This window comes from Psammomys obesus, unplaced genomic scaffold, assembly GCF_907164565.1.
Source record: "Psammomys obesus unplaced genomic scaffold, mPsaObe1.curated_primary_1811, whole genome shotgun sequence".
NCBI lineage: Eukaryota > Metazoa > Chordata > Mammalia > Rodentia > Muridae > Psammomys > Psammomys obesus.
The window spans coordinates 33,072,318-33,135,023 of NW_026596046.1; the positions used below are offsets into that span (position 1 = coordinate 33,072,318).

General features: G+C 50.1%; 1 protein-coding gene and 2 long non-coding RNA genes across 13 annotated transcripts; 1 reads left to right on the top strand and 2 right to left on the bottom strand.

Moving 5' to 3' along the window:
• Positions 1-10,632: 10,632 nt before the first annotated feature.
• Tsku (tsukushi, small leucine rich proteoglycan) lies at positions 10,633-22,204 on the bottom strand. 4 transcript variants are annotated; one of them, XM_055623313.1, is made up of 2 exons: positions 22,098-22,204; positions 10,633-13,075 (listed from the first exon to the last, which is right to left on the bottom strand). In XM_055623313.1, the coding sequence occupies exon 2, from the start codon at positions 13,065-13,067 to the stop codon at positions 12,003-12,005; it is 1,065 nt and encodes a 354-aa protein (XP_055479288.1). In that variant the 5' UTR covers positions 13,068-13,075; positions 22,098-22,204; the 3' UTR covers positions 10,633-12,002. The 4 variants fall into 4 exon arrangements, with proteins under 4 accessions (XP_055479288.1, XP_055479291.1, XP_055479289.1 ...); XM_055623316.1 differs by having other exon boundaries at positions 22,134-22,202; XM_055623314.1 differs by lacking the exon at positions 22,098-22,204 and adding an exon at positions 21,153-22,044.
• An 8,141-nt stretch (positions 22,205-30,345) lies between these two features.
• On the bottom strand, positions 30,346-41,551 carry LOC129688335 (uncharacterized). 4 transcript variants are annotated; one of them, XR_008721929.1, is made up of 3 exons: positions 36,048-41,551; positions 34,802-35,871; positions 30,346-30,663 (listed from the first exon to the last, which is right to left on the bottom strand). It is a non-coding gene; the product is annotated as an uncharacterized LOC129688335 (long non-coding RNA). The 4 variants fall into 4 exon arrangements; XR_008721928.1 differs by having other exon boundaries at positions 34,802-34,877; positions 35,700-41,551; XR_008721926.1 differs by having other exon boundaries at positions 34,802-41,551.
• Positions 41,552-41,726: 175 nt separating this feature from the next.
• Positions 41,727-52,180, top strand: LOC129688333 (uncharacterized). Of its 5 annotated transcripts, XR_008721925.1 has the most exons (7): positions 41,727-42,514; positions 42,638-42,763; positions 43,382-43,486; positions 45,080-45,202; positions 45,924-45,964; positions 46,124-46,317; positions 46,488-52,180. It is a non-coding gene; the product is annotated as an uncharacterized LOC129688333 (long non-coding RNA). The 5 variants fall into 5 exon arrangements; XR_008721923.1 differs by having other exon boundaries at positions 45,924-46,317; XR_008721924.1 differs by having other exon boundaries at positions 43,332-43,486; positions 45,080-46,317.
• The last annotated feature ends 10,526 nt before the right edge of the window (positions 52,181-62,706 follow it).

A 62,706-nucleotide genomic window follows, 5' to 3' on the forward strand; every position in this document is an offset into this window, starting at 1 on the left:
GGTGGGCAGTGAGGGAGGGGAGAGCAGGGTGGGCAGTGAGGGAGGGGAAGTGAGAACAAAGTGTAATGACACATATGCTTGAAGATGCTGCGATGAAACACACTGCTTTTTATGCTCATCTAAAATAGTAATCAAAAACAAACAAACAAATAAACAAGGTGGGTCAGACACTGCACTTTACACTTTTAATCCCAAGTTTTGGAAGGCAAACATTGGATATCTGTGAGTTCAAGGCCAGGCTGGTCTACATAGTGAGTTCTGGATCAACCAGGGCTTCGAAGAGACCCTGTTTCAAGAGCAAAAAGGTGGGGCAGGGGAGGAAGGAAGAGAAAGAGCAAAGGAAGCAAACACACTGCTAACCAGTCACTTTTAATTCATTTTCCTTGCTCAGTTTTTGTTTTGGTTTTGGTTTTGTTGTTGTTGCTGTTTTTGGCATTTTGGATACATGTTATTTGCTTCATTAGTGTCCCTACTGACTGTCAATGACCAATCCTAATGAGTCTGGATGGGAAATGGCTCTGTGTTTAGGGGTCCCAGGAGATAGACAGTCAAAAGAACTTAAGTACAAGGGTCTCACCAATGAAAGGAATCGGAACCTCCTATGGAGATGCTCCCAGTGTTGAAGGAGCAGATGACCCCATGCTTGAGGGTTGTACCTGGTTGCCTTGGAAATGCTTAGCTAAGGGACTCTGGGCTTGGTGTCCCAGCTGTAGGTTGTTTGGTGCCTGAGCAGCTTCCTGTCTGGTTTTTATTCTCTTCTTTGAATAGAGTCCTTAAACAACTCTCCTATCCCCCAAGTGCCGGGCAGCCTTGCTCTTTAAGTCCAGGTTCTGTCACTTATCAGTTATGGGGCCCGGGGCAAACTGTTTGCTCTCTCTGCCCCAGTTTCTTATCTATAGATAGCTCTCTGATAAAGCAAGAATGAAGATATCACAGGGTCTGGCATTCATTCACCAGGCTCATTTTGTTGATAAGGATTTTGTTGTTTGTTTCTTCACTTTTTTTTTTTTTTAACTCCAAAACAGTCCAAGAGCTATACATTACTTTCCATCTCCATTTCCGCCACTAAGTTGCCATTGTCAAAGTTGATGGCAGTGACGTCTCTCGGAAGGGGGTCCCGCGGGAGGGGAACCAAACAGAACCTCTGCTCGGTTCTGCGGCCACTGCCAGCGATCTCTGTGTTTCCCAGGCAGCCTCCTCTGAGTGGGGGAGAAGGCACACCCCCACAATGCAGCCTTGGGGCGTGGGACAGCGAAGGCCTTTGTCCTCCTCGCAGAGTGCCTTGTTAGCATCTTTAAGGCACTCACCTGCCCACTGTCCCACGTTCACATGTGAGGTCATTGCGTTTGCGTTACCTTCTCTGGAAAGCGTACCCGCAGGGCTGGCTTGGCCTCCATTCAGGCCATGCAGGTCAGCTAGGAGTGCTGAGACCAGATTAGGTCCTACGGGCATGGACTCATCGCTTCTGTACCCCTCTGGCAACGATTACTGTGGTCTTGCTCACATGTCCAGCCAGTGGGCCATGCTCTGTTCCTTCCCTACCAGATGCCAAACTAGGACATCAGGTACTTTTAGTCACTGCTCTCGCCTCAGCGCCCATCCCGGGGTCTGGACACAGTAAACTCCAAAACAAAACAAAACAAAACAAAACAAAACAAACAAACAAAAACCAAACAAACCTATTTGTTAGGGAAGCTGGATTAGTATTTTTCAATTCTGTGAAACAGAGAGAGTAAAAGTTCTTGCACCGGAGGGGCTGATGTGAAGGCAATGGAGTCCCTGGTAACTGTGGAAAGCCGCTGCTCATCAGATACGTGCTTTTGAGTTTGTCCTCTGCTCTCGACCTGCGGGATCCTCCAACTCGCCTCTTGCCTCCACAATAGGAATCCTGGAAAAAAGAGGCGCCCAGGAGCTGCCACCAGAGTAGGAATCACAGCGCCACCTGGCGGGCATTCGCTCTATGACACGCTTAGCCGGCTGCTCTTAGTCCCACCCTCTCGGACCAGCCCAACTGAAGTCCGCGGCCTGGCTGCGCAGTCACTTTTCTACCTGGTATTGCTGTCCTCTGGCTCCTTCCTGAGATGGGGGACCATGAGCCGGGGCTGCATTTGGCCTATCCCTGGGTGCCCCAAGACTAGCTGAGGGGTCTCTGTCAAATGCAAGGCTTTAAAGGACGGTAGCGGAGGCATCCAGGTCCACGGAGGGCTGAACCGACTCCCACCCCCATTTCTACCCTGACACCCCGACCCCACCCCCCCACTCCCTCCACCCCCCCGTTTCACCCCCCACCCCGCCACCCCCGCCTTCTTCCTTAATCCGTTGAGTCACTTTCAGAAACCTGCCGCCTTTGTCCTGGAGTTTTCTTATTCTTGTCACCTCTCGCTGGTCCCCTGGAGAAAGGGTTTGTCCCTCAAGTTAGCCTCCCAAAAAAGGCTTTTGGCCAGCTTGCCAGCTACGACATCATCTTAGCTCCCTTTTATCTCTTGTCTAATCTTTCATCTTTTTTTTTTCCCCCTATGTCAACTCAAATCACTCCAAGGAGAGTGGGACGAGGGCACTTTGGATGGGGGCTGGGGACACCCCTGCCCCGCTTTCCTCGCTAAGGGTTGTGTGAGAGCTGTGTAAACTCCAGCCTCAGCTATGCAGTAGAATCATCTGGATCCGCTTAAGACATGAACCCCCACCTCACCCCGTTCCATGCGAAAGTTTAAACATTATGTAATCCTGAAGCTAAACTGTGAGGCACTTGGGAAAATAAGGGGGTTTCTGGGTCTTTCTGGTGCCTGGTGACAGCATTTCGCTGCAGACAGCCCCGAGCTGGGGAGTAAGCGGGACTCAAGAGAGCCTGGCCTTGTGCTCCTCCCTTGGTTAGCAGATAAGTGGAATGATGGACCCCAAGACACTGGAATTTCCCCCATGAGTCCCATTCCGGGAAAAGCAAAAGGCAGGGCCTCTGATGACAGGCATAGGAGGGATTTGTCTCCCAGGAAGAGATTTCTTGCAGCGAGGGAAGGACTCTCAGAGCCTGGAGGCCATGGATTGGGGTGCAGAACTCCTACTCATCACCAGGAAGAAAGGAGGGCAGAAGCAGGTGTAGGTCAAGGGGCTACAAAGCAGGCGTGAAGTTCACGGGGGTCAACTGCCCTATCCCAACTTCAGGCTGTGGGCCACACTTGCTGCCTGAGGCTCTCGGTGTCTGCCCCGGAGAAGGAGAGAATGGAGAAAAGCAGGCAGGGAAGGGGGTCCCGCGGGAGGGGAACCAAAACAGACACCGGAAATCTCAGAAACTGGATTCTTTCATTTATTTTATTTTTAAGTGTTAAAATGATCTTTTAAAAAATCAGATTTATTCATTTTATTTTATGTGTGCTTTGCCTACATGTATGTATGTGCACCACATGTGTGCTTAATGACCACGGAGGTCAGAAGAGGAGATAGGATCATCCAAAACTGGAGGCACCCATATAAGTGCCAGAATCCCCGGTCCTCTGCAAAAACAGTGAGTACTCTTAACCAATGAGCCATCTCTCTGGCCCCTCTTTCTTTTATTTTTTAAATTTCTTTTTCTTTATGAGCATTTGTGTATGTACACAAAGCATGCAGATACCCATGGGGGCCAGACGAAGACAGAGGATCCCCCGGAGCTGAAATTTTAGGTGGTGGTGAGGCACCTAACATGGGTGGTGGGAGCCGAACTCAGGTCTTCTGCAAGAGTAGGAAGCACTCTTGACTATTGTGCCATCTCTCCAGCCCTGCAAACATTGCATTCTGCCCCGAGTTTGCAGTACAGCTTGGGGGTCTCTAGACCACGACCTAGCCACCAGACTAATTTATTAACTCACCAGATAACTTATTAACCACCACCTGCCTCTGAATCAGGCCCCAGCCAGGCCCTTTAGGGAAACACAGATATTTACAATACTATTCATAACAATAGCAACGTTAGGAATGAATTAGCAACAGAATAAAGTAATGATCCAGGGGGTCACTACAACATGAGGAACTATTAAAAGGGTCCCACCGTTAGGAAGGTTGAGAACCGCTGCTCTGAACAGCCTGCGCGGCACCTCTTGTTGGAGCCTGAGTTGGGAGAACAGCAGAGGTTTCAAGACCAGTCTGGTCTATGTAGATCAGCGGCTCTCAACCTTCCTAATGCTGTGACCCTTTAACACAGTTCCTCATGGTGTGGTGACCCCAAACATAAAATTATTTTGTTGCTACTATATAATTGTAACTTTGCTTCTGTCAGGAATAGTAATGAGAATATCTGTGTGTTGCGACGGCCTTAAATGACCCCTGTAAAAGGGTCATTTGATCCCCCCAAAGGGTCAAGACCCAAAGGCTGAGAACCATTGCTTCAGGGAGTACCACTTGCTTTTATCAGTATATCTGACAAGTAAGTGACAACAGTGCCCAATGGTGGCTCAGGCCTTTAATCCCAGCACTCAGGGAGGCAGAGGCAGGTGGATCTCTGTGAGTTTGAGACCAGCCTGTTCTAGAGTGAGTTCCAGGACAGCCAGGGCTATACAGAGTCTCAACAAACAAACAAACAAACAAACAAACAGTGTTGTGACTATGACCCCACTGGGAGAAGGTGGCGTGGAAGCTGAAGCAGGAAAGACAGAAACTAGTCAGGCTGGAGGCACGAAGACAGTGAGCCACTCACCCCTGCGCTCCAGGCCCACAGTCTAGCTTCCTTCGCACGTCAGCAAAGGTAGGTCTGTAAAGAGCCATCTCTGAACAAACTCAGAACCCAGATCCCTGGCAGGTCCTCATCTGTCCATACCCCCTTCCTCCAGCCTCGAAGGTCACTCTCATGGGTTTTGGAGTGTGGGACAAGCCGAGGGAATTAGGGTGTCTGTGTGACCAGAGAATATTTACAGACCGAGCTAAGTATGACTTTCCTCACAGTCTATGGAAGAGGAGCCTCCACTCTGCCTGGGAAGGCTGCTGGGTTCCCACAAGCTCTGCCTACTGTTGTTCTTACTTGCTCCTTGTCCAGCTTCCTCTAGTTGCTCAGGAAGTCCATGGGTATGAGAAAGCCACAGGGGAGGGTGAAGACACCCAAACAGAACAGTGGACTTGGGTCAGCCTGAAAGAGAAAGGAGACCAAGGGGAGGGGGGAGGGGTTGGTAAGGGCTGAGCCGGTAGTGGTTGTGATACAAACATGTATGTAGAGGTGAGCCTTCGGCTGGGTCGGCCCCTAAGACACTTGGTCAGCCAACTTTGGTTCTTGAAAATGGCAGTATTCCAGGAGTATGTCTTTTTCATCTAGAATTTTCTTTGTATCTTCAACCACCCCATTTCCCACGGCTACTTTAACAGGAGGGCAGGAATGTGGCAGCAGGCTGGGGACTGTGGTGGATGTGACATGGGTTGAATTAGCTATGAGTTACGCTAATTCAGCTGAGTTGCATCGGCCTAGAGCGACAGCCATGTTATCTGCTTTTCATTCTGCAGTAGGCAGGGCTCAGCTGATTGGTTCCTATGCTTCAGCTGTCATTGGTATTAATTCAGCTGGGGTCTTCAACTTGCTGGGAGAGAGACTGAAGTTTCTTTCTCTTAATGTAGTCTTGGGGCCTTTCTACATGTTCCCAAGTAGACTTTGACCATGGCAGTCCAGAGCTCCCAAGGGGGGAAAAATTAAAAAAAAACAAAACAAAACAAAACAGATTCTCTTAAGATTTAGTTATGCTAAGGGAGGAAAAACATATTATGAAATATAATATCATATATATTTTATTATATATAATAAAATTTTATACATTATATGTTATATATTTATTCTATCTTATATAATATATATCAGTTGTAAAGAGTTTGCCTATCAAGGCTCTGTGTTTAATTCCCATGTACCACAAAAATTAAAAGTTTAAAATAAATAAGTAAACAAAAAAGTCAGGTTTACACAATGCTTCCACATTACCTTGCACTTAAGGTACGTCTTCCTTGATATGGCTATCCTGTCAGCACTTAGGAGGCTGAAGCAGGATGGTGAATTCCAGGCCAGCATGGCCAACTTATAGGGTGAGACCCCTGCTTCGAAAACCGAAACATGGGCTGCAAAATGGCTCAGAGGGTAAAGGTGCTTGCTGCCAAGCTTAACAACCTGAGCTCTGTCCCAGGAACCACGTGGAGAGAACAAACTTGCAAACTGTCCTCTGATGCGTGCACAACCACACAAACACAGAGAAACAATACATGTGATTTTAGAGAAAAAAAAAAAGACACAAAGTAAGAATATTGTACTAATCAAAGTGATAGGTTTGGCCCAGATTGAAGATGAGCGTGAAGGCCAGGCTGTGAAGGCGGCCAGGCTGTGAAGGCCAGGCTGTGAAGGCCAGGATGTGAGGGCCAGGCTCTGAAGGCCAGGCTGTGGGGCTTCCTGGGGCCACTAGTTTGATGATGTCTCATTGACAGCAGAGAGGCAGTACAGGGCTGTGACCTGTCCTCCCACCACCTCCCTCGTGGGCCTTGCATCTTGCCTTTGGCATGTCAGTCTTCACCTTAGAGAGTGTCTCTCGGGATAGCACACTGACGGGTGCTTCCCTGGCTCCACGAAGCATCGTGTGCTCCACTTGTAGACTCACCCAGACACCTTGTCACTATCCCCCACTAGTGACACTTGGTATCCTGGGCCCCTGCCCATCATGGAGGAGCCTCAGACAGCTGCCATCTCTTAAGCCAAAGAGCAATCAATGGTGGTTTTCAGGCAGAAGTCCAGGCTGTCCGCAAAGGAAAGGAGAGGGCTCCCACTTCTCTCAAGTCTAGTGTGTCGGCTCCAACCTGTGCCGAGCCCAGGCAGGGAAGTCCCTCAGTACGGTGCTGCTTCCATGTTCCCTCCCCCTGGGAGCTGGCAGGCCCAAGGGAAAAACAAAAGAGAAGGAGGAGGAGGAGGAAGAAAAAGGGAGGCTTATATATTTGGCCAAGGCAGAGTGTGGTTCAAAAGAAAATTGGATGGATAACATTTCATGGAGGCAGCACTCAACTGTACTGTGAGCACCATGCTGAATTTTGCCAACGTTGACTTCTTCGGGAAGAGCCACCATAGCTTTTTCTTTTTCTTTTCCTTTTTTAACAGACAAAAGAGTCTGGCTAAAAGATCAGGGTGGGTGGCTTCCCCAGGACACAGCAATGCCAGGCATTGAGGCCAGATGACCTTCTTCTGGAGCCCAACGGCTGTTACCAAGGTGTTCCCAGTCACTGTCTTCATTAGGAAACCCTGCTCTCTCTCTCTCTCTCTCTCTCTCTCTCTCTCTCTCTCAAAGCTGGGTTTTCCACTCTTCATCTTAGCTGGAGAGTGGAGCCCTCATTCATCACTCAGCTTAGTGACTGCTTCTAAGAATCATTAAATTAGAAAATTGTTCTTAGCTTGATCCTTCAAGTCTCTGACCAATATCTCTTCTGTGTCTTCCCATATCAATGTGCATAATTATCATGTATGTGATATATATATATACACACACACACACACACACACACACACACACACACACACACACACATACATACACCAAGAAACATAACATATCCTTGTCTTCCCAGTTTGAACATTTTGGCTAATGAGTATGTGACATAAAACGACAAATAGTGTTGGGGATTAGAGAATAAACACAGGAGGAATTCCCCCCTCCAAGCTTGGCAAACACAATAACCCCCCAAATAATATCAGTAGTACTTAAATAAATAAAAGGTAAAATAAAAAGAGAAAAATCAACAAGGGTCAGGTGACTTAGCTGGATGGTCATTTTTCTGTAGCTGGAAGGTGTGTTGTGGGTGACACTAAGTGGGCACAGGGCACACTACTGATTGCTAGCTGGGCCACTGGGGGGCAGCACCGGGCAGACGTGGCCAGCATTGTTGTGGACACTGGCCATGAGTGGAGTCATTATTGATAGGATAAACATTTGCTCCCTGGTGAATGTTAGCCAAGAGGAAATGTTGACCCTCAACGGGCTAGGCCACATTAGCCTCTGTTGACCTCTACTGTCATGGACATCACCCTTGGAAAGGAACTAGGTACACGCGGACTTCACAGGAAGTGACGAAGCCTCTGCGTTACATCCCTGGTGGTCTTGCGAGCTGGTCTGATGGCACTTGGACACGAGTTTCTGTCCCTCTGCTACTTTTTTTCTGAGAGCCCTTTGGCCCTGGCAATATGGAGGAAGGGGGGGATGGCAGCACCCAGAGGAGAACTCCTGTTCCAGAGGAGTTCCTGCTCCAGAGATTCCAATAGGCTCTTGCACCAGGCTGTCCTGTCGTTCTCACCACACTAGGCATGCCTCTGTCTCTCTCTACTAATGAGACGACCAGTCTGGGAAGGTGGCTTTGTGGATAGTGGCAGCTTAGAAGGGACCTTGCTTTCCGGCTCTCCTCTTGCTATTCTGAAAATTAAAAAAAAAAAAAAAAAAAAAAAAAAAAAAAAAAAAAAAAAAAAAAAGTGAACAGCATTGTGTCCCAGATTCGTAGAGCCAATTCTGAAGCGCAGAATGCGGTCACCTGCTGTAGGACCTGGGTCTGCTCCTTTACAGGCTTCAGCCTCACATCTGTGAAAAGGGGCAGGAGAAAAGTGTGTAACTCTGACCTTGGCTTGCTCTGCTGGAGGGTCTAGACGGAATGTCTGATGGGATCTACTTAGAGCTGTATAATCTCCCCTATCTGCAACCTAACGGCCTTTTGATGTTCCTGAGCACCCTTCTGCTCTCGGGTTCTCAGCCGTGCTGTCGCCCCACTCATGAGCAGTGACAGACAAGGGGAGAATGAGGGCAACCGACAGATGAAGCTAGCCCTCGGCTGCTTTCTTCATTTATACGGTGACAGAAATACCCAGTGCAGTTGTGAGGGGGGGAGGGCACTTTGGGAGCACCTCATTCAGTGGCTGCCATAGTTTTCGGTTCTGCACACGTGACAAACTCTCTCTCTCCTTGTGGATAAGGATATTTTCACCTTCATGTTATTCAGGCTCAGCGAAGTCACGCAATTGGTTTTGTGATGAATCCAGGACTTCTTGTGATGAACCCTATGAATTCAAAACAGAATCTTCGCGTGAAGTTGGAGACTGCATATTCTAACGGCCTCGTCCTAGGTGCCAGGATCTCTGGAGGGCAGGACCCCATGAGTGTATCCAGACGGATGCCTGGAAGGCACTCACAGCCTTCCTCCGCCTGTGGGCGCCGACCCGGGGTGTGGCCACCAGCTGGTGCTGTGGGCCAGATGCCGCCCCAGAAGCCCTGCCCGGGAGGCTTTAGGCAAGCAAGAGGCTGTCGGTGTTCTGATGTCTCCTGTCACAGGGTGAACCTGCAGGCTGATGGCTGTGCGCCCCCCTCACTCCAGGAGCTCCAGCCCTGCACCATCTTCTTTCTATCGCTTTTGAGAGAGGGTCTAATGGGACGTAGGCTCACCTCAACCTTGCAGCCCCAGACCCTCACGTAAGCCATGGTCCTCAGGAGTCCTGGCATCACTGGTATGCACCACCAGCCCCTGCTCCTGGTGCAGCCGGAGTGCTGAGATCTCGCTACTATTTTTCTTTCTTCTGGATTTGTTCTCGTCTTTAAGATTCCTGTGTGTGAGCAGGACTTCACAGAGAGATCTTGTCTCAAAACAAAAACAATGCCTTCCGCAAAGCAGGACTTTGGGAGGGTTCAGGCCTATCATGTAACAGTACCATACCTCCCCAGTCCAACATTTGAAGCCTCTCCTGCCTGGTAGAGGGCTGCCCTGTGCCCCACCTGAGCAAATATAGGGCTTGGGACTCTCCCACCCCAGCTGTCTGTGCTTATCAGGTACCAGCCAGGGCTCAGGGTTTGTAGTCGATAAATCTCCCATGGCGACCTTACTGGCAGGAATACCCAGTTCCCTGGATGGATGCCCACTGTTGGGGTGTTCTGGACCCTGTGCCATTAACCCCTCACCCATGAACTTTCCTAAGTGCTGCCTCCTCGTTCTAATCTACTTGTCACAAGTGATGCAGGTCCTCTGTGAGGCTCACCGGCTCAGAGCTTTTCCTTTCTAGGGGTCCTGGTGTGTCCCCAGGGCAGAGACCCCAGGTGTGATCTTTTGCAGGTCAGCGCAGGGCCTGGCTCCGAGTAGGTACCAGGAACAGATTGCTGTTGGTGTGGATGATGGTGCTGATACTTCCCTAGACTGGCCAGTCAGAACCAACCTGTTGACAGCCCAAAGCCCACAAGAAGCTGGAAGGGAGCCGTCACAGAAGTATGCAAACAGGAGCTTAATGCCAATGATGGGCAAAGCGACCAAAAGGGAGACTTTGGGAAAACTCCTAAGGCACATTAGGAACTAGGAGTCCTAGGTGAGAAAGAGTTGACAGGGCAAGGGCAGAGTTCCACAGCTGCAGCCAGAACTGAGGCAGGTGTGTGCAAGGGCCCAGCAAGCTCACAGCTAAAGCTGGACAGATGGTGGGTGGAGGTGGGGCGGCACCGGGTATAGGAAGAGTGTTAACCCACCCAAAGAGCTGACACCTTGTAATACAGAGCTGATATCTTGTAATACACCCCCAATTCGGGAAGGTTCTTGGCCTTTTCTGGGAGAACAAGCTGCGAAAGTGGAGTCTAATGTATATTTGGAGCACCAACCCCAGTCCAGCGATTGTCGACAAATACTGGCTCAACGATGGAAAGAACTCTTACATGTGTTTATTAAACCAAAGACCGGTCAGGGGCTCGGCTAGGGCTGGTGTGGGAACACAGAGATCTCACTGACCCATTAGCATCCTGTGGGACCAGCCCCAATGCCCACACGGTCACTGATAGCCAGCTTCTCCCCACGAACCCCAGCACACACCCGGCACATAGTCTTACAAAAGTGAACAAATACATTTATCTTCTTTTCCATCCCCGGCCAGCAGAGGAGGGGGTTGAAAGTGACAGTTCATTAAAAAAAAAAAAAAAAAAGGCAATGATTCTTATAAAATGAAGACAAAGGAAAGAACCCAAGGCTGGAGAGCTGAGACATGGCCCTGGGGATGAGCATAATGAACATGGAAGGAGACCCTTCCTGCTGCACTCCGGGGAGGGTGAAACGGGCCTTCGGACGGTGGCCCATGGACACCAAGTCCACGGGAGCTCACGGCCAGACGGCCACCATTGCACTGACTTCTGAGGAAAGCATCTTGAGACGGTGTCCCCGGGGAAAATGTGCACGTTTCCAGTCTTGATGCTGCGGGACCGCCACCCCAGAGCAAGAAACTAACAGGCTTGGGACTAATATGTCCCACGCTTCCTGAGGCTCCGAGAGGTGGGCTGACTCCCTCATACCATAAGCCGGCTGCTGGACCTAGGGTCCCACCTCTGCAACCTTGCTGTTGCCAGCTCCTGGGCACAGCGGGAAGGAGCTCAGACAGCAGTGACAGGGCGCCCAGCAGGGGAAGGGCTGGGCGACAGAGAGGAAAGCACACAGACCCTAACCTCAGCAGGAGGCTGGACTCTTCACACCTTGCCAAAGCTCCAGGTCAGCAGGTTGGCTACTCTTGGTACGTTATTCATATCTGCCCCCCAGGGAGGGCGGATTTGATTTTCTCTCTAGGTCCTCCTGGAATGAAGATTCTACCCAGGATTCCATGAGAAAAGGAAGGAGCAGGCCTCATGGGCCCAGAGCAAAGATGTGACTAGATACTGGGCTAAGGGACCTTGGGCCCGGGAGACCTGCTTCGGTATTTGCAGTAGTGGTGCCCACCCTCCTGACATCATGAGTCAGGTCAGCCCAGGCAAAAGGGAAGGCACTTAGGGACAACTGAGGCAGTGCTCAGGAAGGGACCCGCTGCTCACAGTTCTGGGAGGTGAGCCACTGAGACACATGGGTAGATTCTGTTACTGGGTACAGGCCCCAGGTATGAAAACTATCCCTGGCCCCACAACTTTACTGAGATGCCGCCACTTAGGCCTGTAAACTCTCCACAGGCATTGGCACGTTAAAATATAAGTTAGCTGGGACCTGAGCAAGCCCAGGACAGCGGTCTGTCAAGTGGTCCCGGGCCACACCATTCGTCACAAGATGTCTGGGCGCCTGACAGTAGATTCCTGGGTGTCTCCACACCGTAGGAGCACCTTAGGGCTGGAGCCCGGCTGCCGGTGGTAGGCGCCCTCCCGCACCAGGCGCCGGCACCGCACATCTTGGCTTACGCTGACACTCTGTAAAGCAGGGAGGTGATGGAGCAGCATCTCAGGTAGGGGCACCAGGCTGGTGCCCGACAGGTCTAGCTCCTGCAGCAAGCCCAGGCCTGAAAACACCTCAGTTCCTGCCCACTTGAGCTTGGGGTTGCCTGACAAGTCCAGGACCTGCAGGCCTGGGAGCTCACGGAAGCCGTGAGGGGCCAGCTGGAGGATACCCTGTAGGCTGGCCAGTGACAAGTGGGTGAGGCCTGCCAATCCCATGAAGGCACCTGGGTTGATGGCAGCCAGAGGGTTCCCATCCAGGCTCAGGTAACGAAGGGGCAGGTCTCGGAGGTCGGGCACAGCCTGGAGCCGATTCCAGGACAGGTTCAGGCTCTGAATGGTAGGTGCTGGCAGGCTGGCCCGGGCTGGATGGGGCAGCAGGTGGTGGATAAGGTTGTGGGATAGGTCCACATGCAGCGCCCGGCCCTGGCTGTGCGTGGTGAAGGCGGAAACTGAGACCTCTCGTAGTCGGTTATGGCTCAGGTTTATATCACTCAGAGGGGAGCTGGTGAAAACCTCTGCTGGCAGGGCTGCCAGGCCATTGTGGCTGAGGTCAAGGGACTCCAGATAGCGTAGGCGGGAGAAGGCAGTGGGCGTGATGCTGGTGAGCAGGTTGTGACTGAGATCCAGGCCAGCCAACGTGGTATAGCCTGGCCCTGCCAGCACGGACTCATTCACAGTTTCTAGCCGGTTGGAAGACAGGTCCAGGTGGGCTGTGTCCAGAGGGATGGGCACAGGCACGATGTGGGGGCCCAGGCTGCTGCAGTCCACCCGAGTCAGGCTGAAACTGTCAAAGAGGCCAAAAGTCTCTTCTTCACACTGGCATCCCGGGAAGCACGGCCGAGTTGTCTGCACCCTGCCCGTGGCCAGGAGCAGCAGCAGCAGGGAGCACAACATGGTGGCACCTGGGAAGAGAGCCACGGGTGAGGGGTGGACATGCCAGGCACCTTTATCCTGCCCTATAAGACACAGCCTATGTGCACGGACACAGCTGGAACTTGCCACAGCTCCCAGCCTCCTCGAACACTCCTAACCCCTAGTCCTGACTTTAATCCAGCCTCAGTCCCCACATCTGGATGGATAAGGGTTAGGCCAGGTGGGTGGATTTCCAACTGGGAGCACCAGACACAAGTGGCCTGCTCTGGCTGAAGTAAGGGCACCTGGACATCTTACTGTGAAAACTGGTAGCCCAGACAGTCTCTTGGCTGGTTTCACTCTATCTGCTGATCAGGGGCTTGGAGGCTGCTGGAGACCAGGTATGCCAGACAGGAGTTCACAGGGCCGCGTGAAGGTGGGGGCTTTGCTGAAAAGGTGCCATAGTGTGGGAGCTAAGCTGGCTGCCTCAGAGCACAGTCTCCTCTAACCCTCACAACCACCTACAAGACAGAGTCCTGTCTCCATTTGAGCAAGACGAAGTGAGCAGTGAAGAGTCGGAGACAGGCACGGATGAGGCTAAGCATGGTGGTGGTAGGTGAAATAGACATAAGGACCAGGACCTTTTGCTGCCGACTAGCAGGGACTGAACTGACCCTTCCTGCAGTGACCGCCCTTCACCCCTTCTGCCTCCGCTGGCTCTTCTGCAGTAGCATCTTCCTTGGGAACCCAGATAAGCCTGAGGGACACCCGCTACCCTAAGCCCCAGCTTTCTTGCCTGTGCCTTACTTCCAGCTAACACAGCTGGCTCGCCTCTCTGCTCCCCCACTTTCAATTGTAAAAGACAGATGGCTTGTTACCCCACTGTAGAGAAGAAGAAGTGGAGGTCGGCAAGAACAAGTGCCTCGCCACCCAACCAGCACAAAACAGGGCGGATTTCGACCTGGGCCTGCTCAGTTCTCCTGCTTCCAGCAGGCCTGGTGGGAAGTAAGGCGGAGGGGCTTTCCTCACAGACAGATGCAACAACTCCAGCCACCCACCCCTCGATCTCAGGGGTGAAATCACAACAGAAGCCACTACAGATGACCGGCACTGTGCATGCTGCCGCATGCTGCCGCAGCTGAGGGTTGCATGGGTCCACACTAGGCATACTGAAGGCTTGCGCGCAGGTGCTAGGTGGTATTAGCATGAGAACCAAAGGATTATGGGGTGACACCTCCCAAGTGACTCTCTCCCATGCTGGGTGGCCACTCGGGAAACAGAAGGCTCTTCATCTGCATGGCCTGCCCTCCTGCCTGTCTCCCTTCCATGGGCCTCCAGGGAAGGAAATGGGGGTGAGGTGGGAGGGGTGAGGACCTGCCCACCTTCTAGGCTGGGGGTGCAGGAGCAGCTGGGTAGCATTACAGGCCCCGCATAAAACTTTAAAGGGGCTGCCACTTGATCTGCGTGCACTCTGGCTCTGTCCTGGGTCAGAGAGAAGTGGGGCTGGGCTCTTCTCCGCTACCCAACCCTGGGGCCCTTCTTACCCACCCCTTTCTTTTGTAGAGACCAATTCGAGGATTAAAGCCGGTCCAGGTGCATCCTGGGCCTGGTCCCAGCCAAGGCAAGACAGAGCGTTCCAATGTTTGTACCAAGAGGAAAATATTAAGTTGCTCCAGGCCCCCTTTGTTCCCCCACGGAGCTCTTCAAGAGTTCATTACCCCAACCCCTACCCGGCCCTCCCACTGAGCTGATCTGCTCCTACCCACCCTGCCTGGGGTTTAAACAAACACCACAAAGGGCCCCAATATTACCCTTCGGCTCCCAGGGGTGATTATACAATGTGTCCAAGAAATGCCAAGTGGCTTCCCCTGAGCTCCAGCTTATGTAACCAGCAGGGCAAACACAGCCCAGATGTTGCTCTCCTCTAGATCCTCTGTACTCTACACAGGCAATGTCCATTCTGCCATCCTCACACAAACCAACAGACCCCTGCCACTGCAACTGTAAAAAGCTGAGCACAGGCCTGGAGAACCTGGAATGAAGCAGTGGTCCTCATACTGAGATACAGGGGACAAGAGTGCGGGTGGGGTCCCAGCTGGGCAACTTGGCTGATAAATGCGCTGGGCCAGAGCCTCGCTCTTCTGTGCCATGAACATCTCCCAGGGCCCCTCCCCTTAGTTCCTGGGGAACTCTAGTGTGAAAAAGGAAGTGGCACAAGCCCCTCTGTAGTCCTTGAGTTTGCCCAGTGAGGCCGACTGTCCCGTCCCTCGTTAAAGGATCCAAAGAGTCACTCACTAACCTATGTGATGTGCAGACAACTGCAGGGTAGATGAACTGGGTAGGACAGTGCTTTGCAGAGCTGCTCTATGGACATGTCTCCCTGATGGAGGTCATGCCCAATGCAGCCGGGACACCGACAGATATACAGGGTGAGCTGTTCTAGCTCTCTAGGCTCGACGTCAGACAGGGTGCCTCATCATGCCTCACCACACTCCAGAGCGCTGATAAGAAATCCGAGGGCAACTCCATCCTGGGACAAGTCCCCAGGGAGTCAGGAGCCATAGGTCTTGGTCACTGCTCTGCCCTGTACGGTTATGATCACCAATCAAGCCCCACCCTCTCTGTGAGCCTCTGCTTCCCATCTTAACGAGTTTAGTACCAACCGGAGAGTTACAGGATTTCAAAGCTGAGCAAAGCTTTTGCTAAGCACAAGGCATGGGATTAAGCCTTGCTGGGGTGTGAGTCTGTAGAAGGTTTGCACTCCTATGGCAACAGCACTAACATCTCGGACCCAGGAGGCTTCAGTCTTCATGGTTTTTCACATGTTATTTCCAGAAGTTTGAGTTCCTCATCTGTGTAACAGTATCAGTGTTGCCCAGCCTCCACTCCAGGACCTCTACCCTGGGAGGAAAGGCAAGGAGATACACAGACAGCACAGAGAGGCGGGTGAGGCAGACAGGCATCCACAGAGGCTGTCTGCGGAGGACAGAGTTCTCTAGGTCAAGAGATCTTTTCTACAAATGCCGACCTGCAGATGAAAGTCTTCGGAGGATCAACACAAGGCCAGACACTTCACACAGCTCTGGTTTGGAAGACAGCAGGTCCTGGGAGGACAGCCATGAGCTATTTAGGGCCCAGGACGTCAAGTCCACAGAGACTCTAAGAAAATGTATGCTGTCGGCCTGTGAGGCCAAGCATGAGTGGTGTGAACGCTATGGGCCTGGCACTTCCGAGGGGTTCCCTCCATATCACATCCCAAATTTTCCATGAGGCAGATTTGACTATATCACCACCCTCAGGGATTTTTCGTGAAACTACAGAGATCAACTGCTCCCAGACTCATGGCCTCTGGAGGTTGGAGATGCCCTTCTCCCTTCCCTGCTTGAATTCCCTTAGAGATTGGACCCTCTTTGTCTTCCTCTGGCTTCCCTAAACAGTCAGCTGTTGTTCACACTGTCCGCAAACACAACGAATTCCAGACTCCTGAACCTCAGCTCCCTTGGAGATGTCAGGTGACTGAGGCCCCCAGGGGCAGTAAGGGAACCAAAACAGCAGAGCAAGGCTCAGGAGCTGGAGACCCACTACCTCACACTGTTCCTCGAATCACACACATCCACCAGCCTGCCCCTGCCCAGTGGAACAAAGCAGTCTCTGTCCCCACAGGCTCCCGCCACCCCTCCCTCCCAGCCTCTCACACCTCAGGCTACCAAGAGGCCTCCTTCAGAGGGTACTGAGAACATTTAAATTTCAAACATAAGGGGCGTGCAGCTTGGCACAGAGTGCCTCCTTCTTAACCTATCTATGTAACCCTCCCTAACTGGGATCAAAGTTAGACCCAGCTGCAGGGAGGCAGCAACAGAGGTCCAGCAAGAAAGCCAGGTGGGTTGGCTGCTGGACCTGGGACGGGCTGGGAATCCAGCGCTACCTACTGGAATCTCAGAGGTCTCTGCAGGGGCAAGGAATGAAGGTTGAGGAAAATGTAGTGATGGGGCATTCTCCTGAGAAAGTGCTTAGTCCCTTGTGGCCAACGATGACCAGGATTTTCTAAATTTCCTGGAGGTGGTAACTTATAGCCTTCCTTTCACCCTCCCCACCCATGTTCCAGGCACCCAGCAGGTCCATGGTAGTTTGCATTGACCTCTCAGACATGCTGTTGGTGTCTGCTAGTGAGGCTCCAAACAGACTCCTTTTCTGTGGACACCTCTCTGGAGTGAGAGGTTGAAGTCCAGGCTCCCTGTCTGGATGCCAGGCCCTGGTTCCAGCGCCATAGCATCCCTGGCCTGCAGAACTTCCTAGCTTTTGCTAACAACTTCAACAGGGAACCCTGGGGCACAGAAGCCAAGTGGGCCCGGGAGCTAGTTACAGGTTGGCTCAGTGCCCAGCATCCACCTAGGACAGGTCTTCATGTCAACCAGCTGTGCCTCGACCCCAGGTGGCCTCGCACCCCACTCCCCTCTGTCCTGAGCGTACTGATGACAATGAACTCCTCCGGGAGAAATTGCATGAGTGTCCACCCTCTGACCACTGAGCTCTGGAAATCAGAATTAGAATTTGGGGAAGACTCGGAGCCTCCAGGCCTGGCTTTCTCCACAGAATCGGTATTGCAAGCACGTCAGCTCCCCAGGTACGTCACTGCTGCCCCTCCACAGTCCTTAACGGTGGTGACTGTCACCCCTGTTGCACAGGCAAACTACTGAGGTATTCACTGGCATGCTGTTCAGCCAGGTCATAGGGGAACAAGGAACCAGCCCCAGACGTGTTAGCTTCAGACCCACACTTGGCCCCAACTTACCAACAGGCAGTGTGGACAGCTGCTTAGGGCTGGCAGTGCTGGGCTTTAATGTCATGTTTACCTGTGTGTTCTCATGGGCAGGGAGGGAGAGGTAGGACTTTGCTTCTTTCCCCTCCCCCCGGATCAGGTACCATATTTAGATGTGCCAGGTATTGGCCGCCTGTCTCGGTGCATGCCTGCAATCTCAGCATTCAAGAGACAGTGGCAGGGGAATCTCTGTGAGTCGGGTTCACACAGTGAGATCTAGGGCAGCTGGGGCTATGTAGTAAGGCCCTGTTTCAAAACAAAAAACCAACCAAACAAAAATGCCTAAAAGATGTATCGGGTGTCACCAAAGGAAACCTCAGCCTGTCCCACACATCCTCAGCTATTATGTTTGATCACCCAGCAAAACCAGGGAATGTGATGGCATTGTATTTGTCTTTCAGCTGTTCAGTCTAAAAGGCTCAGCGGTTTGTCCAGAGTCCCACAGTCAGTGAGGAGACAAAGGCTGGATCCAAGTAGTCTGACTCTAGCACCTCATGTCCTTCATGACATCTTTGGTACGTATGAGTGGGGCCTGGAACTTCAGCACCCTCCCACCAAGGAATGTCATCTACAGGGAGACAGACAAGGCCCCAAATGCTATTTTCTCCTTCCAGTTGATCTTTGAGGAAACTGTCAAGTTCCCACTAATCTGAAGCAACATGTGAGAACACAGGGAGAAGCTGCATGGGTCAGGAAAAAAAAAAAAGAAAAGAAAAAAAAAAAGAAAAAAAGGATTTGAAGACTGGCTTTCACGTGACTTTGAGGATTTCATGTGACTGTGAGGAGCCAGGCCTGGGCTGGTGCTGCTCCCAGCTGGGCCCTGTACTGATTACTTAAGAGAAAGCGAGGACTCAGCCTGGGCTGGCCCCAACGGGTCTCAGTGCGTGTTCAGGCCTGCCTCGGTGGGTGATTGCAGGGTCCGAGAAGAGATGGCAGGATGCAGAAGAACCTAAAAGTTAGCCCAGATGGCCCTGGATTCTCAGTGTCCCATCCAGGGCCCTGACCAAGTTACCCTGCAATCTGGGAAGGTGACAGAAGCTTCGGGAGGCTGAAGCAGTGGGTGCCACCTACAGTTGAATGGGAACTGGCATTAAATCAGCAGTCACCCCCAGGCAGGCAGGTCACTGTCTCTCCTCTTCCTCAAGTTGGGTAATCACCTCACCCTGCCCGGGTCAAATTCAGGAGACCTCTGTAGCTGCCTGGTCTCTGGCCTCTGGCCTCCACCTCTAAACACTGCCACAGCTCTAAACAATGGCCATGCCAGGCACCAGATTATAGCTTCCAACTGAAGACCAAGCCCCCACCACTGTGCCCCTAAAACCCATTCCACAAAGACATCTTCTCAGGCTGGATGCCTGTCACTCCCCAGGGACCTCTTTGTGAAGGCTACTTCTTTTGACAAAGATAGCAAAGACCCACCCCACCCCCTTTTTTGTCTTCCACAAACTCTCACTTGTTTGATTCAAAAGCTACCATTTCTGTGAGGCCTTCCCAGCCTAACCTGGCTCTCATCCCCTGAAGGGGCACCAGGCTATGGCTGTCTAAGAATGAGTCCAACTCCTAGCATGGATACTAGTATGGTAAGGGAAGAAACTAGAGGAGTTTCTTCAGGAGTTTCATCAGGAGGTTAGAGAGGCCTCCTTCTGCTTGGGTGCTTCCTGGAACTCAGGGTTTGGCTAAGTGGTAAAACCAGGTTTAAGATTGGGGTTCATGCTAGTTCTGCCTCTACTTGTATTCACACAATGTAATGAGACACCCTGAAACCATATTTCAATTCATTAGCACATGTAGTAATTTGTTGTGCTATTTAACATTCACAACACATCAGTGGGCAGGAGTCAGGAGACTGAGAATCTGACAGGTGAAGTAACACATCCCAGGTGACAGAGGTGGGAAACTATGGATCAAGAGCACAACTCCCAGACTTTCTGATTGGGAGGCAATCGGCACCCGGTCTTCTGACAGGCCTCCCAGATTCCAGCGCCATCCAAAAGCCAGGGGAAAGCTTTAGAATGATCAACAACCCCCCTCCCCGCCATCCCCCGCCTCACCAAGATGGTACTGTTTCTTCCAGCAGCTCTCGGCACAAAGGCTCAAACTCCAGAACAAGCTGGTGATCGGTGATTCACCTTTGACTTCCCTCCCAGCTTCTGGGTAACTCCTATTCCTCAACACCCAAACCTTGTACTCACAAAGGCAACTACCTGTGTACTGTTTCCAGAACACACAGAGATCGGCAGGTACTGTGGGCGGCCCTTTCCAGCCTCTGCCATGTATTGGAAAACTTCAAAGCCACAAGGAAAGTCACCTGCTCTGCCAGGTCCCTCCCATGGTCTGCTCCTATGGAACCTGTCTTAGAACTTGCTTTGGCAGGGGACTTCCAGGGTGAGCCCAGCCCTCTTCGGGAAGTAGCCCCAATTCCTAGGCTCAGAGCCCTGAGAAAGGATGGTGAACCTAATCAGATACATTGCCTCTGCTTTGTGCCAGAAGATATTAAGAAGAAAACTGATTTGGATTCTGTCTCTTGCCCAGTCTGTCATTTAAGATAACCAACATCAGCTTTGGCCTTTACATGGCTCATTGGAACAGGGTGGGTGGAAGCCCCGGATTCAAGTTCTCCAGGCTGTTGCATCCCAGCCTTCCTAGGAACAAATTAATGCCTGGGAGCACAATAGTTTCCAGGCTCCAGGATCTCTGGTAATCAGGAGAACCACAAGGGCGTACAGAGACTGTCTACACTCCCTCTTTCATACGGAGGGACTAGAAACGAAAAGGAAAGTGTCCATAGATGCCTCTTTCCCAAGTTTGTGGCCATCCTTCTTCTCCTCCCTACCGCGCGCCCCCTAGGGTAGTACCGGGCAAAGTTCTTGGTTAAAGATTTGTTTGGAGGGCTGGAAAAGAAATGTCTTGCTTATCATTGCCACCCAGGATCAAAAGCTCGGACAGAATGGAAACCCTCCCACTCTGGGGGCTCTGCAAGTCTGGACTTATCCGAAAGGATAGCATGGATCAAGAAAGGATCGAAGTTTGAGTCACCTCTCGGCCCAGCCAAGTGTGGGCGGGTGCTGCTCAGCTAAGGTCGCCACGCTGGTTACCACCACTGCGCGCTCCGCTCAGGCGGCGGCGGCGAGGAGTCTCGTCCCATCCGTAACAGGGACCAAATCTCGATCGGGCTGAGCAACACGCTCATGCCCTACCGTGAGCCACTGACTGTCCTCTTAGAAACTAGTGTGTGCAAGGGCCCCTCTCCCCACAGCCCAACCAGGGGGAGGAGGCAGGAGCAGACCGGATGCAGTGGCCTTTCTCACCTTTTGGATTGGAAGGTTGGTCCCCTAGCTCTGGGGTCCGGTTAAATCCAAAGCGGAGCTCAAAGCCAAGCAAGTCTCTCCGCCAAGCAGACAGGTCTCTTAGTCCACACTCACTCTGTCCCAGAGACGCAGAGCAGCCAACTGCCAGCAGCGCGCGACTCCCGGGTCTCCAGCCTCAGGCCGGAGCTCAGACCAGCCGCGTCCCCTGCCTCCTCCCTCTGGGGTCCTGTGAGGGTGTCCAGCACGCTCCGCCCAGTCCTGGCCGGGGCCAGTCGCCAGGCACTGCCGATCACCCCCAACCCACCAATCCTAGCCCACCCCTTCGCTGCTCGGAGGACCTCCGGAGGTGAGAGAGAGGAGGGCTGCCAACAGGCGTTGCCGGAGGAACCCGGAGAAAAGTTTGAAGCCAAGTAGGGGGAAACAGTGGACCGCAGGGGAGTGGAGAGTCTGGGCAGCTTCAGGCTCTCAGTGCGCACACATACCCCACCGACACCCAGCCCAGACACGTCGACAGGCACAGACCACGTAAGCGGACACACGCGGAGCGCCCACCGGTCCCCACAACCAAGCGCGAGGCTGCAGAACGGGGGACCTCGGCGCGAGACAGCCAGGCAAAGCCGTGCACACACAAAGGCGGCAGCAGATGCTGGCTCCGGAGCCCAAATCCACAGAAGACCCACTACTGTGAAATGCACGTGTTCTTACAAAGACCCCGGAGGCGCCGGCCCACGCCCACGGCCCCCAGGCGGAGCCTTTGTCTCCCGAAAACCCTCCTCCCGGCTCCCCCGACCCTGCCCCGCTGCAGCCCGGCGTCCCGGAAAAGTTGAGGGGCCTCGGCAGGAGCCGGACCCGCCCCTCGGCCGGCCTGCCCGCGGGATGGGGCGGCGAGGCTGGGGTCCCGGGCTCCAGACCTCCGCGCGCGCCGCGCCTCGGGGCAGCACCCACCTGGCAGGCCCACGGCTGTCGCCTCAGCACGCTCACCTAGGCGGCCCGGCGGCGGCCCGCGGGCAGGCGCTTTTCTCGGCGCCGCGCGTCCCGCCCCACGTCCCCGCCCGCCGCCCGGCTCCCCTAGCCGGGCACTCGGTGGCTGCACCCGCGCGCAGCCCGGAGGCTCAGGGAGCGTCGCCAAAGTGCGAGCCTAGCGCGGAGCTCTAGCAGCCCTGGCCCCGCCCGCCGGCAGAGCCCGGGTTCCACCCTAGGGAGCGTCTCAAAAGTGAGCGGTTCCTCCTCACTCCACCAGGCCTCACTCCCAGCTTCCTGCCTCCAGGATCCCTGCCCCCTCTGCTTTCCCTCAGTGGCGCGTCCCAGCAATCTCAGCAGATGGCCTCTGAGTAGGGAACATCTGGAGGTCGCCGGAATGTGTGTGTGTGTGTGTGTGTGTGTGTGTGTGTGTGTGTGTGTGTGTGTGTGTGTAAAAGTTTTTCAAAAAGGTCTAGAGTCACTAAAGGGTGTGTTTGAGAAAGAGAGAGGCAGAGACAGAGAAAAGAGAGAGCATAAGCAGAAAAGCTGGCAGACAGCGAGTGAGGGAGAAAGCAACAGACATAACAGACTTATTATTTCTTTCCTGGAGGGAAAGTCAACTTCTGGCTGGATTTCCAAGAAGGGAAACTGCTCTGGAGTAGTGGCTTAAGTCTTCCCTCCCTCTGCAGCCCAACTTCTCCAGCCGAAATTCATATGCAGCTATGTGGGTTGGGGGGGTGGGGTGCGTGCATGTGAGGGAGGGGGTGTTTGAAAAAAAATAAAGGATGGAAGAGAGAAATTGCCTGCTGCAGGTACTCCTGCCCACATACCCTGACAATGCCCACCCAGAGGCTGGATTACTTCCCATTAAAGGGTTAGATCCAGGTTTGGTTTTGGCTCTGGACCTCCGAGGAACTTTTGGCTTTGGAAAGGGCCCCTGATTGGGGAAGTCCAGCAATGTTCCCCTGCCATGGCCCAGGCTTGTTGTATCCAGTCTTTTCATTTCTTTCTTCCTTATTATTTAAAAACAAAAATCTTTGCTTGGGCTTGTGTGTGTCTGCCTGAGGAAAAGGGAGTTCCCAGTGGCAAAGCCAAACTCACACTCAGAAGAAAGTGTTTGCTCAGACCTTCGCCTTACTCACAGTCATTGTGTGGCCTGGGGACGGGGTGACAGTGATCTGCGTCTATAAACTTGCTGTTACCCTAATACAGGGAGGTGGAGGCAGGGTAACCGTCATTTGAAGACAGCCTAACTGTAGAGTGAGAATGTCTCAAAAGCAGAGGAAAGAACCCCATTGTCCTCGGGAATAGGAGGTCTTTGGGGGAATCTTTTCGCTGTGGCCTCACCTGCAATTGTGATCAACTGGGTACGTTCACCCTTACAGTTGGGCTGCTGGAATTTAGTGCTGCGCCCTTGGAGCCTCCTGGAAGAGTCTGAACTCCACTTTCTGTTGAGTAGGGACACAAGGGGAATGGTGTGGCATTGGTGAAAGAACTCATCAGGTGACCAAAGCAGGAAAAAATAAAAGCAGGTTTATTGAACACACTGAGAGAATTCAGGGAAGTGGGGAGTAGAAAAACCTGTCTGCAGCTACCCTCTTTCTTTTTTAAAAGTTAAAATTATATTTATTTCATTGTTATAAGGATTATTCTAAGGGTGAGGGATGAACCTGTATGTGTGAAAGTCAGAGGGCAGCTTGTGAGGCAACAGTCTTCCTTCTACTATGTGGGGTCCAGGGATAGAACTCAGGTTATCAGGTTTGAAGGAAAATGCTCACTGAGCCCACTATCCTCATTGACCAGGATGACCCATCATGCAGCTCCCATCATGCAATTCCCACATATGGTTCCCACCATGTGAATGATAATAGTTCTTTCTGATTGGTCAGTGTTCAGTTCCAGGAGGAGGCTAATTTTAGAGAGAGCAGCTCTGTGGTCTTCCATTGAGGTTAATTTTGACTGGCCATGTTCACTTGGTGGGAAAGAGTCTGGTCTAGGGCTGTAATTACCTTGATGATCATTAGTGGTCTTGGTTGTTTTCTGAGCTATAACATACTGGGCGAGTTTTGGGGCCTAAGGAAAGATCTCTGAAGGAATGGCCTTGTCCACATGGTACCTTAAATGGGCTTGAGATGTGCCTCTCTTCAGGAGTGATAGGAGAGGAGAGGGAGCCAGGACTGTTGAGTTCCTTGTAGTAAATCACTAAGGAGCCCCTTTAATGTCCCATCCCTAGCTGCCTTTCCTGCTGGTTGTGTGTATGCAGTATACAAATAACACTTTATTTGAAGGGCCTCAATAAAAGCTGAGCTATTGTCATTCCACAGAGAGAAAGGGAGATGGAAGTGAGAGATTACATGTTCAAATGCTGTTGTGCCTTCTGTAGTCTTTTTAGTCTCGGTGGAAAAGGCTCTTTACACAGCCAGTGACAATAACTGCCCATGTTCCTGTAAATAAACTCTCACCTTTGCTCCCTTAAGTAACCTTCATTAAACTCACTGGCTTGTTGCGGTAGTTTGACTAGGAATGGCCCCCACAGACTTGTGTTTGAATGATTGGCCCATGGGAAGTGGCACGATTGGTAGGTGTGCCCTTGTTGGAGGAAGTGTGTCCCTGTGGAGGCGGGCCTTGAGGTCTCCTGTGCTCAAGTTATGCCCAGTGTGCTACACAGTCTCCTTCTGCTGCCTTAGGATCAAGGTGTAGAACCCACAGCTCCTTCTCCAGCATCATGTCTGCATGCTTCCAACCATGATGATAATGGACTAAACCTCTGAAACTGTAAGCCAGCCCCAATGAAATGATTTTTTTTTTTTTTAATAAGAGTTGCCCTAGTCACGGTTTCACTTTACAGCAGTAGAACCCTAAGTAAAACACTCATAAAAACGTTATAAAAGGGGGGTTAGCTAGAAAGGTGATCAACAGGAACTCCCCGTGGGAGTTTATTCTAAGAGGGCATAGGGATCTGGTGGAGCAGCATACAGAGACCACAGCCTTGCTGACAACTCTAAGGTCTTCTACAAACTACTGTCATCAGGCCTTCTGACTACCAGTATGGGCATGCCACGAGGGAAGTCACAAGGACAGAGTAGACTGATGGCTAAATGCTTATAAATAAGGGTATGGACATCCCTGGACTTCCAGCTTGGGGAGGGGTGCCTGGAAAAGGAGTTGGAATTTCCGAGAAAAAGTTTTGTAGAGATTGTGCACCGTGACCATTCAGAGAGAAAAAAATAGCTCCCAGAGGGAATTGGGCGGGGGAGGGGTCTATGGTGTGCCTGGGAAAGAGGGGTCAAGGAGAGCTAATGGGCATGCTAGCCTGTACTAAATTTTGACAAGATGTCTCTCCCTAAGAGTGTAGACGGCATTTCAAGAATACTAAGAAGGAGTGTGTAAAAGTTAAATTCTTCTAAGGAACACTGTAGAAGGGGTGTGGGGTGGCTTAGCCCTGCAAGACTCACCCACCAATCCCAACTCCAAAGAGGAGGATCAAAGACCGAAAGAGGATCCAAGGAAGTTGCTCAGAAGTGGCTTCCATGTTGATTAAGACATTACTTCTAGTTTCTGCTACATCCAGGGTCACCTGAGGCTCTTCCATAGAGATAAAAAATATATATGAGAATCTATATACAGACAGTCCTCCCACGCCAGAGTCCAAGAATAGAATCAGCGATACCTTCCATCTCCTGGCCATAGTGTCTCCAGGACTTTGGGTATTGAGCTAACCCTCCCTTTTCAGAGAGAGGGGCAGTCCTGGATCCAATGTCCCCTCTGTTTGCAAAGTGGGTATGGGCCAGTTTTGACAGTTTTGACTAAAGTGTTCCGGCTAACTCAATGAAAGTAACTACAGAAAAGGATATTGCTTGAATATGGTCTCCCCAAGCAGGACAGAAGAAACGGAGATGAAGCTTTAGGCTGTTTGTATCATGATGGAGGCACCTGGAGCTGCCCCAGCATAGGCTAGAGCCATTGCATTCCCTTTCTTCCCTTTCCTTCTTGATTCCCAAGCCTTCCCCCCCCCCCCAGTCGTTAAATACCCTGATGCAAAGTAGTGAAAGAAATTTTATGCCCGTTGTCCAGCTTTTTTGTCTGATTACTGAGGAGGACTGACTGATGAAATGGGTTGAAATGTGGCATGGCCTTCAGGACCCTCTGGGTCCAGGTTACTACTTACCCATAGCCTCAACCCGTCTGGAGTTAGACAGGGCTGGGTTCTCAATGGGGCCTTGGTTTATCTCTCTCAGTTCGGGATAATTGACAGGAGTTATCACTACTGGTTAATCAATATTAACATGCAATCATGGCTCTCATTACCAGCATCCTTCTCCTCAGGCTCCTGCCAGGGTCTATTTGGGGGAAGGGTCTTCTACAGGAGCGGCTTCCCACAGGATTCAGATGTGGGCCTCATTGGCCCATCATTCAGCCAGTGACCAAGCACAGACCTTTTCCTCATGTGAACAGCAGGTAGCAAAAAGAATGCATATATTCTTCTAGTTAGGTCAAAGGAGATAGAGAGGATATGAAACACTTTAACACAAGTAGAGAGGTCTTGGCTAAAAGAACCTGCTTCAGTTTCTGTCCAGCCAAGGTCAGGTATGAGGAGGAGCCATAGACCTTGACAGTGCAGGCTGTCTCACAGAGGGGATATAGGCTTCCTGAAACAGCAGCAGAACACATTATTTCTTTAAAGTTCTTTCCTGAAAGGGTGTGTGAAGAGGAGAGGGTATCAGAGCCCCTCTGGTTATGGGAGAGCGGCTGAACCCCTTTGGGAAAATGGACCTGGGATGGTTGTTAGGATGAGGTGAGATGAAGGAAGGCTGCCCAGGGTGTTCCGGCCTTCTGAGGGCCCTGGCAACCTTGCTAAACATGTGGCAGTTTTTTTTTTTGTTTTGTTTTGTTTTTTTTTTGTAGATTTAGATCTTGAGAAAGGAACATGAAAGCTTGGATATATATATAGGATACCTCTGACCACTTAAAACATTGCGACAGAACTGGCTGAGCAAAAAGGGTGTTGTGGTGAAGGGTCACATAAGGGTCACATTTGCAGATCGCAGAGTTTGTACTGCAGCCAAGCCATGTTACAAAGAAACACAGGCTGTTTCTCTCTGGGATCAAATTTACCTCCGTTCTTTAGAATACATCCCATTGGTGAATGTGATGGCATAGAAGGGTCCTGTTCCAAGTTGAGGCAAGGGTGGATGACCCTAATTCCTAATGAGCCATGCCTTTGTGAGGAAAAGGTCCAAGAAAATTGCAAGGAAACTCACGGTACAATTTTCAAATAAGGGGGCATGTAGCTCTTTTGAAAGGATCTCCTGGTGAGGCATCTGTCTTAGTTGCTTTTCTCTTACTGTGGCAAAACACCATGATCAAGGGAACTTATAAAGAATTCCTTTAACCTGGGGCTCACAGTTCAGAAGGTTAGAGTCCATCGCCACATCATAGCGGGGAGCATGACATCCGACAGGCAGGTATGGCACTGGAACAGCAGTGAGCGCTTACATCTTCATGTATAAACAGGAAGCAGAGACAGTCAAGCAGACAGACAGAGAGACAGACAAACAGACAGACAAAGAGCTGACTAAGACTGGCACGGGCTTTTGGAACCTAAAAGACTATCCCAAACAACCCCCCAACCGAGGAGCAAACATGCAAATATGTGAGCCTACAGGGCTCAGGCTCATTCAAACCATCATGGTATCTATCAAGAATTGGAGATGCAACTTTAATTTAAAAAGAGGGGGGTGGATCTCCTTTTCAAAAGACCCCCTTGGTGTTGAAGCCAGCAGTCAGGGCAGTCACGTGTCTCTGTTTCCCTCTTGCTGGTGAAGTCCACTACCTGGCAGGGAGGGCCACACTTGCTCAGGCTACAGGTCTGGACTATGATGGGCGGGGACAGAAGCTTAGGTAGGCCCTCTTCGACCTCAGAGACTCAGTTTCTGCTGCTGTCGAAGGGACCGATGCATGGAGTGAGCAAGGAAGCACGTCAAACACGGGTCTGCTCCAGTGTATGGGTGTTCTTATTACAGTCCCCGGGACTGAAAACCCTGTGGGCCTGGAGAGGGTCCGTGGAACGACCACCTGACTCCAGCTTGTCTAGCCTGCCTCCAACAGTCCTCTCTGCTCTTTAGGAAGATTGTTTTAAAGCTCCCCTGACCCCCAAGTCTCCACCCCCACCCTCGGCTCTGGCCTAAGGATATCCATCTCCCTTCCTCCAGCTGAGGTGTTGTGGGGTAAGCAATACCCAGCTTCCACTGCCTGCCTGCCCTGTGCAAGCTTTGGCTTACTGGGCTGGAGGCCTTGGGACTCTGAAGGCCTTGGCTTAACAAAGGAAAACAAAGCTCTTTACACCTTCCTGGGAGCCCAAGTCAGTTTCTGAGCTTTCCCTTTCATTACTTTCCTTGATCTTCCCCACTAAGGGAGGGGACTCTTGGGACCTGACATCTACCCATCTCCAGCTGCTCTATCTGGCTCCCCACCCCATCCCTGTGTCTACTGCTGACAGCCTGTCTGCTCTGGTCCCCTCCTCCTGGATGTTGTTCCTGCTACAGCAAATAGGATCTTTCTAAACTACAAAGCAGGAAAATGACCACGAATCTCACCTGCTTAAAACCTCTCAATGGAAAAAGCTAAACTCTCCCTGACATGACACCCTCAGCCCACATGACAGGCCCATTCTCCCCTTTCTTTGACCATCCCTCTTCTACACCTCAAGCTTAAGTCACTGGCGAACAATGGGAAGGGAGATGAAGGCAAAAAGTGCCGTGGGACTCTGTCCAGCATCTCCTTTTCCCAGAAGGCCCCCTGGCAAGGTGGGAGCCCCTTTTTAGTTGCTGTAGGGTTTTGTAGTTAGACACAGTCACTGTCACTATTTTCTCCACAGTGTTCCTGGTCATCCTGCCTATGTGATACCCCAAGAACCGTGCTAGATTTGTTTGTTTGTTTGTTTGTTTGTTTTGGTGGCGGGGTCTCACTTTCTACCTCACACTGGTCTTCATCTCTTGTACACACACACAGGCACATCCCATGTTTGTGACACGGTGCGCATGTGGCGGTCAGAGGACAAGTGTATATGTACGGGAGTCTGGTTTTCTCCCATGTGGGCCCTGCGTATCACACTCAGGTTGTCAGGCTTCGCAGCGAGCTCCTTTACCTGCCAATCATCCTCTGGCCCCATCTTGGTTTGTTTTCCAGTGTTTGGGTTTTTTGTTTGTTTGTTTGGTTGGTTGGTTGTTATTGTTTTGCTTTGTTTTAAAGACCCTCTAGTAATTCTAATGTCAGTGTGGGTATTAAGGGACTTGAAAAGATGTTACAGTGTTGACAAAATCCTTCCACATAACCCACATCTGTAAACCGTAGAGGGAAGCTTGTTGGGCGATCAGTCAATCCCTCCACTCTACAAATGTGGAAACAGAGACTGTCTTTGCTCACTCGTGGTCACACCTCGGAAGCCTCATACTGGCTCAGGGAGAATTCCAGTCTTCGCACTGGTAGAATCCAGTGTAGATCCTGCTGGTGTCTCAGCAGTCTGTGTAATGAACACTTTCCCTCCCCTGCCAAACCAAATGTGTCCCTAAATATTTCTCTCCCACTCTCCCACCTCCATGCTTTACCCCTATGTGGAAGGCTTTCTCAGCCCGATCTGCCAGCTTCAGTCCTCGCTACCTTCCAAAGCTACCACCTCCTTCGCAAAGACATTTCCATTTCCCACGGTTTCTCTCCTCTTAGGCTGGAAACGCGTGTTTAGTAGAGTCCACTTTTCAGCCCTGCCTGCTGCCTGCTGCCTGCTGCCTGCTGCCTGCTGCCTGCTGCCTGCTCTGTGCTCTAGCTGTTACAGCTTCTGGAAGTCTAGCAGGTCTGAGTACGTGCTCCTTCCTTCTACAAAGACCCCTCTTGCCCAGCTCGTGTCTTCATTCTCAGGCAAACCTATTTCAGGAAACCTCCCTGAACCTCTACTCTTCCACCATGGAGACCCCTTCATCTGCTGTCAGGGGATGCCAAGGATAGCTCTATATGAATACAATGATAAGGTTTGGACTTGGAGTCAAACTTCTCTGGTTTGAATCTTGGCCTCAGAGGGGACAAATTCCCACAAGTCCCTCCTTGCCTTGTGTTTCTTTTTTGTTACATGAAGAAACGATAGCTCTACTTGAGAAGCTGTGGTACAGATTAACCTATCAATTCATGTTGAATGTGTGGATCCGGGCCTAGTCCGTGGCAAGCACTTGGTGAACATTGGTTATTTCTCTGAGATTTATTCACTCATTTGATGGCCCTGGAAAAATGCTGGTAAAAGTGGGCAGGAAAGAGGATTCTTGGAAAGATGGCAGAAGAGGAAGGAAGCATCAGGAATTTATCTCCCAAGTGTCACAACAATCCCATTCGTGGGTTCTGTCCGCTGTGCTTGTTGTGGAAATCTGGGGTCTGTTGAATGCTGGGCGCTTTCAGAGGAAGGCTTCATTCTCAAGCTGCTTGATTTCAGGAGCTGGTCATCCAAGCAGCAGCGACCTCCACCCAGTCTTGTGGTGGGCAGCTGTGCAAGTGTTTCTGGAGTGACCTATACATAGCTCAGAAAGGACATAGTTCTCAGTACAGGCTCAGCCCTGAACACAGATTTTCATTGTCACTCTGAGGTGAGGGCACAAAGACACTGGGATCCTTTGTTGGTGTGCAGGACTCTGCCTCAACTAAAGCAGCTGCCAGGGGACTCAAAGAATCAGCGTCCTTCTCTCTCCTTGTTTGTTTCCTTCTGTCCCCTTGGTAGCCACATGTTAAAGATTGTTTATTCTAAAGGAAACACACACACACACACACACACACACGCACACACACATAGAGAGAGGACACTACAAAGTAACCACAGACAGCCAGGGAAGGTATAAGCTCAAAAAAGACCCAAGAAGACAGGTTTACAGCCCAGGCTGATACTTGCAAAAACTTTTGTTTTAATTTTCTTTTTTTGAGACAAGGTTCAGGCTGCCCTGGAACTATGTAACACAGAATGGCCTGGCACTTGCCTTCCATGGCCTCTGCCTTTTCAGAGCTGGGCGTACAGGCATGTACCACAGTGTCCACCAGGACAGCTGTCAGTGAAGGGAACAACCAACCAGCTACTCGTCACCAACCCTGGAGGAAAGAACTTTTGTTTCGAGACCTACTGAATTACTAGTTTAAAATGTCAACTTTTCAACAAAATACTACAAATTTACCAAACATCAAAGTGTACCCTATTTGAAGAAAAAGGGGGGTTGGGGGCTGGGTAGGTGTCTCTCTAGGTAAAGTATGAGCCTGGAAACCTGCAATCCCTGTGACCCATATAACGGTGGAAGGAGAGGCTGATGACACAGAGTAGCTAGCCTTTTGACTGCCACACACGTGTCATGGAAAGTTCATACGCCCCATATGTCATTCACATGCACAGTAGGACTATACCAATAATAGCAATAATGAGTAAACAGAGGCTAGGCATCGTGGCACATGCATCTAATCCCAGCAACTAGGAGGCAGAGGCAGATGGATCTCTGTGAGCTGAAGGCCAACCTGGTCTACGGAGTGAGTTCCAGGACAGTCAGGGATATGTAGAGAGACCCTGCCTCAATAAATAAATAAAGAATGAATGAATGAGTGAATGATTGAATGAATGAATGAAAATGAAAAGAAAGTGAAAGGAAAATAAATATCAATGGAATATCATTGATTGGAATATTGATATCAATATTCCATTGATATCAATAAATATCAATGGAAACTGAGAAAGAGCTGGCCGCAGAGCTATTCTAGAAGACTTTAAAATAAGCAAGGGGAATGTCAAGAAAATGATGCATGAGGTAAATGTAAATAACCAAGAAAAGATGTAAAAACCTCAAAGGGAGCTTCGAGCTGAGCAGTACAAGAACCGAGATCGAAACTTCACTCCGGGGATGCAGGAGGAGAAAGAAAGATAAACAACACTGAAGTCAGGACAGCGGAAATACTTACATGTAAGGAATGACATCAGACAATCAGAGAAATGTGCATAGAGCCATCAGCTCACTAATGGATGCACCATGAAGTCTGAGAATAGACACGGGTAGAGAGAATAGTTGGAAAAACAATGTTTGGATACATCGCAAATTTGATGAAAAACACGAAGATAAACCTCTATAATTCCAGCAGACTCAGAAGGAGGACCTCAAGGGGGCCTACGGTGACATTGTAGTGAAATTATCAAAAGCCAGACTTAAAATCTTGGAAATCGTGACAACAGTATCCTACAGAAGCATCCCCAGGGGTTCGCAGTAGGAGCTGCCACAGGACCTCTGAAGCTCCGGAGGCCAGAAGCAGTGGACAGAGCCAGTCAGAACTCGAAGAGGAAAATGTGTCAACCAGAAACCCTGTCTCACCCAAAATTTCAAAAATGAGGGCGAATCAAGATATTTCTATGCTGTCCTGCAGGAAACACTGAAGGGGTTTCCCTATGGTAAAAGGAAGGCAGCAGCAACTCCAGTTGTAGATGGAAGATTCAGGGTAAAGGCACAGGCAGTCATGGGGCAAGTGTTGCCATAGGAGCAGCTTGTCACCTCACTTCCTGTTTCTGTGTGGTTTAAAAAGAATTAATTCATTTGTTTAGTTAAGGCACACAGTGAGTAAATGTGCAATTTTGTGATTTCAATAACTGGGATGAGGAAAGACCTTTTAAGGGACTGTGTGTGTGTGTGTGTGTGTGTGTGTGTGTGTGTGTGTGTTTGAAGCTAAGCTGATATAAATTCAAATTAGAGCATTATGCTTCTAAGGTGTTAAACATAATTCCACAGCTCATAAAGAAGATAGCTATAGAACAGAAATGAAAGTAAATGAGGGAGAGATTTAAATATTTTGCCACCAAAAAAAAAAAAAAATCAGACTTAGAAGAATAATGCAGGAAATAGGAGACAAAACTACAAAGCACATATAAAACAAATAACCAAAGGCTGGAGTAAAGCCTTTCACACCAGAAGTCACTGTTCTCTGTTGGAGATATGCTCTAAGAACCCCCAAAACTGCAGGTAGTACTGAGCCCTATGCATGCTATGGTCTTCCTAGTCATACAAACCTGCTAGAAATGCTTAATTTATAATTAGACACAATGAGAGATTAACAGAATAACCAGGCAGTGATGGTGCGCATCTTAATCCCAGCACTTGGGAGGCAGAGGCAGGTGGATCTCCGTGAGTTGGGGCCAGGTTGGTCTACATAGTGAGTTCCAGGACATCCAAGGGCTGCACAGAGAAACCCTATCTTGAAAACCAAAACAAAAGAGATTATCAGATACAATTAATGAAATGGAGCATAATAATAATGTGCTATGATGACAGGTAAGCATTCTCTCTCTCTTTTTTCTCTCTCTAACACAGGCAGGAGTTATAGAAGGATTATGTTATATAATGGGTTCCATAAGGACTATGTTACAGAATGAGGACTCTGGACAAAGGGGATATTTGTGTCCTGGGCAGGGTAGAGTGGAATAGAGAAGAGAGTGAAATTTCATCTTGCTACTCAGAACAGTTTAAATCTTTTGAGTTATTTCTGGAATTTTCCGTACCTTAATTGACTTTAGAAAATTGAAATTGTGGGAAAGAAAACTCTGGAAAATGGAGAGAACTGTAACTTCTTTCTTTCTTTCTTCATTTATTTTTATTTTTCAAGACAGAGTTTCTCTGTGTAACCCTGGCTGTCCTGGAACTCACTCTGTAGACCAGGCTGGCCTTGAACTCAGAGATCCACCTGCCCCTGCCTCCCGAGTGCTAGAATTAAAGGTGCACACCACTGTGCCCAACTTCATTTATTTACTTAGGTAGGATCTCAATTCAGACTGGCTTGGAACTTGCAATTCTCCTGCCTTGATCTCTCCAGTGCTAGAATGTCAGGTATGAACCACCATGGCAAATGGATAAACATACAACTATAGCTGCCTCTTGATTTATGATTGAGTTACGAAACAGTAAACCCACTTTAAGCTGGAAATGGCTCGTTATAACTGTGCTGAACATTCCTAATCTAGGGAGCACCCTAGCTCAGTATCATGACATACTGGAAAGGGCTGGTTGTCTCTGCTTGTGACTGGCTAACGGAGCCGCCCAGCATTGCAGAAGGACATCAGACCACATCATCATTAGCTGGGGAACAGCTCAAAGCTCAGTTCCTACTGATTGCATATTGACTTTACATCACATTGTGCCAATGTCAAGTCAAAAATGGTTAAGTCAAACCAATGATTAAGCGTCAGATACAAGAGGCACAAAAGAAACCATTAGGGATCACTGATATGTGCTTCCCAAGAGAGATTTACTTTAGATTCAAAGACACACATAGGTCTACAGTGGAAGAATGGCAAAAAGATCTTTCAGGCAAGTAGTCAGCAAACACTGGGGTGGCTGCACCAGGAGTATGCAAATGGGCTTGCACTATCAACAGATTTCTCCCCAGCCCTCCACAACTCCAGGGACAGACCAGACTGAAGCAGTGAGGGAAAGGAAGGAATGACAGACAGACGGACACACAGAAAGCTGCATTTAGGTGGTCTGAGCTCTTGGATGAAGAAACTTCACTCCAAGGCTGTTGTTTCAGCTTGACATGATGAGAAGGTACAGATGGAAGAGAGTGAGGCCTGCACAGCTTCATCATATCACTGGACCAAGCACTTAGAAAGGGTTAAAGCTGGGCTTGGTGGTACATACCTTTAGTCCCAGCACTCAGGAGGCAGAGGCAGGCAGACTTCTGTACGCTTGAGGTGAGCCTCTACATAGTAAGACCCTGTCTCAACAAACAAACAAACAAACAAAAAACTCTAAGCAAAAAAGAAACCTGGATGTTATGTGCATTTTACCACACAGAAACTAAATAACAAATCGATAGGAAAACTGAGGGAGGAACCTGATTATAGAGCCCAGAAAAGCATTGTGGGTGTAGAGGGTTTGGAAGGCCCCAAAGAAATGGAATGTAGTTTGAGGCCTTTGGAAGTAATGCCATGCAGTGTGCCTTGGCTGCTCTCTGGACAGGTGACAGGGCTGTTGTGAAGCAGCAAGTTTATCTACTAAGATTCCAACTTATGTGCTCCCCAATCTGATAGTGGTTGGAAGTCAGAGGCTGTTTTCCAAGTAGCTCTTACAACTGGCTCTGACAGGGCTCTGGGTATACATATGAGGCTCCGCCCTTTCCTTTTCTTTCCTTTCCTTTCTCCCTCTGGTCTCTGTATCCAGGAGCTGAGCTCGCCTGCACTTCAGACAACATGCAATGCTCCTACCACATGGATCGGACATGGGAGCTGGAAGCCCTGAGGAATCAGCCTTAACCCCATTGGTTGCCCATTTTTCATTCAGGAGACTGAGGCCCAGAAAGATAAATGGCTTGTTTATAGTCACAGAGCTAAGGAGCAGGACAGGTTCTAGTTTCCCGGTCAGGGGCCATTTCTACCTCTTCGCATTACTGCCTCATTAAACCTGCCTCATTAAACCTGTCCTGCTGTCTTTAATTTCTGTCCATCTTTCCATCCATTCACTACGTTTCCCAGATGAGCGTCTGGCATATATCTGATCGTGGCTGTGCTCTGGGAGTTCACGATCCAGGTGGGCTCACCGACGCCAGCATGGCATAGCTCCCGAAGAGTTTGAATGTCTGCCGTCAATGGAGACTGTCACACTGTGTCCAGAGCAGTCAGAGAAGTTTTCATGGGGTAGGTGTGAAGGAATCCTCTTGGACCCACAGAAGAGGGCAGGGGAGTTTAGCCAAAGAACAAGATGACTTCAGGCTGCAGGGGAAAGGGTGGAGCAAATGGTTTCAACACCGTTGAGGTGCAGGGAATGAGGGGTTCCAGTGAGGTTGGTCCTGAGAAAAGAGGAGGGGAGGGACGCCCTGGAGAGTCTCAGCTTCCTCCAGTTAGTCCGCCGGTCTCCTCCCAGAGGCCTGGTGGTCCTCTTGCCTTACCTGCCTCCCTTCACGTGCTCACTGATTCTCCTCATCTGAACTCTGCCATCTCATTCTCTCCTTTGAGCCTAGCAGCTCTTTCCACTAACCTACCCCTTCCCATTCTCCCCTCGTCCCGTCTCCCTGCCGAGAACCTGATCATGTCCTTCCACTACACAATGAAAGCATAGAGTCTTCAACATGGAGGACTCTAATTCCTGGCTTTGCCACTGCTGACTGACATCGAGGCTTGTGAGTAACGTGAGTAATTTCTAGCCACCCAAATCCTTCTGAGCCATTGTTTCATTGGCGCCCTCTAGATCACCTGTGTATGGAAAGATGTCCATTTACACTACCGGCCAGAAATCTGAGCAGATTAAGTATCCCAGATTGCCAGTGAGCCCTGGTAGCCCTGTTCTCTTACTCAGGGTGATAAACCTGTTATCAGCCTATTGCATTCAAAGGGCTGTGTACTCAGCTTATTACTTCCTGTCCTGGTACAAACAGAGCTCTGAAATGTCACCATCTTAGAAAGTTGATCTCTATGTATACTAAAGTCAGTGGCAGCTAAGAGAAAATGGGTTATATCAAGAGATTTTCAGATTTGTAAATGATAATTCACAGTAAGAAACACAGAACCACAACTGGACAGGGACACAGACAAACACACACACTCACACCATATTTGAAAGAGAAGCTTTACAGGCAGTCACCAGTGTTCATTCTTCCTACCTGTAACACACTCTGAGAGCTTTTTTTCTGCCCCATTTAGTTAGGCGTATCAGTGGTGTAGAGGCTGGAGAGATGGCTTATCAGTTAATAGCACTGTCCTTTCTTCCAGAGGACCTGGGTTCAATTTTCAGCCCCCACATGACAGCTTGAAACTGTCTGTAACTTAAGTTCCAGAGGACCTGACATTCTCATAAAACACCAACGTACATAAAAGATAAAATACAGGGGGGTGAGAAGGAAGAGCAGTGGTGGCCACTGGTGGAACTGATTTCACATCCTATCTACGGTTATGATGGGAAATGTAGAAAGTTCTGTTTGTCTTTCTCATGTTAAAACAAAACAAGACATAAGTGGAAAGAACTCCTTGCCAGCCTCCCTGCTCAGGTAAACAAGAGAATGACATTCTGCATTCATTTTTCCAGCGTTCTCACCTTCTGTTCTCCCCCTCTAGAAATGCACAAACCGACCCTGCTCCTCCCAGGCCACTGAGATGGCATACTGGCCCTTACTGCGTGGAGGGAAGCAGTCCCACCTTCCTGTCCTGCCCAGGCACTCCCTACATCTCCAGGACACACCAAACCGCTCAGGTTCTTGCTCACGGCACTCGCTCCTCGCCCAGCCTTTGCATCTGCTTCAACAAGACTGCTGCCCAGATTCACTTCACCCCTGCAGGGTTTGGCTGGCAGCACTTGGTGGTCCTTTCTGCCCTGCTGAGTGTGTTTCCCATTTGGTCTTTCGATGCTTGCTTGCAGTGGCTCAGATTTTTTTTTTCCCAGCCCTGCCAGCTCTGCGAGTCTGTGGTCTGTCGCTTGTTGCCATGTCCCCAGCACAAAGATCAGGCCCTTGCACAGAGTGTGGACACAGTGAATGTTTGTGGAAGAATAGACTTTAGACCTAGGAATGTTAAAATCATGTGCAGAACCACTGTGTGAGCCAGGCATGGTGACATGAACCTGTAATAAGACAATCTGGAGGCTGAAACCTGAGGATGTTGGTTTAGAGGCTTACTTGGATTATATAACAAGACTTAATAAACCAAAACAGAACAGCAACTACTCTGGGATCCAGAGGGGACAATAATGACATGGCTGGAACATGGATTGCTCCAATCAGAACTTGGGACACTGCAATCATGAAAGCACAGTAATTGAATTCACAAAAGTTGGGCACACGGGACCAGAGAATATGCAGGTTTCAATGCTGCCCAGATGAGATTGCTCTGACTTTCAGTTTCATTTTATGAGCTGCTTGATAAGAAGGACCACTTTGTTGATCTGGTGGCCATTTGGGAGCGATTGGGACCACTGAGTCTGATTGAGTGCCCATACTAGGCTCCCTGTGTTCTGGGATGGGTGATACCCACCAGCTTCCCTTTGTAACCAAACAGCTGACCCGAGTTGATGTGGGGACCCATTTTTCTGGGGCCTAGAGGACAGAGCTCCTTTCTAAATCCCATAGATCACTCAGCTCACAAGCAGAGGAGCTGGGACTTGAACCCCACCCTCTGACTCTGAGGTGTCTTTTCTTTCTGTTGCTCTATACTACCCTCTCGTGTCTCTCCTCTGCCTCCTGTCTTGGAGTGTGGGAAGAGCAGAAAAGAGATAGGGTAAAGATGGTCTACCAAATTGTGGTGGGGAGTGGAAGGGAGTGAGCCCAGCTCTTCAGCAGGCATGTGGCAGCCTTGGCTCACTTTCTAGGGAGCTGTTTGAAAATAGTTTCCTTTTCTGTAAAATGAAGACAGTTATTACCTTGCAAGGTGACAGAGGGAACTCCTTGAAAACATTACAGAAACTGACACAGTATTGAACATAGCAGCTCTTCGGTGAAGGCTTAGAGGTAACAGAGGTGACCTGCTAGCCAGTTGCCTCCAGAGCTGAGAACGGAAGGTAGTGAGCAGGAGACAAGAGACTAATAATTCTTGAGCATCTGATCTGAGCCAGGCGTTTGCATAAAGTGTCACAGCTGCTGCTGTTGACTCTGAGTACTCACAGCAAGGCACGTACAGTGAGCTGTCTGACTTCGTAGGTGGGAAACTGAGGCAGAGCAGGACATAAGGTTTCACATCTTTGTGAGAGCAAAACACAGATTTTCACCTTGGGCCCTTGGACCTGAGAGCCCCTGGGCAGCCTCCATGTCTGCACATCCACTGGGTTGGTCATCTCTGTGTTGGGTCATGTTGGGCCCTCTGGGTGGGTCCTGTCCCAGGTGAACACCTATCAGAATCTTCCCAGCACCTCCTCCAGTCTCCACCCCTCTATATTCCGGAGGATCACCAGGAAAGGTCCCACCTGCCTGTCTACTGTTCTTCCCTCTACAAAATGGCCTACTCCCAGTCCCAGACAGTGCCCTCTCCTGCTGGGTAAGATTCGGGCACTGTGGTGCCTTCTGTTCTCTCTGCCTTGCTCCGTGTTTCTGGTACAGAATGCTCTCTCCCTTGAGCCCTGGGGATTAAAATCTAGTGTCTCCAGTTAAAGACCCAGGAGCTGGAAGCCCAAACAAGTTCTGATCTTAAAATTGGGGCATGAAGAAAAAAGTTAGCTTGGAGTGATTGACAGGTAGTGGAGAAGAGAGATGAAGGGGTCAAGGGGCAGGGCAAGGGCACTACGGCATTTGCATGTGTGCCCAAGCACCCTGTGGTTCAGAATCAGAAACCTGCTGGGTAGAGAAAGTGTTTCCTCTGAATTAGCATCCCAGGATCAATGTGACAAGAAGGATGCTTCAGCCTATGGCAGGCAGGGAGCTGCTGGGGTTGGTTAGCGAGCTGCCTGTGGCCAAGGTGGGGTGCTCCCAACCCTGGCAGCCCTAAATCCTACTTGGGAGCTGCAGGAGAGGAACTGCCACTCAGGAAAGGAGCGAGGATGCTTTTCTGCACCAGAGGTCGCCATCATTGTTGGTGGTTGATGTGAGGGTGAGTGTTTTCCAGAGTGCATGGTGAGGCCATTTGGCCGCCTGGGAGGTGGCACTTCCACCCTGGTCCTATAAATGGAAGCTCAGGAATAGAGGAGACTGTTAGGTATAAGGCAGAAGAGATACAGGAAGTTACTTTTATGCTGTTAGCACGTATGATGGTGGCTCTGGTACATAAAGCGTACATAAGGAACAACTTAGCTAGATCTCCCAGCAGACAAGATATCTTAGTCCCCACCAGTCTTAGCCCTCACGGGTCCACAAGGAGAGCCCTGCTGTTATCACTCCCCTCTTCAGAGAGACAGACAGACAGAGCATTAGACAGCTTTCTCAGCTCCCAGAGCAGTAAGTGGGGAGCTGGCTTGAATCCAGCCTTGCACGTCGGAGTGTCAGCCTTTAACTGCTTCTCTCAGAAAGGAGGCTCTGGAGAGAGACCCCGCTAGGCTCCACGTGCCCCTCAGGGATGGATGGATGGAGTACACTCAGGCCCTTCAGCCAACAGTGCAGGAGGCTGGCCTAGCTTTGAAGGCAGGCGGACCGAAGGACAGCCAACACTCTAGGTCAGGGCACTCTAGGTTGGAACACTCTTGACATGGTAAGTGACCTGTGCTGACTGATATGTTTTATCTCCAGGGATACAAGCCAACTGTGAGTCTGTGGAAACAGTAGTGTTCACTGCTTGCTTTGGGCAATCAACTGATGTAAAGAAGAGAGAGTAAAAGGGCAGGTCAGGGACACTATGGCTTGTGTGTGTGTGCAGCTCAGGGCCACTGTAGTCCAGAATCAGAATCCTGCCAGATAGTGAAAGAATTTCATCAGAATTGGCATCCGGGGATCGATTTCACAAGAGGAATGTTTCAGGCCACAGCAGGCAGTGAGCACTCTGCCTCAGCCAGAGCACCTGGGCTGATATAGCCAAGGGAGCTGGAGTCTGGAGGAGGTGGGGTGGGGAGGTTTTCTGGTTCAGGGCTAGTTCCCTACACAGTCTAAGGAAACAGCTTTGCCCCATGGGCCTGGGTCGCTATGAATGCCAGGGAGAGACTTGGATAGTCTGGTTCTCATGTCCTTTTCAGCCCTGCATCCTCACTCTGAGTGCTGACCCCCTAGGTGGGGCTCTCTTCTCAAAGGGAGGAAACCCCAGTTGCCACGCTCCCTAGAGGACAGAAGTTCCCAGCAGCCTTTGATTTCTCCCTTAAGTCTGGCTTTCTGCAACAGAACTCACTACTCAAGGAGTGTCTGGGGATTGTAGGAGAGAAGAGGACCTGCCATTCAGACATGGTCATCCAAGCTGCACAATATCCATAGACATCTAAGCTAGCTGGGGAGCAGAGCTTTCTCTCACTTGCCCTGGGCCCGGGTCCTGTCTGGGCATCCCAGCCGCACCACTATGCTGCTAAGTGAGCTTACTACTGTGCAAGGGATACAGAGTTGGAGAGGGGAAGGCCGAGTTCACACCCTGCTGTAGCTTCAGACTTCTCGAATGCACACTGACCTTCTCTTCCCTGAGCTGCTGTGTCCTCCTAGTGCTCACGTTGCTGTGCCGTGTGAATGAAGTCAGGGGCCCCGAGTCTATGTGGGGTTGACATACACATGTGAGCAGTGCTTGGGTTCTAGGGAAAGGGAGTGGGCAGGAGAGGGATCTAAAAGACCCACGTTCAAAGTCTGACTCTGCCATTCATTTTAATAGGTAGACTTGGGCCTTCCACCCCATCCCTGTTCTCAGAAAATTCAAGAATATCTTAGAATATGAATGTCTGGGGAGAGGTACAAGTGACATTGAAGTCAACAGGCGAAGCCCTGATCCCATATGACTGTGTCCTCATAGGAAGAGGAGATTTGCGCATGGACCCCTGTTTTAAAAGCCATGTAACTATCAAGATGGCCATCTACTCACTGTGGAGCGAGGACTCACGAAACCAAACCTTGCTCTCGAAGCCCCAGAACAGTAAGGTAGCACATCTCTGTGGTGTAAGCCTTCTGGTATGTGGGAAGGAGGGGATCTCCTGGGTTGGCCTTAACAAGCCAGTGTACCCACATGAAAACTTCTTGCATTTTGCATGGTAGAGGAGACCAGAAAATGCCCAAGAAGAGGCCCGGTGCATAGAGGGACCTCCACAAATGTCCCTTGCCTATCTTCTAAGAACAGCACAGCACTGGCCTCTTGGGAAGAAGGGAATATTGCAGAGTCATCCTGTGTCAACATGAACCCAGGGCACCCTACCCTTGACTCCACCCTTATCTAATACCCAGACTGGCAACCAACCCTGCCCTCGGCCCAGCCCTGGCCTTGGGACTGGCTTCCAGCCAGGTTGATTGGGAGCTGGGTACATAGCTACCTTCACCTTTGCCCAAGTTCAGAGCAAACCTGCGATGGTTGGCGGGCCTTGGCATAGGGCACAGTTGGCAGGGAGAATGCCCACTCAGAAGTCTGGAATGGGATCAGCACCTCACTTTTCAGACTTAGTCTGACTTCCACCAACAGAGAGCTTACAAGTCACCCCAAGTCTTGGGGAGCTACGGGGCATGGGGTGGGGAGAGCCAGCAGTCAAATCCCAGCTGCGCCATGGATGGGCTGTGTGGGCTGTGTGATGCTGGACCCTCCTTCAAGCGGAGACTAGTCAGGCCCAGACACGCGGAGGCTTCTGTGACTGGAAGGTCATTTCCACCCATGGAGCTCCCAAGGCCCTCCATAATGGCATCTATTGTGATCCGTTCCCGACTAACTGCTCAGAACCGTTGCGGAGTCAAATTCCTGGAGAGTCAGGAAGTGTGGCTGTGGGTAGGAGAGCTGTCTGGCACATCCTTCCCACAGCATCCCTCCTGCGGATCTTGGCAGCCTGTGAGGCTAGGTAACAGGACCTCGGCTCCCGCCCTGCAGCTCTGGGTTCCCTCGGTGCTCTTACTTTCTAGAGCACCACTCAAACTCGTCAGGATTTTCACATTTTCTGTGGCCTCCGTTCCCTTCTCCTTAGAAGAAGAATGATTGTGTAGCAAGAACTTGGTGTTGATCACCGTTCCGTCTCCTGCGCCCTGAGAAGTCGCCTGGTGCCGAGTCCTTGTTTGACATGGGTCCTGGACTGCTGTCTGACCGTCTAGAGGTGAGGAGGAAAATGAAGGATAGATATGTGGATACCTAGACAGGAGTGGCCTGGGCCTTAGAGGCAGAAGCCACCACACTCTGGCAGACCAGCCTGTTTAGTACATACCCTTGAACAGGGAGCCAGGGTTACTGCATAGAGAGAAACAAGGAGGCGCTGTTTACGCGTAAAGCTGAACCTGGAGGCAGGTTTAGCATTTTTGGTAGGTGCAGTCTCTGCAGGAGTACAGCCTTCAGGCTGTAAACATCTTGGTGGGGGCAGAAAACTCCGGTGCCCACACTATCAATAGCCACGCTCACATCAGAGAAAGGCTTTGCCGCTCCCATGGGACTGAGGCGTTGGTCCCTGACATGGCCCTTCATGTGTCGAACAAGGCACATTCACACAAGACTCTACTTGCTCCCTGCGGCCTGGCACACAGTAGGTGTCCAGTCAGTCACTGGGGGAGGAAGGGAAAGAGAGAGAGAGAGGAACTTGTGGATCCTTTGTAGTCAGTCTTTATTGCATTTGGGATTGTTTTCTAAGTCAGAGTCCAGCTGTACTTTCTAGAGACTTCCATCTGATTCAGGAAAGAGACGCAGACGGTGACTGTTGCCGTGGCCTATTGTTCCCTGACAGAGGGGAAGAGACACTAGGCTGGGAACATGAGAGCCAGCAGCAGCTGACGGCTTAAGGCTTTGGAACACAGGGTGAGAAGCAAAGAACACTGTTGAGAAGTCAAAGGTGAGCAAGAAGTAGAGGGACAAGGGAAGGGCAGCTTTTAAGCAGATAACAGCCCTTGCAAAGGCGTAGGTGGGGAAGAGCTTGTGTGAGGGGACAGGAAGATGATGTTGTGAATGGGGTAGGGTTCAGGAAGGTGCTGGACCTAGCTTTGAGATGTACAAATCCAGCCTGTGGCTCCTCTGGGCCCTCAGAGGCCTCCTGCTGATTGAGAGTGAAGGCTGTCCAGAGGCAGCCAGCTGTTGCCAGGTGTCTGCCCTTCCAGAATTTCCCACGAGAGCTTACTCTCCTGAGCTGGTGTCTTTGTCTCTTAGTCTCTGAGGGTCTGGGGTATAGGCTCAGTTCATCCAGCACGGCTTTGGCATCTTGGAATAGCTGCATCTACCTTGAGCCCAGTTTCCTCCCTAGACTGGCAACTGGGGGGCATCAGGGCTTTGCCGGCCTTGCTCGCCAGAGCTGGTGTTTGGGCAGCCACAGCAGAGGTAGGAGAGTAGTTGATAGACACTATCTCCTCACCCCAGGAGACTGTGGGAAGGATTCTTTCTGCTTTGCTTGGCTTAGGTTCTAGCTGCTGGTCCTTTTTCAAGGTCTGTCACTGACTCTCCTGGTGGCCTCAGCAATTCTTCTGTCTCCCCCTCTCTGTTCTCATCTGTAAGACAGTTTTAATTGGCCCGTCCTCCATCTTCAGAGATGGAAAATTTCTCTCTTTGTGCTGGACTCCAGGGACATAGAAGACTCAGTGGGGACTGGAGACAGATGGTTCCACCATCACTGTCCACTCCAAATGAAATAAAAGTGCAGCTGCCACACACAGCTTCTTCTCTTCCCGGACCTTGTCACCCTATCGAATACCTTCATTGTCTTTCTCAGTGAGCGTGTGAGACAATTCTACCAGATAAAAGCTCTCACTCCCATTGTGTAGGGAAGATTGGGGCTTGATCAATCAGATATTGCTGGCACAATGGATCCTGATTTAAATCAATCTGGGTAAAAGCCGCTCACTGGCTCTGCTGTCCCTCATCTGTGCATGTTGCTACTGTGGCCAGGTTTGGGTCTGCTGCACCCCAGGTCCATCCCTGGGTAATGGTGTTGTTTCTAAGTCAGGGGAGAGAAAGTGGGAATTTTCATTAGCCATCTGACTGTGGAGCTGATCCTCATTCCTGGGGTTCTCAGGATCCATGCTTTCTGGAGGATTCCTAGCCTCCCCACCAATTTTGGGAAGTACGCTTTTGTGAGTGAGGAAACCTCTGCCCGTCACCCTCATAGCACTCATTTTCTACCGTTAAGTTGGCAGTAAGCAGAGTTCTGGCCTGGGAACCCAGGCTCTAGGTCGCAGCCCCTGGCTATTACTGGATGGGCAGTGTTGCTTGTTTGTGTTTGAGACAGGGACTCATGATCCCAGGCTAACCTTAGGCTTTCTGTATAGAAAGCCAAGGATGGCCTCGAACTTGTGATCTTCCTGACTCCATTTCTGGAATGCTGGGTACAGGGTACACTGCCACACCTGATTTTATGTGGTGTGTGTTGGGGGGGGGGGTAAACTGAGGGCTTTGCTTGTGCTAGGCAAACTCTCTATCAGCTGACCTGTATCCTCAGTGAGTCTTCTCTGTGAGACACCAGATTCCAGATGTACAGACATGAGGCTGGGGCAAACCCTCTGAGCAACACATATGAAGTAACTGCGCATGAGTCAAACCCTGTCTTGGTTGGATCTGGAAGGTGAGTGTGGTTCTGAATGGTGTCCCTCCCCCTCCACAAGGCCCCTCCTAGATCTGCGGCTGCTCATATGAGTCCACCCTGCACCTCAGATCATTTAGGAAAGCAGACAGTGATGCAAGCGGGAGGGTCTCGGAAGGGATGAGGTCACTGTGGCTGGCTGCCCAAAAATGTGGTGATGGAGGATACCGTTGGATCAGGCCCACTTCTAGGCAGCCCCAGCTTCCATCCTGCAAGGCAGTGATAACAATAGTACCTACTTTTAGAGGGTTGTTAATGAGGAGAGTAAAATAGGGGCTAACAGGAAGCATGTTTGTAACGCACATGGCACTGAGCCTAAAGTACTCAGCACTGGGAAAGAATGGCGTCGAGAGTGTCATGATGGTGGCAGTAATGGCAAAGAGAGGGAGAGGGATGATGTCACCATGATGGTGTCACCCCTGTGCTCCCTCCCGGGTGCCTTTATCCAAGACGTCCCATCCTAGTACAAACATGTCCAGAGAAACCAAGTAGCCAGGGCCTGGCCTCTGAATTAGGAAGAGGCGAAATGCTGGCCCTCAAGGACAGTGAGCCTTCAGTGGCTGTGTTCTGGGCAGGTGGCAGCACCAGCTTTGAAAGAATCACCAGAAGTCTTCCCAGGGGAGGCAGCGCTTAGCAGCAGTATTGATGGAGGAGTAAGAATTAGCTGAGAGAGTAAAACGAGATTTCTCTTTTCCCTCTAAAGGCATTCCTGGCAGACGAAATGACAGGAGCAAAAGCAGAGAGGTGTGAAGCAGCCTGTGGAGATTGGGAAGCCGTGAGAGGCACAGTCTGGCTAGTTGGGAGTAAATGGCAGCAGGCAGATGAGGGAGGGGTGTCTGGGGCAGATCTCTCAGAACCTGGGGTACTAACTCATTTACAACCTAATTGTACGTTATGCCATAGACATTCCAAACATCTACGCAGTCCTAAGTGCTTTTGTGTTGGACACTATGGGTGCAGCCAGGATACCCCTGTACGGACCGTCAGGCTGGATCACTCCTTCCTCAGTTGCTGAGATTTCCAGGGGCAGAGTTTGAGCTTAACATTCCTCCCTGCCATTGCCTCCGAATCTAGTGTTTTGCCCCTTCCTGCATCAGGTAACTGGTCCACACGGGGCTGGGGGTGGGGGTGGGGTGGGGGTCGGTGTCTGGGACTCTTCCCTCAGTTTGACTAACTGTGAGAAGCCATTCCAGAAGCTGAGGAAACGGCTCAGTATATAAAGTCCTTGCTATACAAACCTGAAAAAAACCTGGTTTTGGATCCCCAGCAAAAATCCTGTGTCAAATCCTGGCACAGATGCACACCGTGTGAAATCCCAGCACGGAAGAGGTGAAGGCAAGAGGCTGGAACTTACTGGCTAGTCAGCCCATCCAAACTAATGAGCTCCATGTCTGGTGAAACACCAGGTCTCCCAAAATAAAGTGGAGGGCTGGTGAGATGGTTTATTAGTGAGTTGGCGCTTGCCACCAAGCCTGACAACCTGAAATCAATCCTTAGGACCGGTGTGGTGAAAAGAGAGAAACGAAACCCACAAATTGTCCTCTGACGTCTACATGAGAGACGTGAGGGTGTCTCACATAAGGGTGAGAGCTCATGAGCAAACACACACACACAACTAAATAAAAAATTTAAGTGGGGAACAATTGAAGAAGACACCCAATGTTGACCTCTGATCACAAAGGCACATGCATTTGTACCTACACACTCTCATGAACACACCCACAGGAACACATATGTCTACACACACACACACACACACACACACACACACACACACACACAGCCATTCCAGCTCCACATCCCTGGGGGGAGCAGAAACAGGCCTTTGAGGGGTTAACCTGGAAATCCAGTTTGTCCCTTTGCCCAGTCCTGCTCCAGTCCCTCCCCACAGATGCAGACCTTGAGAGAACTTCCCTCAAAGAAATTCTGCCAGCAACTCTTCCTCTTGGCTTCCTTCCCCAGAATCCCTACCTGCAATAACCATCATGCAAGGGTGTTCATGCTGGGTGACATATCATTGAGGGCTGATGAGGGACCCTGCTTTTTGAAGGCATCTCTGTCGAGAGTAAGGGAATGAACCGGAAGGACACATTGGAATCGGCAGTCAGAGTAGACGTGATTGTTGCAATTTAGCAGAGAAATGGCGTGGGCATGAGGTGGTGCAGGCAAGATGGAGGGATAGATCTGGGCAGGGGTTGTTGCTTAAAGAACAGGGGAGAGTCTGAGGATGGAAAGGACCTGGGGGCTTTGGAACATCATGGCAGAGATGGAGCCAGGAAAGATTTAATGAGAGACTCAGCTCAGTGAGCAAGGTGGCTGCCAGGCATCTGGGAGCAAGGGCCCTGGAGGTGTTTAGGAGGTGGTGTGACCTGGAGGTGTAGAGCCGGGATAGAAACAGCTGGTGGTTTATGGAGCAGCCATTCACCCACTGAGTTTATTAGCAATCAGGAAGTCAGGGTCCTGGAGAGGAGGGGAGGCTGGATGTTAACCCTTTGGTTGCCGAACCTTGCTGGGTTGGGGGAAGAGGCATGTGCAGCCTGTGGAGCCTCTGCTTACAAAGCAGCCAGCTAGCATCCTTGCCTGCCAACTTACTGCAAGCCCTGCTGCTCTCTCTGAAACCCTCCCAAGGACCTGCTAGACAGACTCCTCAAATCCCTTGTCTTAAAGAAGAAGCTACGGCTCAGTGAGGCTCCTGCCTTGTGGGAACCAGGCAGGAGCCAAGAGCAGAGCTGGAGTTGATCCAAGCTCATCTGACACATGCCTGTAATTGTTGGAGGGGAAATCGGGCCCTAGAATTTTTGGCTCTTTAATCGGAGTCCTTTCCCCTTGTACAAATGGTCACTTCCTATGGTGAATTCCAGAACTTTTGATCTTGAGCCAACTTCTCCTTCCAAGAAACAGAGCTGAGAATGACCAGTTTATGGGGACTTGGGGTGGAGTGGGATTATCTTAGCGGAATTTCCAGGCCTGGGAATCCCCCAGCTGTGAGGTGGAGCCCTGACATATATGGGAAGGCCTCTGTGGCTGTGGCAGCAGTAGTCTCCCTGTGGATGGCACCTCTGCATTGTCAGGAGTGGGGCTCCCAAACCTGCCTCAGCTCAGGCCCTCCACCTCCATCCTGCGCCCTGTGGGGAAACTGGCTCTCTTCAAGCACCGTTTCCTAAAAGCTTTTCTGTACAGCCTGGCCGTTTTGTTGAACTGTGGATGACTGTAGTCTCCCTTCTCCATGGTTTTATGTTCCATGGCTCCAATGACCTGCTCTCCACCATGATCCAAATATATTAAATGGAAGCAAAGTATGGCGGCACACTCCCATAATCTCAACACTGGGAAGGCAATGGCAGGAATGGATTGTGAGTTCAAGGCCAGTCTGAACTGCATGGTGAGACCTTGTCTCAAAACAAAACAAACAAACAAACAAAAAAAAAAAAAAAACCAAAAAAAAACCCACAAAGCAAATAATTTTAAGAGGAAAAATTTCAGAAATAATTTATAAAGTTCAGATTACATGCAGCTGTAAGTAGCTTGATGATAGCACCCTGGTGCTGTCTTTCTGGGTCTCACCCAGAAAGTGAGGCACCCTTTTGCACATCATACACTGTGCGTGTACATCCTCAAGCAGACACCGTAGCTAGTAGACCCCCTGTGGAAGAGTCGGACAAGCACCACAGAGCGTGGCAGTAAGCCCTGGCCGTCCCCTGTCAGGCTGTCCACCGTTTGTTCTCCTCATCCTGGAGCGGTCCCAGCCTCGCTTGCTCATTCACAGGTCCAGAGTCAGCCACGGCAGAAAAATGGCTGAATTCAAGCCCTCACTTCAGAGATATGGACATAGTGAGGCTCAGAGAGGACAGGGACCTGCCCAAGGCCACCCAGTGCTCTGGCGTACAGTATGTTCCAGCCTGAATGTCCCAACCAGCAGCCCAGTGCCTTTCCATGTCTCAAATCAATGTCAGAAGTGGCATCAGGCCAGGGGATTGAGCAAATCTGGAAACTGACGAGTTCAAGGTCTGGCTCCACCCTGGACTTGCTAGGAGCCTTTGGCAACTCACCAGCTGCACAGCTTCAATTTCCTTGGTTTTGAAATCAAAATAATGACTCCTTCCTTACCAAGTTCTTGTGAGGACGTAGCGAGAACAGCATTGCGGGGGGGCGCACAGAGGGCCTGAGTTGTTTCAGTTCACTTCAGTTGTTTCAGTTTCAGTTAATATTAAAGGTGTTTCCTTTAATATTAACACGGGCACCACCAGCTGTGTGCGCTCGGACACACGGCTTACTCAGGTCTCATCCAGAGCCATGGCAGCTGCATGAGCAGCACCCATGGGCACACAGTGACTGCTCACTAACGCTCGGTGTCTCCAACTCTGCATGCAACCGCTTCTGCTTTCACAGGCGGCTGCAGGGGAGCTGCCCCTTATCTGAAGACCATAGCCCAGTAGACAAGAAGAGGCAAAATTGTGATTGAGAGATAGGAAAATAAGGCGGAGCTAGCTTTTAAGATCATCTTCTCATGGAACTTTGAAACAAAGCAGCATGTGTTTTAAAACCTGGCATAGCTCGAACCTCCCTGGTCACACCCAAGACTTTTGTAGGAGCCAGAACCTGCAGGTGGGCCTCCCTCCTCTAGTCTTTCCAGCCAACACTGTCCCAGATCCTGAGCAGAACTCAGTATGAAGACTATTCCTGTGTGGTCGTGGCTACAGCTGAGCAAATGCCAGAAATGCTCTTTTGGTAGCTAGATTCCATCTGGAGTCGTGGGAACAGGATAGTCTGGATCTGGGAAGATTCTGGTGCCTCAGAGTTCAGTCTTCATTTATCTCCGTTCTATTTCATGAATGTCAAGAGGCTGATGGTGTCCAGGAACGGGACACAGCCCCAGCCTGATGCCCCAGCAACATCCACTCTCATTCCAGTCAAGGGCATTCCTTCTTTGGTTTTTGTTTGTTTGCTTGGTTGGTTGGTTTTGGTTTTTCCAAGACAGGTTTCTCTGTGTAGCTTTGGCTGTCCTCGAACTAGCTCTGTAGCCCAGGCTGGCCTTAAACTCACAGAGTTTAAGAGTTTCTGCCTGCTTCCACCTCTCTAGAGCTGGATTAAAGGTGTACACCAGGCTTAGGCCTTCCCTCTTTTGTCCTCCAGTCACACAGCCTGACAGCATTTCAGATGGTTTGCACGAGAATGCTCCCATAGACTCATGTACTTGACTCCTTCATCTCCAGTTGGTAGAACTGTTTGGGAAGGATTAGGAGGTGTCACCTGGTTGGAGGAAGTGTGTCATTGTGGTAGGCTTTCATGTTCCAAAGTCCATGCCCTTTTCAGTTTCATGGAACATAAAACCATGGAGAAGGGAGACTACAGTCATCCACAGTTCAACAAAATGGCCAGGCTGTACAGAAAAGCTTTTGGAAAAAGGGCATGGACTTTGGAACGAACATGAAAGCCTGAAAAGGGTTAGTTAGTTCTCTCTCTGTCTCTGTCTCTGTCTCTCTCTGCCTTATGGTTGTTGCCTCAAGATAGGAGCTCTTAGCTACTATTCTAGTGCCATACCTGCCCGTTGCCATGCTCCACACCATGATAGTCATGAACTCTGATCCTCTAAAACTGTAAGCAAGCCCCCAATAACTCTTCTGTAAGTTGCCTTAGTCATGGGGTTTTGTCACAATAATTGAAAAGTAACTAAGACAGCATCTCTGTGTTTCCCCATGGATGTGCTTGCTCAGAGGCAGCTCAGAAATGAGCATGACAGGTCCCATCTGTTGCCCCCTCTATCTCACTGCACTGCCACTGCCCATTTTGCACCAAAGTCCTGCGCCAACTTGGACCCAGGGAAGACTGGACCCAGGTGGAATGGGAAGTACTCTCAATACAACAGTTCTGTCTTACCCTCAGGGGTGCATTCTTAGACTCCCAGGGGGTCACAAAATAACCTCGAATAGTGCAGCATACTATATACAGGCTCAAGGACAGAGGAGGACTGGGACCAATGCAGGGCCTGGCTTGGCCTCCTTGTTCATGAACATTTAGGCAGCTGAGGACTGCATGGGGAGACACTCACCATGCATGGGAGAGCAGGATGCTCTCAGCTCTTGCTGCTCGCTGAAGCACTGTGAGCAAGCGAGTCCTATTTTAATTCTCATTTTTACACCCAAGGAAGGAGGCCTTAGAGACACCAGCAGGCTTTTCCAAGTGTGTACCTGAAACAGGTGGTAGAGCTAGGAATCAAATCCAGACAACAAAGCTTGTTCTCCTGCCCCTCACCGGCCGCAGTACTCAGGAGAGTGGGCCCAGCACCTTGCCTGGGCAGCACAGTAGAGCTGGCCCTGGTGACTGAGGTGTGGCCCTGAGCAAGGGAGCGCAAAAGAGCTGGCCTGCCCATCATCTGCCTTGGGGTGGCACGGGCAAGGAAGAGATGCCCTCCCGGGAGGGATGCCCTCCCTGCCTCGCCCCTTGCTGTCTACAGCAGGCCAGAGAGCTGGCCCTGAGGTCATGAGATGGGAGAGCAGGTTCCGCACCTCACCGGGCAGCACAGCAGAGCTGGCCCTGGTGGCAAAGGTGTAGGTGAGCTGGCCTGAGGACATGCGAGCAGGAGAGCTGACCCTACCCCTTGCTGGCTGTAGCACTGGGTGAGCTAGGCAAGGCAGTGCTGGAGAGCTCACCCTGGTGGTTGCAGGCACCGGAGAGCTGGCGGGCTGACCATCTACTACCTCTTAGGCCCAGATCCAGACGCTTCAGTTGGCCCACCCCAGCATCTACACCGCCTGTGAGCTGCTGGAGTGCGTGAAGGAACTTGTCCTGCAGATCGAAAGTTGTAGGATCTCCATGACACAGGACTCCATAGGAGACCGGAGAAGGGTCCCCGTGAGGGTCGAGTATTGACAGAGCAGCAGAAGCCAGGACCCTCGGGACAGAGCAATGGCTCATTTGCAAGTAAAGATATGTAGACAAACGATCTACCGTGTGACACACTACAGCTTCCATGACAAGATTTTTTTTTTAAATTCTATCGTGTTTTCTTTTCTTTTGTGGGGGGAGGTTACAAGGGCAGAGAGTGGATACGAAGGGATTAGGAAATGAGTGGGACGGGGGTGCATGATGTGAAACTCACAAAGAATCGATAAAAAAGTTTAAAAAAAAAACACCCCAAACCAAAGAACTTAGGCTTCTATCCACATCCCGCTGGTACCTTCTAGCCTCCCCAAGCCAGACAGTTACCGTGCGCAGCAGGCAGGGCCTCTGCGGGAAACTTGTTTAAGCTGGAATATTTCAGGCTTCATCAACCCAGGGCTATTGAAGCCAGACATCATTACTTACATTTGTGATCCTAGCACTTTGAAGGCAGAGGCGGGAGGATTGCCGCTTGAGGCTAGCCTGGGCTATTTTTTTCCTATGGCTGGCTCACCACATTAGGTAAGATAGGGGCCCAGACATTTTTCCTCAGCTTCAGCAACCCGAAGTCCATGAACCAGGAGGTTAACCGGGGTCCCACAGAGTGAGACTCTGTCTTTAAAACACTGGGAAGGACTATGGACTAGGAGGAAAGATGAAGAGAGGATGGTGTGGAGGGAGACTACCCAGGCTTGTGTCACCACCTTGTCAGGCACAGCCAGACTGATGCTGCCCAGAGCCCAAAGAAGTGATGCAAGAGCCAGTCATGTGGAGAAGGATGCCCAATAGGAAATATTCCCTTTGTCAAGGGCTATGGCCAGGCCAAGGAACTACCTGGAAAGAACCTGGGAGTAAAAGAGAAGGCGAGCTGATTTGGAAAGACTGTCCACCCACCAAGCACACATCATCTGCCCCGCCACACACACATTGTCTAGCTACCTTGCGTATCTCTCCTGGCATTGCTGTGCCAGTCCCTGCTCTCGATGGGAGGAGGAGATTACTACAGACAAAGCAGATATGGCTGCTTTTGTTCATTCGTCAGGCCTCCGGAGACCCCTCTTTGGGAAGCTGTGCTCTGGGTGTTTGGGACGAGAAGTCAGCCTAGCACTGCCCTTGACCTGCAGAGGAGCCACTCGGGTGTCCTGGGAGATAATCAGGGCTGCTTTCTGTGTGCATCTGGCAGAACAGATGTCAGAGGAGATAGATGCCATCCAACCAGCAAAAGAAAAAAAATCCATCTTCTGAAGTTACCCATTGGCCAACAAATCTTGAGATTACACGCAGCTTTGGAGACGGGAAACGGGAGTCTTGCTGATGAAGGGCTCTGCACGGAGCCCACGTGGGACTCAGTGACCTCATGAAGAAACAAAGCCCCAGCTGCAGAGGACCCAGTCACACACAGACTTCGGACTTCAGAGCCCTGAGGGACGGGGAAGCTAGGCTTCAGTCCCAGCTCAGCAGGGTACCCTCGAAGGAGCTGGACCGCCCTCTGGGCCTCAAATCCCTGCTGCACAGAGACACCAGGCCAAGGGGTTCTGAGGCTCCTGTGTCTTAGAGGAAAATACAGCTTGGTGCCGCCCCACCCTACCCCCACACAACTCCCTCCCCAGAGCAGGAGCCAGCCCCTGCTTGAATGCCTCCCCAACTTCTGATTTCCTCCAGGACCTTAAGTTCCTTCCCTGCTCCCTTGTCCTTAATTATCCTGCTCCCTTCCACCCTGACTTAATTACTGCTCATTACCTCTCGCTGAGCAGACTTGCTGGGAGGCTAACCATGTTGGTAGCATTCAGCCAAAGGCTCCAAGCATAGTGGGGCCTCTGGGAGCCCACGTAGGGATCTGGGAGGGGGAGGGTTCTGCCCTCCTATCCTTGGCGCGCCTAACACCGACAATACTTGACGCTCACGCAGCTAGGAGCTGGCTAGGTGGGGATGGGGAGATTAGACTCTCCCCGCTACCTCAAGTGTGTTTGTTTGTTCATGTGAGTAGCTTTTATTTTTTAATTTTAATTTCATTAGTATTCTTAGTTATCGCACCAAACGATGGGTTCTATTATGCCATTTTTACACATATATAACACTGTGCTTGGCTGATAACATTGAATATGTCCTGTACAGCCCCCTCTCCCATTCTTCCTCTACCTGTTCTTGCTGGTCTTCTTCCTACCAAACTGAACCTCCTTTGCTTTCATGTTATGTATATCCACACCCAGATTCTGCATGTAAGAGAAAAATGTGATATTTTATCAGTCTTTTCCCTTACATTCTCTTGTTTCCTCAACTTTCTCCTTAGTCCCCCTCCTTTATTAGGCCATCAAAGTCATTTCTTGCATCTATCAGTTTCATCTATTTCGATCTATCTATTTATATGTCAGTTTTCATGATCTGTATGAGACCCTGAAGTACAAAGCCTGGGGCCTTTGTGCCTGACTCTGAGAGGGTCTGCCAGTGAAAATGTGGGCTCAGCAAATGCCAGGGGGAAAATCGAGCAGCTCAGCTTGCCTGTGGGAATGCCATTATGGAGATACTAACCTTGACAATACCCTGGCATTCTGCCTCTGCCCCCTCCAGACCATAGAGGCCCCTAGGCAGAAGGGCTGCAAAAGCCTTAGTTCTGTGCACAATGCAGAGCCTGCCAGCCCGCACCGGAAGTCAGACACTAAGGATGCACTTCTGTGCCTAGCCCTGATGCAGCCAGCCTTCTGTCCAGCCCCAACCAAGGTCACGAAGGTCACAATCTCTGAAGCCAGAAACTGCCATTCTGCTGTGATGGGAGCAGGTTGGAAGACAGAACTCCATTTGTTCAGGACCAAGATAGCAGAGCCCTGGATCCTGCTCTACCCACTCGGGCACTGCATCCCTAACTCAGTTCATAGCAGGTCACTGGGTCACGTTCTTGTCTGTCAGTGTGTGAGACTGTGACCTGGCACTGAGAATAAAAATGAGCAGGGTTTTGCGGGTGTGTGAGTATGAGGGTGTGCTCAGGCAGGAACCACACTGTACCAAGTCAGATAAAATCTGATTTTATCCAGGGAAGCACAAGAGACACTGCTGGCCCCGTCAGTCTCCAAGTCAAGGTGTGCGGTCCCCACGAGGCACTCCTTAGTGGTTCTGAGCCAGCTGACTCCCAACCCTGTATTCTTTCCAGGGTCTGTGGGTATCTTGAGATGAAGGGCCCCTTTGGCTGATAAGGAGGCTTTTGGGGGAGGGGGAGCCAGGGAGATCTTCTGAGTCATCCAGAGCAAACATGATCCCTTGGTTCTTAGAGCAAAACCATCACTAGTTGGGCTAGAGAGATGGCTCAGCAGTTAAGACCACTGGCTGCTCTTCTGCGGGATCCAGGTTTGAGCCCCAGCACCCACATGGTGGCTCACAGGCACCTATAACTCCAGTCCCAGGGGATCTGACACCCTTCTCTGGCTCCTGCAGGCACATGAGGCAGACACATGCAGGCAAAGCACCTAGGCACATAGACAAACAAACAGAAACATTAACAACAATAACAATAAAACCCTTCACTAGCTGGATACCTATGGAGAGCCAATCTCTGCAGAGGAGGGAGGGTCCAGGCCTGAGGCTGAGAGGGGGGAACACAGCTGACGGAAGAGCCACTTACTGAGACAACTGTGTTCTGTCCTTAACACTTGACTAAATTAATCCCCTCTAACACCTTGGGAGGTTAGCTTATCATTCCCATTTTATGGAAAAGAAAACAGGCACAGAGAACAGGGGGCGTGACCTGCCCAGGTTGCTCTGAGCTTTCTTTTCTTTCTCTCCGTTATCCCAGCAAACTACTCCCATTTCCATGCTCCCTAGAGTTCAGTGGACCAGTGGGAGAGCTTCAGACTTAAGTCTCTACTCTGCACTCCGAATCCACCCCTCACCAGGCTGGTGCTCCCTGAGCCTGAGGGTGGGGAAGAACAGGAAAGTGGGTGGCACCTGCGTCTCGCAGAGCGCCAGCCTCCTCGGGGGTGGGGGTGGGGGTCTGTGGAACCACGTGGTGGGCTCCTAGATGCTCTGCCCTCTCCTCCCTCTGCTGCAGGGCGGGGCGCACACCAGTCTACCCGCCGAGGCTTTCCCGGTGTCGCCAAGACTTCCTCAGCGTGATGGTTAGTGTCCGGTCAACTAGGCAGGATGGAGAATCCCCCAAGGGAGAAAGCTCTGATGTCTCTGGTGAGTTTCTAGGTTGGGGTAACTGATGTCAGAAGGCTCACCTGGAACCTCCAGCTCCATCCCCCGAGCTGGAGTCTTAAGCAGAATAAAAAGAGAAGGAGAGTTGTGCACCAGCACTCATCTGCCTCAACTCCCTGGCTGCAGCCAACGCAGGGTGACCAGCCCCTCCCACTCGCCCTGGTGTCCCTGCTGTGATTGACAGCACTTTCAGCCAATCTGGGAGACCAAATAAACTTAAGTCCCTTCTTCTTGGGTGTCCGGTCCCAGCAAGGAGAAATGTGAGCAATTCACCTGTCAGATTCAACAGATACTTCCAAGGACCCTTGGTTGGCTGCCGTCATCGAGGCCCCGTGTCCTCCTCCTTCCAACGGTCCTCAGCACCTCACCTCTCAGAGTCTGTCCTCTCCTAGGTCCTTTCTAAGGCCCCTCGTTCACTATGGCTGCGTTCGCGCCTTCCTTCACCCCATCAGCCCTTCACCCTCTCACATCCAGCTGCACCACCTGTCTAGCTTCAGACACTGCCAGCAGCCCCAGGGGATGTCCTCACCCTCTGTAGGCTCAACTGAGAAAGAGGGAGGTCACAAAACCCAGGCCTGCTGCTGCCTTCTCTCTGTATCAGACCTCCATCCACACACAGAAAAGCGAGTTGGTGTGACCCCTTCTAGCTCAGTAGTGCACAATTCTCCGATCTAGCTCATACGGTGCCCAGAGAGGCAGACACGCATGCCCATGCATGTGCATTGCGGCCCAGTATGACCCAAATGGGCTGTCCACATGGGATGCACCGACCCTGTGGGAGACACACAGCAGAGCCCTGACATGCCTGCTACACACACACACACACACACACACACACACACACACACACACACACATATACATATACACACATATATACACACACATGCATATCTATGTATATACATATATATGGCTCATATTTCAATACAAAGTTAAATGATTAAGAATGCTCATGGTGCTCTTTATTGTACTCAAGAGAAAACCCTAGACACCATTCTAGACTGGTGCCCATGAGGCTCTTCCTGATCCACCTCAGGCCTTGCTACTCCTTCCCACTTTCACCTACTCCCTTCTCTGGCCCTTCCAATATCAAGATTCCATTAATGCCTGGGAGCCAGGGCCTTCTCTAGGTCTGGAACTATTGTGTAACTGTTCCACTGTTCTGGAATCCCCCTGACAACCTAGTCCGTTGGCCAACTCCCCAAGATTCTTCTGGATGCTCCCAATCCTTGGAGAACTGGTGAACTACCTCAGCTGGGTGCCTATTTTCAACCTCCACTCTGGCATCTGAACAACACTGTGGTCCATGTGCCCTCTTCATGGTTCTAAGCTCCATCCTAAAGGGAGCATCTATGATGGCCTTGTTCTTGTATCCCCAGGGCCTAAGGCAGGGTAAATGTCAACAAGTCATGACAATTGAACTACATAGACTCCTGTGCCTGACATCGTTTCACTGCAGGGAGCAGGGTGACATAGAGGGATCAGAGATAACTGTGTGCATAGAGGTTAATGCAATATTTTGACATTCAGCGTCAGGAAGTCCCTGAAAAGCCAAACCAAAGCAGTCTGGTTGCCACAGTCTTTCATGTCCTAAAGGCACCCAACAATGAGCTAATCCATACTAAAGTAAAAAGAGCTGGTTATCTGTATTTTTTAAGATTAATTTTTAAAGTTAGTGTATAAAGTGGCAGGGCTCATTACGGCATTTTCACATGTAAGTGTGGTCACACTTTGTTTTTACTCAGCCCCTGTTTTCTGTGACTGTTTCCTACTTCCTCTTTTCCTCTCTCAATAGTCTTTCCTCTCTCCAGACACTGTGTTTCTTAGCTAGATTTTCTGTTGCTGTGAAGAGACACCATGACCACGGCAACTTTTATAAAAGAAAACATTTAATTGGGGCTGGCTCACAGTTTCAGAGGTTTAGTCCATTATCGTCATCGTGGGACACATGGCAGCATGCAGACAGACACGGTGCTGGAGAAGGAGCGGAGAGTTCTACATCTTGATCCAAAGACTGCAGACAGGGACTGTGTGTCACACTGAGCATAGCTTGAGCACAGGAGAAATGACAGCCCACCTCCTCAGTGACCCAGTTCCTTCAATAAGGCCAAACCTACTCCATCAAGGCCACACCTCCTAACAGAGCCACTCCCCATGGGCCAAGCATTCAAACACATGAGTCTATGGGAGCCGTTCCTATTCAAACCACCACATTCCACTCCATGATCCCCACAGGCTGGTAGCCATGCCATAATGCAGCACTGCATTCAGTCCAACTTCAAAAGTCTCCATAGTCTACAATAGTCTCAAACTTGCTTAAAAGCTCAAAGTCTCTTCTGAGATTCATACAAGCTCTTAACTGTGAAATCAAAATAAAAAAGCAGAACACATACTTCTACCATAATGGCAAGAATATACATTGCCATCCAAAACATAGGGAAGGAAGCATGGTGAGGAAATACTGGACTAAAAAAGACAGAAAACCAGCTGGGCAAAGTCCAAACTCTGCATCTCCATGTCTGAAGACAAAATGCTCTTCAGATCTCTAACTCCTTTCAGCTTTGCTGACTGCACCACGCTTGTCTCTCTTGAGCTGGTTCCACTCCCTATTAGTGGCTCTCCTTGGCAGGTATCCTACAACTTTGACACCTCCAACATCCGGGGTCTTCAAGGCAATGCAAGCTACCCACAGCTTCACACAACGGCCTCTCTGGGGTACAGGGACCCCTGCCACACACTGGCCTCAGCAACTTTCCTTAGTCACCGAGGGAGATTCCATAACCTTTTTTTTTTTTCTTTCTATTCTTGACTCTAAAGCCAGAACCCACGTGGCCAAAGCCACCAAGTTCTGCTGCTTGCTAGGGTTAAAACATGGCCCTTCAGTCCACTGATAGGGGAGGTCCTCCTCCCCTTCCATCTGACCCTAGCCTATCAGGTCTCATCAGGACTGTCTTTCATAGTTTTCCTCTGGGCAGAATTGGGAGGGGATTAGAGTGGGGCTACAACTGGAATGCAAAGTGAATAAATTGTAATAAGTAAAAAATTATATTAAAAATAAAATAAAATAGCATCAGCCAGTACATGTCAAGATGGAATAGAGGTTGGCGACTTGTAGTCACACTAGCCAATACCTTCCTTGTGTCTATCTTTCTTACTTTTCAGTCCGGGCTTGAGAATGGTAGGGGTTGGGTCATAACCTGTATTCATACCAAACCCATCTCAGGAAGGAATAGAGGAGCATGATGTGGAAAGGCCTGGGACACAATGAAATCTTAATTTCCAGAGACAATCCATTTGTCAGCATGCATGGCTTCCGCTTTAATGACTGGGGAGTGGCAGATCCATGGAGTAACGTCAGCTGCCTTCATAGCCATAGGAGTGGACAGAATCACCGTATAGAGTCCTTTCCAAGTTAGTTTTAGTGTGCTTTGGTTACCTGCTTGACCCAGACAGTATCACTGGACTGCAACACGGGAAGCTGGTGATAGACTTGGAGGTCAGCTGGGTCGTCTAATGAATAGCCTTAACAGAGGACTGGCGTGCCTTCAGTGCCTTGAGAAAGAAATGGTTTGGAGAGAAATGGCCCCCACAGACACATGTATTTGGATATTTGGTCCTAGGGACTGGTACTATTAGGAGGCGTGTTCTTGTTGGAGGAAGTGTGCACTGTGGGAGCAGGCTTTGAGGTCTTATATGCTTAAACTATGCCCAGTGCGACACGCAGTCTCTTCTGCTGCCTGGGGAACAAGATGTAGAACTCTCAGGCCCTTCTCTGAGAGAAGGATGTCTGCCTGCGTGCCACCATGTTTCTTGACATGATGTTAATGGACTAAACCTCTGAAACTGTAAGCCAGTCTCAGTTAATTTTTTTCTTTATAAGAGTTGCCTCAGTGGCCGGCTCAGAGGCCAGTGCCTCACCTCTGCCTGGAGTGGGGGGTGGGCAGCTTGTACTATCATCACACCTGGACCTAAACTGTTCTTTAATTCTTTTCCACACATTGGAAGCTTAGCTGGATGGGGTCTTGCACTGAGGTCACCACTCCCTTTATTCCATTTAGCATCCAGTTTTCTTCAATCGGTTTAATTCCCTGAACACAGTATGTAGCTCCACTCTTCTTGGTGCCCCTTCTGTGCTCAAATTGTACAGTTTGTAACTTCCCTTGCTCAGCTTTCTCCTTTAATTTTAGCTCCTTATAAGCATAACCATTAATAACTACTTGACACAGTTCATACTAGGCTATTTTGAAATTTCCTTTGCCAATACAATTAATACTAAAATCCTTCTCCTCTGAAACCTCTTGAGCCAGGCCCCTGCAGTGCAGTTCAAATCTCCCTCAGCACCACTATGCTTCATATTCCTACTAGGATGTCCCATTAAAGCTCCAATTAAAGCACTTTACTGCTTTCCTAATCCAAAGTCCCAAAGACCACATTACTCCAAACAAAAGCATGGTCAGGCCTGTCACAGCAATACCCCACTCCTGGTACCAACTTCTGTCTTAATTGGGGCTGGTTTACAAATTGTAAAAGTTTAGTGCATTATCATCATGATGGGAAGCACGGCAGCATGCAGGCAGACACAGTGATGGAGAAGGAGCTGAGAGTTCTGCATCTTGATCCACAGGCAGCAGGAGACTGTGTGTGGCACTGGGTGTATTGAACACAGAAGACCTCAAAGACCACCCCCACAGCAAGTGACTCATTTTTTTCCCCAATAAAGCCACACCTACTCCAACAAGGCCACACCTCCTAATAGTGCCACTCCCTATGGGCTAAGCATTTGAACACATGGGTCTATGCACTATGTCTACATTTTTTGGGAAAAGCCACGAAAAGACCACATTTGCAGAGTGGAGTAGAGTATAGCCATCTCTTTGCATGTACAGAAGATTTAATTCAGGACCTTCCATGAATACCCAAATCCATGCACATCCCAGTCTCTCATATATGATGGCATACACACAACCTACTTTAAACCATCTCCAAGTGACGTAGAATACCTAAGACAATATAAAAGCCATGAAATCAGTTAGTTTACTGTACTGTTTAGAAAATAATGAGAAGAAAAAAATATATACGTGTTCAGAACAGAGACAAGTGGGTTTTTAAAAAACATTTAAAGACCATTTTTATTATATTTAGAAACTGTGTGCATGGATGTGTGTGTGAGAAAGAGTGTGTGTTGAATGATTTTTAATATTTAATAAGGCACAGTTATTCCTTAACAAGCTATTGTATATAAAAGACACCAAAACCTGTTAAATTTATGATAAACTATCTTGTCTACTTTCCAGCCAAAATCCCCATCAACACTTGCACGTGTTTTCCATTTGGGCTTCCTCTCTCCATCAAGGCAGTCCTCAGAGCGAGCTGCTCTCAGCCACGTGCTTCCAGTTCACGCTACCCCACAGTGACCTGCTCCTTTTTTCCTCCTTCCTCTCCCCTCCTTGTGGTCTCTCCCTGACCCACAAAAGCCCTTGAACCTTGGCTCTGCCTACTTCTCTTTTGCCCAGCCCAGGTGTAGGCAACTTTATTTGCCAATTAGGGATAATTTGTGAGGCAAGTTTCCACCACGTGATTTTGGATATGTGAGAATTTGCTTGTAAGGATCTTGAGAGGTTAGCAATTAACATTTGAATACATAGTGGCTCCAAATCAGCCCCAACAATTCCCCTTTTCTAATTAAAAAGGATATATATATGTGTGTGTGTGTGTGTGTGTACACACATATGTATATAAATAATAAACTACATACAATAAAAATAATTATGAAAGTCAGGAAGACAATATATAAAAGTTACATTCACAATGCTTAGTTCATCTGTATTTGTCAATCTTGATTAGAAAGTTCTATCCTGTCCTGGTGAGTCTAATGTTCTGTGTCTAAGTCATTCTTTATCATATCTTGTATTTATCAACTTAAAAAGATCTTTCTAGACCCCAACACATTTTCTTAAATCTTACACAACTTAAGCCCAATTGCGAAACTATAACTCTCTAGTCTTCAACCCCATTAGAGACTTGAGAAGGAATAAAATTATTAGCTGATAAGCAGGAAGTGCAGGCAAGCAGCTTCCGGAACTATAGAGATGACAGAGACAGTTTACTGCCTGGTCAGTCACCCAACATCTCTCTTTAATGTTGTAGCATCATCTTCAACCTTCTGGCCCAGTGTATCTGACAGACATAATTATGAAGCAAGAAATATGAAGGACTTGCTTACCCTGTCTTGGCAGAGCTAGGAAATTGACTTCCCTGCATCCAGTTTGGACAGTATTCTGTCTGTAATTGATGAAAGGGCATTTTCTCACCCGCTGGCTAGCGTGCCATATATGAAGCCTTTCAACCCATTCAACCCCAACAAGATACACACACACACACACACACACACACACACACACACACACACACACACA

What these genes read in the sequence shown, in the direction of transcription:
- Tsku (XM_055623313.1), bottom strand. Translation starts at nt 13,067, where the DNA reads ATGTTGTGCTCCCTGCTGCTGCTGCTCCTGGCCACGGGCAGGGTGCAG.